This window comes from Mixophyes fleayi, chromosome 4, assembly GCF_038048845.1.
Source record: "Mixophyes fleayi isolate aMixFle1 chromosome 4, aMixFle1.hap1, whole genome shotgun sequence".
Taxonomy (NCBI): domain Eukaryota; kingdom Metazoa; phylum Chordata; class Amphibia; order Anura; family Limnodynastidae; genus Mixophyes; species Mixophyes fleayi.
Window position 1 is genome coordinate 176,304,463 of NC_134405.1, and position 72,089 is coordinate 176,376,551.

Sequence of the window (72,089 nt, forward strand, 5' to 3'; positions counted from 1 at the left end):
AGTGTGAATCTGTGAACCGCATTCCATAGTGAATATCCCCTCAACTTGGCCAATTACTGGAAACAGTCTTGGTTTTCCCCATATCTTAAGCCTCAAATAGATGTCATATAAATCCCGGGATAGATGATATCTGACAACCCTTATCCATTCAAGCATTAGCTCCTGCCTCACATAGCCAGTATTATCCAACATGTTTTAGCCCAAACAAGGTTGTCTTTTTCAAGGTAAAAATCCTTGTATCGTTTTACCTTTTACATAGCGAATACAAGCTGCAATAACTTGTCAGAAGTGATCATTCAATTACGGTAATCCGTATATCATATTATATGCTCTTGGCAGGGACAGTGGACCTCGATCTACACCGCAAAATATCTTGGTCTAGTGTACCTGTATGGCTTGCATACTCTCTACTTTTGTGAGATGCCTATGCAAATTAGAAATGCTACTTGTGAAAAGTTGACCATTTTAAATTACACTTTTCTGTTTAAAATTAGAGATGTTCACTGACCCCCGTGTTCTGGTTTTAGTTTTCGATCTGGATTAACCTAGTGTTTTGGTTCTGGCAAAACCGCCCTTACGTGTTTTGGTTTTGGATCCCTAGTTTTTTCTAAAATCTCTATTTTTTTTTAGCTAAAATCACATAATTTTGCTTTTTTTCCCCTACATTATTATTAACCTCAATAATACTAATTTCAAGTCATTTGCTGTCAATTTTGACCACCTTACAGGTCACAATATTATTTTCATACACTTTCAAACAAAGACTGCAGCGACCTGGCTGGATGCTAAGCGACAGAACAATGACACAAACACACGGCAGTTCATAGCACATCTAGGAAACATTGCCACACAAGAGTCAGTAAAGAAATGTGGTGCAAGATGGAATTGTCCTTGGATCATGAAATAAGTTATGGTTCATTTGATCGCTCTACCCGTTCCATCGATAACTGTGGTAACTCTACAGCTAATACATGGCGTTGAGCGCTGACCCACCCCCCCCCCTGGGATGCGTGCCTTATCAGACCCAGACGAATCCAGGGTGCCAGACAATGCACTAAAAAGAGCCATTGTAATTCACAGCAAAAAGCAAGTTCATCACTGAGCTTCGAATCAGCCCCACTTCATAAAAATATATAATATAGTTAGGTACTTTTGACGTAAAGTGCAGATTACAAACACTTTGTGCAATACTGATGAAGCAGCAGCAAAGTGGAAGGTAATACATATACACGTCTATTTAGACATCCATGCTTACATTACTTCTGCAAGAAACATTGTTCGTTGTTAATAAAACTGTTGTCTTTATACCGTTTAAAAAAATTCCACCATTCTTTGGATGTTGATAGTTGATAATAGGATCAGGTGGAGGTACAGCAGAGGTGTCACTAATTTTGGTCAATTGTTTTACATAAGACAAGACCAGATGTCAAGATGTCGTGCTGAGTCAACCGCATCATCAATGGGTGTCTAAGATTTTTGCAACGCACACAACAGTATGTAGCACATGTAGGTAACATTGGCACACAAGGGTAGCTGACAGGAAAAGTGGTGCAAGATGAAATTGTCCATGGGGCCCTCCCACCCATCCTTATGTTGGATCTTAAAAAGGACATGCACACTTTAACAAACCAAGCACTTCAGCGACAAGGACTGCCACTTTTGAGGCTGATATGCTTGGTTTGTTTGGGCCCACACAAAACAAGCTAAGAATAGGCTTAAGACACCTAAGGTAACAGTGCTGTTAATGAACTCTACTGTGGCAAGATGTTGTCATCATCCTCAGCCTCATCCTCACCCTCATCAGTTTGTACATCATCCTTACACATTATTAATTCATCACAGCTGGAATCCACCATTACAGAAGTCTCAGTATTTTGACGTGATTGGCGGGAAAGGCCTTCCTCATGGAAATTGAAGTAAATTTTTATGAACATCATCTTTTCCACATTTTGAGGAAGTAGTCTCCTATGCCGATCAATGACAAGGTTCCCGACTGTGCTTAAAACTCTTTCCGAGTACACACAGGAGGGTGTGCAGCTTAGGCAGTGCAAAGCGAGTTGGTACATGGGTCTCCGAATTCCCTTTTTTTCCTCCCAGTGTGTAAAGGGACTGTCTGATGTGTCTAATTCTATCCTGCCATGAAAATAATCCTCTACCATCCTTTGGATGTTGATAGTAGGATCAGGTGGCGTTACAGCAGGGGTGTCACGTTTTTTGGTCAATTATTTTAGACCAGACCAGGTGTCAAAATGCTGTGCTGAGTCATCTGCATCGTCCCTGGGTCTCTTGGGAAAGCTAAATTTTTTCCTAGCAGCAGTTGAGTGAGAAACTAAAGGAGGAGACGCCATCCTGTCACGTAACACTTGAGCTGTCATCTTGCTCACCAGAAGCTCCTTGCATCCCTTCAGATCTGAGTCAGTTGGAAACAAAGAGAAGACATAGCTCTTAAACCGAGGATTAAGCACAGTCGCCAAACTGTAGTTATCCGATTTCAAGATTTTGATAAATCTTGGATCCTGGTGAAGCAAATAAAGTACTTGATCTACAAGTCCAAAGTACTTAGCGTAATTGCTTTGTTTAATCTCCTCCTTCAGTTTCTCAAGCTGCTTTTCCAAAAGTCTAATTAAGGGAATCACGTGACTCAAGCTAGCAGTGTCTGAACTCACTTCACAGGTGACTACTTTGAATGGTTTTAGCACCTTGCACAACACGGAAAGTATTTTCCACTGCGCTTGAGTAAAATACATCTCCCCACCTTTCTCATTGTCATGGCTTGTGGAGTAAGCATTGATGGCTTTTCGCTGTTCCTCCATCTGCAGAAGCATATACAGGGTGGAAATCCACCTTGTCACCACCTCTTGCTTCAGTTGGTGGCAGGGCAAATTAAATTGCTCTTGTAGCTTTTGCAATCTCCTACATGTTCTTGCCGAATGCCGTAAATGTCCAGATATTTAACGGGCCACAGACAGCATCTCCTGCATGTTCCTGTAATTTTTTAAAAAGCTCTGCACCGCCAAGTTGATTGTGTGAGCAAAACAGGGAATGTGATGGAATTCACCCAGCAGTAATGCTCTCACAATATTGGTGGCGTTATCAGAAATTACATATCCTGAGGAGAGTCCAAGTGGGATAAGCCATGTTGCAATGACATACCTTAGTTTTTGTAATAGATTGCCAGGTGTATGCCTCTTAGGGAAGCCGGTGATACACAGAGTAGCCTACTTCTGAAAAATGTGACTTACTTGGGTACATGTTGCTGCTGTTCCTGCTGGTGAAGGCGAATCACCAACCCAGTGGGCTGTCACAGTCATATAATCTTTAGTTTGCATAGTTTCGCTTGTCCACATATCTGTGGTTAAGTGTACAGTGGGTAAAATGGCATTTTGTAGCCCAATAATTAAATTTTTATGAACCTTCTGGTAGAGGTGAGGAATAACTTTTCTAGTAAAATGGTGTTGTGATGGAATTTGGTAACGGGGACACAAGACCTCAAGTCATTGTCAAAAGCCAGCTGCATTAATAGTGGATATTGGATGCAGATCTATAACTAGCATAGTCGCCATGGCGTCTGTTATCCGCTTTGCAACTTGGTGACAGATTTCATACATGTTTCCTCTTGCAAAGAATTGTTTAACAGTCAATTGTTGTAAACCACTAGTAGTCTTTTTCTTGGTCGTCTTCTGGGATGAAGATTCACCCCCAGCAGCAGTGGGACTAACACTCAAGAATTCTTCTCAGGAATCCAGGATAGTGGAGGAGTCATCTAGCCTTAGCAACTTGGATGCAGGACTAACTCCGATCGCTATTGAGTATATTGATGAGGACTGTGCACATAAGCGGTGGATTTTTTGGATTTATGCCCAGGCATAACAATGGCCTTCTTCTTATCATGTGCAAGAACTGTTTCCACTGGAGCAGGACTTACACAAACAACATCATCCACATCAAAATCCTCATTAACGCACTCATCAGCTACACAAATATCCCCATCATCCTGTTGCAATTTTAAAGTTCCATCCTCAATTAGTGTATCACCGGCTACACTTGGGCTGTTCATGCACACATCTGCAGAAATGCTGAAAGGTGGCTTCTTTCAGACAGGTCAGGATTACACATAGCACTCGTGCATAGACTCTCCTCAGGAATTTGTGTCATTTCTGAATCTGAACATACAATTTCCTCTAATGCCTTACAGTTTTCTTCCAGCCCTATTATTTCTATTTCAGCAATGACAATTAGCAATGGAGCAATGGAGCGCTCCTCTTTGTATTACCTCCTCTTACCTATATAACACAATACAGTGTGACTGCAGATTTAGAAGACCAAGCCTGCCAGACCTATTTATTGTGCAACATAAATAATAATATTTACCATTAACAATCAGTTAATATTATTATATATTCACATTTCTCACAAAATATAATGCTATAATAGTGTCCCCTTTAAAAATATATTTAAAAAAACAATCCCTCCTAAATTAATATAAAATTATTTTTGCCCCCTAATCAATAAATAATGATTGCCCAAATAATTTAAATGTCAGTGGTGCTTTCTCTTATGTTCGGAATTTTCAAAATAGTTCAAACAGCATTCAGTTTGAGCAATCTCACCACTCACAACCACCACTTTCATTTTGGCTGTTTGGATGGCTGTTTTGCAACGGTTTTGAAAACCTCAGCTTAGTAAATTTGTGTGTTTGTATGTTCAACATTGTTAAGATCGGGATGGCGGTTTGTAAGGTGGTGGTTTTCAAAAATGTCAATTCTGGCAGTTTTAACGGCAGTTTGAGCTTTAGTAAATTGGTTTCAAAACTGCCGGAAAAATAGCCGAAAAGCGGCAGTTTAGTAAATCTAGCCCTAAGATTGTGTGGGCCGCAAGTAAAAGAAAAAGTCTTATATGAAATTTTGTCACCCCCTTTTATCATACTGTGCCCCCTTAATCGCCACACTGCGCTTTTATGCTGCTTTTGCTCCCCTTCATGTTTCTCCTGTTTCACACTGTGCCCCCCATCCTGCTTTTGTTCCCCTTCATCTGTCTCCCCTGTTTCATAGTGTGCCCTCCATCATGCTTCTTTTGCTCCCCTTCATCTGTCTACCTGTTTCATAGTGTGCCCTCCATCATGCTGCTTTTGCTCCCCTCATCTGTCTCCCGTTTCATACTGTGCCCTCCATCATGCTGCTTTTGCTCCCCTTCATCTGTCTCCCGTTTCATACTGTGCCCTCCATCATGCTGCTTTTCCCCCCTTTATCTGTCTCCCCTGTTTCATACTGTGCCCTCCATTATGCTGCTTTTGTTCCCTTTCATCTGTCTCCCCTGTTTCATAGTGTGCCCTCCATCATGCTGCTTTTTCCCCCCTTTATCTGTCTCCCCTGTTTCACACTGTGCACTCCATTATGCTGCTTTTGCTCCCCTTCACTTACCTTTCTATTGCCTTCTTTCTTATCATTTTTTCTCTTCTATCTCTTCCGTCTTGTCCATTGCAACTTCTCTCTGTTAGCTCCACACTAAAAATGTCTGACATGATGCTATCACGCCCCACATTCAGTGCGAAGGGAAAAGGGGAGGAGTGTGCCGGACACCACCGCTTCAGGTAAGTATTTTTTGTTATTTTATTTATTTATTTATTCTGTGCCGACGGCTCTGGCAGGGCAACACATAGGGCTAGTTTGACACCCCTGCTCTAGTCAATCTAGCCCAAAAAACTGTAAAAAACATTTTATTTTAATATTCTATGCAAAAATTTACTGATTATTATAAGATTGTGACTGCAGGAAATTTTTACCTGATTTCAGTCAATATGACCATTCTAATATTCTCTTATATCTCTTCTTTAAGAGTGAATTGTTTGATAGCACAGGTTTTTTTTTTTGGTTTTTTTTAACTATTTATTTTTGAAAAATAGCAATGATGGACAGATAACAATCAACAATTAGTACATTTGCAGAAATAGAAACAAAAACAGGGAACAATACAGATCATGGGCATATGTCACTGGTGCTGAAAGTATTTGAGTAGCAAATATCAAAGACGACAACAGGCTGTCATTAAACAGACAGGTAAGTATACAATTGTTATCCAGAATATTCAGGATACTATAACATTTTATAACAATATAGTCGGGGGAAGGGGGGGGGGGGTTACTGGTCGTCACCGAGAAAGAAAGAGAAATAGCACACACTTCCCTTTATCGTCACATTTCCTCATCACTCTCCTTCCCCTTTCCCTTTTTAAGAACAGAGACAAATAAATAAAAAGAGAGTTCTTCTTAGAAGGGAGGAGATGTTACAAGAGGTATGGGGTTATAGGTAAAGCCATGGAGCCCAAATCTGGTGAAATTTATCATCCTTATCATGTAGGTGGTATGTAATCTGTTCCATCTGGGCAATAAACCAAATATAGGATCATAGGGCGCCATAGTGGGGGGCTCAACATGTTTCCAAGACTTAGCTACTAGACATCACTCAGCAGCCAGGACATGGGAAGCCAATTTCGCAGACTGTCTATCATCATCAATCAGCGGATAACAGAGAAGAAAAGACCATGGGTCTTTCCGGACAGGGCATGGAAGGAGGGAGGAGAGGAGGGTCCTAACTCGGTCCCAAAAGGAGAATATTTTAGGGCAGGACCACCAAATATGTAGGAAAGATCCCATCTGGCCACAACCCCGCCAAAATACTGGAGAACTAGAGGGGAACATTTTAGTGAGTTTGTCAGGTGTGTAGTACCACCTATAGTATACTTTATATGCGTTCTCCTTCACCAAGGTGGAAATAGAGCTGGTGGCAACTTGGTCCCTTATGATCTCCCAATAATCCTCCTATGGGGGGGGCCAGATCCCTCTCCCACTTCCTCTCGTGCCTGCCACCTGGAGGTAAGAGTGCATTAAGAATTAAGCTGTAGATAAAGGAGATTGTGTCCCTACCCAAAGGTGAAGAGAGACATAGGGATTCAAAGGGAGACTTAAGAGAGGGGAGAGGAACCTCTCCGAGGAGAGAGCCGACAAAGTGTCGTAACTGGAAATATTCATAGAATTTAGGATGGAGACTTGGATATTTAGAGCGTAGATCATCCAAGGAGATAAAGGGCCCCTGAAATAATAGGTCTCCGACAAATCAAACTCCCACAGTGACCCAGGGACTATAGAAGTCAGAGGAGAGCCCAGGAGGAAAGGCAGGGTTACCCCAAAGAGGTAGAACAGTAAGAGAGGACACCGGTATATTGAGATGGGGCTGGCAGGTCTCCCATATCGCAGCTGTGAATAATAAGATAGGACATTAGGCAGTGAGGGGAGATCTAGTTTGTTTTGAGAGACCCCATATACAGGACATAATTGGAAATTTAAGATAGGCGGATTCAATGTCAACCCACGACAGTGCCGCAGAGGGGGCAAAGGAGGCTACAATCTAGCTCAGATGAGCCGCCCAATAGTAAATTTTAAAATCCAGGAAACCCCTACCACCAGCTCTGGTGGGTCTCTTTAAGAGAGCCAGCTTAATCCTGGGAGACCGGCCGTTCCAGATAAATCTAGAAAGACATTTTTGTATAGATGAAATGTCAGAGAGGGGGACTCGAACAGGAAGGGTCTGAAAATAATAGAGAAGCTTAGGAAGGAGGTTCACCTTGACAGAAATGATCCTGCCCAGCCACGAGATGATCAATGAGCGCCAGGAGAGCAGTTCGGACCTGATTTTAGCAAAGAGGCCCGGGTAGTTCTCCCGGTAAAGGGAATCATAGGAGTCGGTAATAAAAAAAACCTAAGTATTTGATTTTCTTTCTCTGCCACCGATAGTTAAAGCAGGAGGTGAGTACCAGTTCTTCCGGGGAAGGAATATTAAGGAGGAGGGCTTCCGATTTTTTAATATTGATCTTGTAACCTGAGAGGTGCCCATATTGGTGTAAAATGCTAAAGAGTCCAGGAAGCGACTTCCCTGGCTGCTGGAGAGTCAGAAAGACATCGTCCGCAAAGAGAGCTTACTCTCCAGATTCCCCGTTCGCACACCCTGTATGTCCGCGCAGGCCCGGATAGAGGCAGCAAGAGGCTCTATGACTAGGGCAAAGATGAGAGGAGACAGAGGGCACCCCTGGCGGGTACCGTTGGATATGGTGATAAGGTCAGAGGGAGAACCGTTGATCATGACTCTTGCGGAGGGTCGAGAGTATAAGGCTAGAATACCCGTGAGGAGGTTACCCAAAATCCCAAACGTTGACAAGGCTCAGGAAATAAAGCTCCAGGAGATCCTATCAAAAGCCTTCTCGGTGTTAAGGGAGAGAATAATGGCCGGGGCCTTCCTGGTATTAATGATATGAATCAGATCAACGACTCTCCTGGTATTGTCTCTGGCCTGACGTCCCGGTATAAAGCCAACCTGATCGTAATGTATAAGGGAGGGAAGGACCGAATTTAATCTATTAGCCAAGATTTTAGCATATAATTTGACTCCTGTATTAAGTAGGGAGATAGGGTGATAACTAGCGCAGTCATGAACATCTTTACCCTCCTTATGGATGATGGAGATCCGAGCCTCCAAAGAATCCCTAGACCAAGAACCCCCAGTCAGGATTGAGTTGAACAGGGTGTGCAAACGGGGGACCAGAAGCCCAGCAAACCTCTGAGACTTTATGGTCTGTTCAATTTCATCTCTAGTAATCTCATCCCCCAGAAGTGTACAAGCCTGTGGAGAGAGTTTCGGAAGCTTAGCAGAAGAAAGAAAAGATTCAATCAACTGCGAGTGTTGTTGGGAGACTAGGATCAGACGGTTGGGGAAGGTTATAAAGTTTAGTGTAGTAAGATTGGAAGGCAGCACGCATCCACTGGGGGTCATAATGTAAAACTCCATCGGAGTCCTTGATAGCCAGGAGATTCCGGGCCGCTATCTTAGCTCTAAGTTTGGTGGCTAGAAATCTATCAGCCTTGTCGCCCTTTTCATATAAGCGCTGATTGAGCCACTTCAGTTTATTAGCAACCTGGTGAGATAGAAGGAGATTTAGTTCACCACGGACAGAAGTAATCTCCTGGAGAACCAAGGGATCAGGGTTCAATTTGTGGCATTGCTCTAAAGCTCACAGAAAGTCCGTCAGTTGAATAGTTTTAGCCAGACGGGATCGCTTAGTCCGGATAGCACAGGTTTTATAATAACTCCAGTAAGAAAAGTTTTATTTGAATAAAATCATTGCCTTTATAGATTTTACCTGCAATGAACTGCAGAAGGAAAACATTTAAATATATATCAATATATTTGGGAATGAAATTCCTAGAACTTTTTCCTTCATTGAAGCAATTTAACATATTATTAATGTTATACAGTTCCTCACAGTATAAAAATACAAAATACTCATCACATATATAGTATAATCAATACATGGGTGGTACTAATATCATAGACCTTTTTTTGTAAATGTTTTCTTGTATATAACATGACAAATGTGAGTTAACATGTTTGAAATAAATAAGTGTGAATAATCAAATCACTCAAGTCTACATGATAAAATCCATTCACAACAACCTTGTTATGTATTTAGGTATGAGAACACCAATTTATAACAGATATAACAGATTTATTAGAGATAACTCTGGTTAGGGCTCATAGTTCTTTCTTGACCCATTTTCAGGACAGATGCAGACTGGAATGGACTATCTTCCCTTTAGTGAAAAGATTACAAGAATATCAGTGGGTCTCTCATTTAGGTTCGAATTTCAAACCAGATTGTGAAGTGAAAACATTTCCAAATCTGCTTCTTTACTGTAAAGTATTTATAAAACACCCCATGTTTTGAAAAATGTTTCTAACTGCTTTTCCTTTTGAAGAGACACTACCAGCCAATCCATGAGGAAGATCTAAAATGTTTTTCCAGAAACAACTGAAATGATGGGGAGGAGTCCTGGATCCACGTCTGGCGCACACTCTTTATTGCTGCCGCTAAAATGGGAGGTAACTTTTTCATTTTAATCAGGGTATTTAGTTTATCTTCTCCATCATAGAAACTTAATGTGCTGAATGGTGCATGTTTTATGTTATCAGTTCCAAGCAATGTCTTTGCTAGCCCATTCCTTCCAGTACATACAGTAGAAGTGTGCTTGTGGGCAACTCCCAAGACGGCGTCTCCATCAGGTCTACTCCATACCCTGTATAACAAGTGTTATAACAATATAACAATTAGATGAACATGGTCCATTTTAAATGTTCTAATTTTCCGAACCAAACAAAAAATCATGGCAAACTTCAGATGTTATAATGAGGCACGCAGGTACATCTTAAACAATAAGATGTTGCATAATATCAGGGGAAAAAAAATATGTGTTTAAATTTCAGAGCTGATTGAAAATCACTACCTGTGCTTTTAAACACTGTTGGCCTCCCTTAAAAATAGCATATTTATGCCCATATGCTGAGTTGTACGCAGCGCAAGATGCGTCAAGCTCTGAACCTGTAGGCTATATGCCTTATTTATGTCAGGCTTACATAGAGCATTCATACACCAACATATGAACATAACCAGATCATAAGTACAAGAAAAGTTTGCTAAAGCTATCTTTGATAGTAGAAAAGCACCTTCACTAATAGGCTTGAAGTAATACAGTATAATAGTTCCTTCTTGCAAATGAATGAATTATTTTTAAAATATGCCTTCAAAATCCTATAATCATTGCAAGATCAATAATAAGCAGCTTAAAATGTGTATTTGTATTCAGCCAATCAGAAGAGACTAGCTTGTACCTGCAACTGTCATCATCATCAATACTGTGTCCACAACCTGACTTATTCTTTGCTGTAATTTGGTAATATGTACAATGTTAACTGAGAATCTATTAAGGGCAATGTTAATGATGCCTATAAGGATTCTATTTTTTTGTCAATCAGCGGCATAAAAATACCTCTCTTGCTGTTCAGCCTCTGTAAGAAAGTGTACTTTGAGGTGAGCATGAAGAGGGATGACCCTGTTGGCCTGAATGATGTCTCGGTTTATCTACCCATTTTTCTCAAGTCCGCTCTTAGCATAGATCTTGTCCTTACAGAGTTAGAAAATAATTTGTCCATCTCATGATAAGAATAGGATATTTTATCTAGCTCCCTATGAGGTGTCACCAGCCTGATTTATCAAATTTAATTTAGGTCATAAAATATAAAACCATATCTTTCCCTCTGAGGGAAGCAAAAATTACATATTTGGTGTCAAACAAGAAACTAGGTATTATGATAACTGATTGGAAAGTAATAACTAAAAAGGAGAAATAATATACCAAATATATTGCCTAAAAAAATAAAAATGTATTTTGGGTTTCCTTAAAAGGTATTACATAAATTGTAGAGTTAAAATATTTAATCATTTTTTTTGGAGTCTGCAGCAAAGCTACTAGACTCCAAGCACCAGGCGAGCCAGCGTCATCTACTAGAAGTAAGTTGGAAATCCTAATTGTTCCTGTGAATGAGACATAGCAGATCCTAATTGGTTACAGATCATAACTGCTATAGAAACAACATGGCTGCAATTCAATCTGTTTTATTTATATTTTTTTCAGTGCTCGCAGCCGGAAATGGGTTAGTACAGTTATCATTTGTTTCCAACACTGTGGTCCTCAAACTTTTCTACCACCAGGCCTCACGCCTTACCCATACTTGTCAAATTTTCCTTGTTGGCTTCAGGGAGATCTCGGGGGAGGTGGACGTGCAGGGGCGGGGCTTGACAAATTGCATCATTTTGGCCCAGCCCCCTAAACGATTGTCACAATTTTGGCCAATTACAGCAGGGAGCAGGGCTAAGAAGACACGATATTTGCATCATTAAGCCCCCCCGCCACTTATCTCCCAGAAATGCGGGAGTCTCCCGGACCCGGACATTCCGGGAGAGTAGGCAACTATGAGTTAAAGTAAAAGCAGCTAGCAAATCTCTACAGACTGAAGTGTCTTTTACATTTCTGTCTCCATTACTGAAGTCATGTTGTCTTACCTGTCAGTCTTTGATTAAATCTTGGTCTCCATGAAAATGGCCACCTCCATAAGCATTAATACATGAATATAGGACACAATTTCTGAACTGTGTCATCATGCCACAGATGGCGAAGCCAACCACATCTTGTACTGGCTCAGCATCAGGGAGAATGCCAGACTCTTCAGGGAGTGAGGGAGATCACCCCTATTTCAGGGAGTCTCCCTGACATTCAGGGAGAGTTGGCAAGTATGGCCTTACCACCAAAATACAAGCCTAATCTATAATGAAATCATTGAAACAATTTGTTCTCACATCCACACCTATTTGTCAACCTTGTATGTCCCTGTTATATACTGTATTTTTCCATTTCAAAGAGATAAAGATGTAGTATAAAACAAAACTTCATTTTTGCATGTGGATGCACGAGTAGCGCTGTCATTTGCCTAACCTAAACTCAGCAAGGAAAGCCCTGATTTTCCCATCAAAATTCAAAAAATGTTGTAATTCCAGAAGTTATGCCTTCTAGGGCCCACATCTTATTATGCTTACCCATAAAAACAATACATGCATGTGCGCAGATATAACCTTGTAACAGCCAAACACGTCATTTGTGCTGCTTACACCTTTATAAATGAGCTTTTTAGTATTATTGTGTGTCTCATTTTTGAAACAAAATATATTTTGTTTTTGTTTTTAAATGTAGGAAAATTTTATACTGTACCATTTTAGATTGAAACATACCTTGAATGATTGCATATTTGCTAGAATAAATAAGACATTATATTTCCATAAATTCCCAGATGGGAAAGCTGGGGGATTTCTGTTAAATGTAACATGAAACAGTTTAACATAAAACATGCAGGGAATGTCTTCTGTGTGCTCGTCGTTTGATTTCTATTTTAGCTTCTGATCTTGATGGATTAGTAGGATTACAATTTAACATTAAATTCAGCTACCAAGGGACATTAGTTCAGCTGAATAATTTGATTTCTAAACCTATTGATGCATCCCTGCAATGTGTAATATTATTGTACAGTATAGTACTACGTAGTAATAATGCATAATATTTATGTTTATCATGTTTAAGTTTATTTAAATGAAAATATGCTATGTTTATATAGTGGAAATAAATATTTAAATGTACATTTATGATCTATATCACAAAAGTAATATAGTATAATAATTCAGTTCATATTAAGGTTCATTTTTTTTTAAATAAGATTCAGTTAACATACTTTCTGATATAAACCTGATAAATACCTGCTTCGAAAAGAAATCATTAATTTCTATTAGATATGTCCCAATGACTCCAGAAATATATTTTAGAATAGTTTAAACTGATAATGTACTTTGTGGGTATTCTTGTGATCAGGGGCTAGCTTGCAAACTTTAGCCCCGGGAGTGGGCGAAACTTGGCTCAGCAGCCTATTGGGAACATTTTAAAGGAAAATAAATGCATGTAGCCCAGTGACCCAGCCCAAGGTAGCCCACTATGGGACCATCCCCGAGGACATATACCTGACTGCCCCACAGCCCAGCCAGCCCCTGCAGGTGATATAATAGAAATTTATGTAATTACAATCAGTGATGATGCTTCTTTATGAAGAAACTGACAGAGCTCATAGTGTTACTGTGTTACTGATCCATATCACGGCCTTTATAAAGCTAACGAAAAGAATGTCGCCGTTTGCCTTGTTGCTCTATTGATATTATTATGCTGCCACACAGAGGCGGGCTGGCCCGGCGGGCAGGGGGGCAGCTCGGTCAGACCGCTATTAGGGCCGGGGGGCAGGCCGGCCGCCCCCCGGGTGCAATATAGCACATTTTCACCGGCGGCCGCATCTGATTACATCAGATGCGGCCGCGTCAGCGCACAGGCGGTCGCATCACATGACAGGGGATGCGGCCGCATCATCAATGACGCGGCCGCATCCCGTTTCATGCGATGCGGCCGTCTGTGTGCCCCCCGGCCAACCCTCTCCTAGCCCATCCCTCTCCTAGCCCGTGCCTGCTGCCACAGAATACCTCTTCATTTATCAGGATTTGATCACTATTGTAGTTATGACTAAGGGCCATGCACTATATATGCTGATCTCTTAACAGGATAGATAGAATAAAAGTATCTACCATGTATTATTAGTGTTTAGGTGCCAATAAACTATTAGGTAGTTGTTAGTATGGGTTGCTCTTTACCTATATGATAAGAGGCTAAATAAAAGTCCTCTTTATAGAATCATATATTACAGGCTCTATATATAAATTGAGTGAAGAGCCAGAGCTACTGTACATTATGGGACTTTATTAATAAACCCTTGAATGAATGAATGAATAAGATCTGGCTTCATAAATGACATTGAACACGCAATATTAAGTATTGAAATGGTTGGTGACGGAATTGCATAATTTTGCCAGCCAAGAAAGGCTCGAGTGGATTCTTCTAGTGGCCAACCTGCAGTAGGGACCCTATCTGGTTTTATTGTAGATGACTGAGGAAGACCATCAAGTGTGCATATGATAAAAACATTTACCAATCAGCTGCCGATGCAGCAGAGCTCCGTACTCGCCGCTGGAAGCGATTGGATTGGGCTCCGACTAGACAGGTCATCAAAACTGTAAGTTTGCTTTCTCTTGATTAATTACCCAGTTCCCGGACAAAGTTTTTGTCTTGCACTCCTACTAAAGTGTTACTGAAGTAGAGCTGCTGACTGTTAGCCTCCTCTCATAGTGGCTGAACACATGAGTCACGGATTTACCAACAATTATTGCGTGCTATTACTTATATTCTGATCTGACACAGGAGAGACACTGTGAGTGCGATATGTAGTTGAGAATTGGCCTGAGATCGAAATTAAATTGATTATAAAAGCTTTTCAGAATCTTGTGCTTATATGTATTCATCATCATCACCATTTATATAGTGCCACTGATTCCGCAGCACTGTACAAAGAACTCATTCCCATCAGTCTCTGCCCCATTGGAGCTTACAGTCTAAATTCCCTAGTATACACACACAGACAGAGAGAGAGAGAGACAAGGGGCAATTTTGATAACAGCTAATTAACCTACTAGTATGTTTTTGGAGTGTGGGAGGAAACAGGAGCACCCTGGGGAAACCCACGCAAACACGGGGAGAACATACAAACTCCACACAGTCGGGAATTGAACTCCATGGTCGGGAATTGAACTCATAACCTCAGTGCTATGAGGCAGAAGTGCTAACCACTTAGCCACTGTGCTGCTGCATGTATTGAAAAAATGCTAATTGAAAGATTGAAAGACTGACATTACACAAAAAAGTGTATATTTGAAAAATGTATGAAATAAATCATCTCATTTTTATTTAAATAATTAATATAATTTTACTATGCATATAATTATAAGTATATCCTTTGCATACATGATATACATTTTTAAGTAGTTTAGAATCATGCCTGATGTTCACTTTTTTTATATTATTTGTTAAATCAATATTATGTAAAATACATATAAGCAAGCGGGATATAATAAATATATATATATATATATATATATATATATATATATATATATATATATATTTCTCATTCAAACTGTTCTTTTTGCTATCTTGAAAAACAACTATTATGAGGATTGCATTTTTTTAAAGCGAAAAAAAATAGAAAGTACATACATGGCGCAACCATTATCTTTTTATGAGCACTATGGCCTTTTTTTAAACATAGAATTAGACACAGAAACATAGAAACATAGAATTTGACAGCAGATAGGAACCACTTGGTCCATCTAGTCCATTTTTTAACCTATGATAACCTCAAACCCTATTTGAGACTTAGTTATTTGTAAGGTTATCCTTATGTCAATCCCAAACATGTTTAATTTGCTCTACTGTATTAGCCTCTACCACCTCTGATGGGAGGCTATTCCACTTATCCACTACCCTTTCTGTGAAGTAATGTTTCCACAAACTTCATCTGAACCTACTTCACTCCAGTTTCAGTGCATGTTCTCGTGTTCTAATACTTCTTTTCCTTTGAATAATGTTTCCATTTTGAACATTATTAAAACCCTTGATATATTTGAAAGTTTCTATCATGTCCCCCCTTTCCCTTCTTTGCTCCAAACTATACATATTAGGATCTTTTTAGTCTTTGTGTTGTAGGCCATGCACAATTTTAGTTAGCCTTCTTTGTACAGTCTCTAATGTATTTATATCCTTCTGGAAATATGGCCTCTAGAACTGAACACAGTAATCTAGGTTAGGCCCTACCAATGACCTATACAGTTGCATTATTACTTCTTTCTTTCTGTTACTGCAGCCAGACATCTGACTTGCCTTTTTCATTGCTTTGCTATAATGCTTACCTGCTTTTAAGTCACCTGAAAAGTGACTCCTAGATCCCTTTCCTCCTCAGTAGTTTCCATTATAGTGCTGTTAATACTATAGCCTTTGGGTTTTTGAGACCCAAGTGCATGATTGCATTTTTGGGCATTAAACTGTAGTTGCCATACTCTTGACCATTCCTCTCGTCTACCTAGATCATCAATCATTTGTTTTACACCTCAATTTTGTTTTACCACTCACAGCAATAGATTATAAGGCTGTTCATTCTTCAACAAATTAACATTATTTTAAGATGTAAAGTTTGCACTTACATTAATTGTGACCTTTCACATGGTCATCCCCAGCACATGGATCCAATTTACTCCTTAAGTGCACACACAAACCTTATGTTTCCTTTTTATGTGATGTCAGTTCATGGGAAACCCCTGTACAGTTACGACTCTGCCTATACTTTGTATGTGGCAGCAGTACCTCAAATCCACCAGATGTGCTGCTGTTCTGCCCCTGAACTTTACACCATGCCTGTATGAGTTAATCTCCTTACCTGACTAGAATTGCACCTGTCTCATAGCTTCAAATACTTGCTTCAATCTGTGCTCTATGCAGTTCATCGTTAATCCCTGGCTACTGCTTATTTCTCCATGTTCCAGTGTTTGTTCTACTGCTGTTTGATCTCCCATTGTGACCTTGGCCTGATTATCGATTTATGCTTATTCGCTTGTGACCCTGAACTCTGCCTGGGTACTGCTTTCTGCTTGAACTCTTGTTGCCCAGACCTCTGCCTGGTCACTGGACTCAGCTACTCTGTTTGCTTCCCTGGACAGCCTCATGTATCCTGGCAATAGGGTAACTCAATATACTTGTTCCTGCATTTTAACTGTATTTGTCATTTGCTTGGAACCTGTTACTCTGTGGACTTTCCTGCCATTCATCACACCTGTTCATATTGGTGTATTGGAGTTATACCTATTGATGCTGCTACCTGAAAATCTTCATATTCCATCAACTGAATCCTTGTTCGCATATGTTGCCTAAATAAAGATACTTGGTTTCTATACTTTCATTGCCGCTTCCTAAATTCCTAGGAATCATAACATGATGAATTGCCAATACAATCTGGGCCTGATGATTGCACGTCATCTGCTTTAGTCCTGATATTCCTAGTATTTTGCATTGAACTCTGTGTTTGACTGTTGAGACCATGTCAGTTAATCCACAACTACAAATGCTACACATGGACATTATTCAGCTTAGTTACCAAATCATACAGGTGTCTACATTACTCCAAGAACTGCTTAAAACCCTTCCTGCTTCTGTGTTTCAACTCAAATACTGATTCTAGAGCAACAAACTCCTCTACAGAAAGCATGCAGACCGTAGAAAATCCTCCCAGAACTTTTTCTGACATTAATGGTGCTGCATATTTGGTAGTGCCGGTGGTCTCTACCATCAGTGATTCTAAACGGACAAGCTACCTGCGCCCCCTTATGACCAATGAGGAGCGATGGCGCAGAAGAAGTGGCAAACTATGCCTCTACTGCGCCGGTGGCGAACATGACTTACAAGACTGTCCACTCCGCAGACCATGACATCCTATGGAGCAGCCTTCAGTGTGCTCCTCTCCAGACCCTGGATTTGTCTGCACTTCACCTTCTGTTGCTCTATTACAACCTGATCTGTTCCCTGGGATGGAGCCTAATACGCCAGTTCCGGCCACCAGTCCTGAGGTGTCAGTTTCAGCCAGCTGTCCTGTGGTGCCAGCTCCATTTGTTGCCTGTCCTGTGGTGCCAATTCAAGTTGCCTGCAGCTCTGAGGTGCCAGTCTCTTCCTCCAGCTCTAAGTCTCATGCCATTGCCTCCAGCGCTGAGTCTCCTGCCTCCAGTTCGAAGTGCTAGCTCCTGCCTCCAGTTCCGAGATGCCAGCTCCTGCCTCCAGTTCCGAGATGCCAGCTCCTGCCTGCAGTTCCGAGATGCCAGCTCCTGCCTCCAGTTCCGAAATTCCAGCTCCTGCCTCCAGTTCTGAGGTGCCAGCTCCTGCCTCCAGTTCTGAGGTGCCAGCCTCTGTCTCTAGGTCTAAAGTACCTACCACCACTCCAGAGACTTTGCTTGCTCCAGAGGGGGTGCTGCTCTTACAGCCTGCTCCAGAGGAGTTGCTGCCCTTACAGCCTGCTCCAGAAGGGGCGCTGCCCTTACAGCCTGCTCCAGAAGGGGTGCTGCCTTTACAATGTGTTCCAGAAGAGGCTCTGCCTTTACAATCTGTTCCAGAGAGGAGCCTGTCCCTCCAGTCTGTTCCAGAGAAGGCCCTGTCCCACCAGTCTGTTCCAGAGAGGGCCCTATGCCTCCAGTCTGTTCCAGAGAGGCCCTATCCCTCCAGTTCACTCCAGAGACATTGCCACTTAATGCGGTTCAGCCCGAGTTGCCAAGCCACGCGTTTCAGCCCGAGTTGCCATTTCATGCGGTTCAGCCCGAGTTGTTATTCCACGCCGTTCAGCCTGAGTTGCCACTCTATGTCATTAAACCTGTGCTACCACTTTGTGCTGTCTGCTCTGAGGCTTCTCACAATGCTGTCTGCTCTCTCAGTGCTGTCCAGTCTGAGTGGTTTGCCCAGCTTGCCTTCCCATCCAGGGACTCCTGCTCTGCCTTCCCAGCCTGGGATTCCTGCTCTGTCTTCCCAGCCTGGGATTCCTGCTCTACTGTCCCAGCCGGGGACTCTCCAGAGACTGCTGCAGAAGTTGGGACCATTCCAGAGCCTGCTATTGAGCCAGAGCCTGGTATTGAGCCAGAGCGCCAAGAGCCTTGTAGTTCTACAAGCACTAGCATGCCCAGACTGTTAATGGCAGCCTGGGCTGGCTGGGACTTTTTTAGTTCCACAAACTAAAATGATAGTTTGTTTTTTGTTTTTCAATTTTCTTGCATGTTACTACCCTACACCCACCTCCCCAGGAGTATAGGAAGTGTCCTAATGCTTTCATCACTGGGCTAGGTATTCTTAGAGGGGAAGACTGAACAATTGTTTTGTGGTCCCCACTCCCTAGCAAATCCAAAAAGTGCTGAACAGCCTGGGGTTGGTTGTCATTATGGCATGGAGATCTCTGCAGCGTGTATCCCTGCTATAGGGCCACTCACCCGGCTGGTTTGCCTAGTGCTGGATGTGGTGAAATTGTGGACACCCACACTTTTTTTTTTAATTATTCCTCTGTTTTTTACATTATGCAGCCGGAGATTGCTTTAGTGCTTCTTCAGCCACTGTGAGAAGAGTACAGAACCTGTAGATTTTACATGCTATACTTTAGCATCTAAAACTACCCATTGGCTGTGGTGTCTAGGAAGCTTAGGATGACTGCTTCAGGTTTGGAATATCTTGGTGAGAAGGCTTACATTTAGGAAACTGGATAAACTAGCACATGATATGAGTGATCAATTATCTTTCTAACTAGCTTGGAATGGAAAATAGTGTAACCTCCTGTCACTGTGCGTGGCCCTTGGGGTGCATTGGTGGGTAATGCACCTCCTCACCTACAATCTCCTCTGCCCTAGCTATCTCTTTGTTGTGGGCATAAATAACCAGATGGTCCCCGCACATGCAGGTGTTACATCAATTTCTGTTAAGTGTGGACATAGGTGTTATTTGCGTGGTGGAGCGGTGAAACAGATTTCACAGTAAGTAGGACACCAGTCCATCTCTATATTGCAAAATGTAACCTCTTTCTTTACACTCCTTCGCCTCCCACACTATACTTGGGTTGCAGATAATAAAGTAACTATATACATCTCCTGTACAGTACTTAAAGGATACTTACATTTACTGTGATGGGGGAGGGGACCATTTACTTTGGGGGAGGGGAGAGGGGTACATTTACTTTGGGGGGAGGGGGGAGGAGAGAGGGGAACATTTGCTTTGGGGGGAGGGGAGAGGGCAACATTTGCTATGATTGCGGCGAGGGAAGAGGGGAACATTCACTTAGAAGGGTTCATTTGCTGTGTTTGTTGGTATGGGAGACGGGGACATTTGCTGTGATTGCGGGGAGGGGAGAGGGGGATATTTACTGTGATTGGGAAGGAGGGGAGGCATGTACTTTGATGATGGATAGGGGGAATGTACTGTCATGAGGGATGGGGCGCATGTATGACAAACAGGGAGGGGGGCATATGTATGGGGAGGGGGGCCATGCCAGATTAATTAGTACTGGGCCCACAGTTTCTGATGGCAGCCCTGCAGGGATCAGCTCATACCAGCCTGCTTAGCAATCATTCCGGGTGGTCTGTCTGGGTCCTACTGCCAGGGCACACATTCAGTCATTGGGAGGTTGTGAATGACAATCCCAGAAGTGACATCACAATAGTTTTCAGGAAGTGAAGCAATAGAGGAAAGTTTTTTCACATATTTTCTCACATGTTTCATTTATTTACTAAATTAAAGTTAGTTAAACATTTTGATAAAAAAAAGGATTGTCATACCTTTCTGACAAGAATAGTACGTTATATGTATTACTTGACTTAGAGTAAAAATATGCATGCAACATGTTGACCACTAATGTTCACACTGGATCATTGTACATTGTGTTCTATATATAATTTATTATTTATTGTGTGCTATATAATATAAAGTTATTACAATTAAAACTATGCATGTAATATTTTTATACACATAAATCTGTGTTTCTTTGTCTGGTGATCACCAGTGAACAACAGCCAATACATATAATGGAGAACCCTTATTTGAAAGAGGGGATTCTATAGTATTTCGTTTGATTATGTAAATATCATCAAGTGTTTCTGCTACTATAAATTCTGTTTAAGCAGCTTTCTACCAACACCAAGTAGCCCATTTGTCTTTATTGTTGTGTTTTGATACATTGGTACATTGCTGCTATTGATAAATGGTATTGTGTGTTTTTATTATGTACTTTTATATTTTCAATTATTGCAAGTCACCTCTAATAAACTGAATTTGTTTAATGTTATACATTGTTTACCTATCTTCTCCCTAGTGCCCAGCTACAAATATATCTATTATTATTTTATTTAATTAGTAATTAGTGCAGTTGGGGATAATAGATGAGTACTAAGTGAAAAGAAAACAAATCCAAACCTGCACAGTTTATGCCATCCCCCTGAGATACCCACACAAAAGTCTCAGTACTCCTTATCTATTTTTCTATATGCAATATATCAGACACTCACCTTCATCTTAGCAGAAACTGTTCTTCACAATGACATCTGTTCAGTCTCTGTAGAAATTGCTTGAAATCAGTTAACTCTTTCCACAATGTACAGAGAAAAGACCCATGTCTTAGTCTGTGTCTTTTAATTAATTAGCATATCTAATCCAAGAGCAGTTTCTCCCACTATCATCCACTAAATATTGATGAATATATTATACAATTATTTTTTTTTACAGAGAGTGAAATAAACTATAGCATTATGGTATAATTTAAATCTATATTAATATAGATGAAATGTAACAAGACTGTAGAAGACAATTGAAAGAATTATAATATTGTTACAATAGCACTAGGGACATAGTCTCTACCCCCTCCGCTTTATACTCAATGCGGCCGCAAGACTCATCTTCCTCTCACGCCGCTCCTCCTCTGCCTCCCCTCTCTGCCTTGCCTTACACTGGCTCCCCTTCCCCTACAGAATCCTTTTCAAACTCCTCACCACCACTTGCAAGGCTCTCTCCAACTCTACTGCCTCTTATATCTCTAACCTCCTCTCCATTCACACTCCTGCGCTCGGCCAACCACCGCCGCCTCTCCTCCACTCTTATCACCTCTTTCCACTCCAGAATCCTAGACTTTTCCCGTGCAGCCCCCCTTCTCTGGAACGACCTCCCTCGTTCCATCCGTCTCTCTCCTACTCTGTGCACCTTCAAACGTGCACTCAAAACTCACCTCTTCCTCAAAGCCTACCAACCATGTACTTAACCCCCATCTCCTCCCTTTAGCTCGTCCTCCCTTCTCTCCTCTTGCCTCAACTGGCTCCTCTTGTGCCTGGTCTGTTTACCCTCCCTTAGGATGTAAGCTCGTATGAGCAGGGGCCCTCCCTTCCTGTCTCCATACCTGTTCTTCCGCTCCGTCTTTACTGCATATGACTAGCCGGAGTTTCTGAAGTATTGGTACTTTTTGTTCATTTTTCTGTATGGTTTCACCCTGTATAGTCTACTGTTAATACTGTGTGCGGCGCTGCGGATACCTTGTGGCGCCTAACAAATAAATGATAATAATAATAATAATAATAATATTGCCTCACAGCCTATGCAGCTAGACTGCAGTTGTCCTGCAAAGAAGTAACATCCCTTTTACTGCACGATTATTATTTATTTGTTAATTTTAACAGATTAACAAAAACTAAAACAAAGAATGTGACACGTTCAAAAGTTTGGGCATCCTGAGTCAGTACTTTGTAACACCAGATACCAAACACAAGAAATAGGGGCTCCAAGCCCTATAGTAGTCCATGGCCTTTTGCACCCCCATGAAAATTTTCGTTCCTAGGCCCCTGAATGCAACCACCTATGTTGATTTATTTTCTCTATATCCTTTCTTGACTCACTGCAGTTGGGATTCTATCCCCAATATTCCTCCTGTGAGACTGCCCTCACAAGAGTGATAAATGATGTACACACAGCTTTCCTTCTGCGACTCTGTTCCTGAAACATCAACGTTCCCCTACTGGGGTCCCAAAAGGGTATTTATCTCCCTGTACTCCTCTGCTCTTGGTGAGCTAATTCACTTATTTGCCCTTCAGTTCTATCTCTACTCTGATGACAAAAAAGGAGGAAAATAGATAGAAAAGATGAACTGCTTGTTTATTTTAACTGCTTTAAATGGGGTTTTTTTGTGTTACAGGAAAATGTGTTATTAGGTAGGCCTACGGGTAATAGTTATCTGACCAAGCTCATCCCATGTACATCCTTTTTCTTTTTCTTTACTTCAAATTCACAAACTGTATTGAAATTCTTCAAATAGATGAAGTCTGTCATAGTTAGGGTTTTTTTAAGCCAGCTTTTAATGCCTGTGTTCTGTCCACCAGATGTCTGCCTTTAATCTTTGTCTCTTTTCAAGAAAATCATACGCAGTTATTCCAATAAAATAACAACATCACTGTGATTTGTAACCTTTTTTGTACTCCATGCATACAGGATATACATAAAAATGGGAGACATTACTTAGAACTGGGCATGTTTGCTGGTTGACCTGCTGTTCTCACTCAGAATAATTTTGAAGGCTTAGAAACGATTATAATCTTCACTAGAGAAAGAAGAAGACTTCCTGTTACTATAAAGTATGTAACATAAAAACAAATACAACCAAAAACACAAAAGTGGTGTTAGGCTGAAATGCTTTAACAACATATTTGTGAACAATAGAAGAATGTTATAACAACAGAAATGTTTAGTTTAAGGAGTGGCCTCAAAAAATATGTATGGTTAATGAATAATCAAAGACAAGAAAAGTTCTAATAAGTACAACATTCAAACAATCAATTTAACATAAAACAATTAGAAAATAATAAAAATGGTTTTCTGTCATTTTGATAACCATCTGACTAAACAACAATTTAAAGTAACATTTTAAGAAAATGTCAACTAGAATTTTAAAAATGTAAATACAAAAAAATAAATAGATCAAATAAGTGTAGTACATTTTTTTCTAGCTTTTAAATTAAGTAAAAAGATGGAGCAAAACGAAATACAATTGATTACTAGGTACGTATTTAAAGAGCAAGATAGTCATTATTTCAAATACTGTAATGCCAACTATCAACTGTCAAGTAATCTGGACTGTCTTTATTACTTGTGTCTCTCACCTGTATGTATATAAATGTTCTTATCTAGTTAGTACAAAAGCCATCCCTCTGAAAATATCAGATGGTTCTCAATAACCAGCTACTAATGAGAATCTATAAATGGCCCCAGTCCTTTTGCAGGGAGAACAAAGATTGCAGAGACCCACTGACCAGTAAATTTGTGCTATCCACTTTGGTATTTTATTGAAATATCTCATCCTACAAAACAAAATCTCATTATTGCTTTTGGGAGTAAAAGAAGTCACATAAGTATGTATTTAGCTTGAAATACCCAGATCCACATTTCCCCACATTGGTGACCCTTTATATGTGTGTTACAGTTTAGTTATTACTTGGAGATAATCTGCTGCACTGGGCCAGGTAGTAGTAGACTGACCAAGTAATGCTGAAACAGGTACATTAACTTATGCATAGGTAATGTGACACGCCTATCAATTTCCTGGTCATAATAATTTTGACACAGAAATATCTTAAAGCTATATTACCACTTACTAAAAGTTGGTAGTACATGGCCCCGACTCCTTCACCAGTGACTACTATATGCATTCATTTTTTCACAGGGATATGCTAGTTCTGTAATATACAACCTCCAAATCAATTTTGTCAATCAAGGTTAAATAACTATCTCTTGATTGTGGGTTGTGATTGGTCCTCCTGCTCACACTCTCCTCCATTTTCCACTGCGGCGATAAGAGAAGCCCCTGAAATAGAGTGCTGTGTGAAGCAGCCGCTGGGGCTCTATTTAGGGGATAGGGCTGCATTACTACCTATTACAAAAGTAATGGACAATGTGATTGATATTCTTCAAGGGCTGCTTTTGAGGTCCTCCAACCTTCAAAAGGGCAGCAAATTACTCATAATTTCAAGAATGTAAAGAAAGCCATGAAATGACCTTGGCATACCCATATGATCCTAAAATGCCCCCACATGCTGCTCACTTGGACCAAAATTCCACCACATGACCTCAGACCTTACTTGCCACATTAGATGCACTCTGACCTCCACAAGCCCTCAGAATCCACATGTACTCCAAAACTCCACCCCATTCCACTTAGACCTCCCCATGCTCCTAACATTCTACTCAGACCAACTCCCATATCTCCAAAACTCCCCACATGCCCCTTTGAACCTCCCAACATATCCATCAGATCTCTCTCACGTGCCATCAGATCTCTCCCATTTGCCCATCAGACCTCACCCACACACTCCCAACATGCCACTCCTTACATAACCCCACTGGCTACTCAACCCGCACCTCATGTCCTTCAGACTTCTCCACACGTCCATCATATCTGTCTACATGTCCATCAGACCTCCCCCGCATTGCCTCCCACACCTTCCCCACATGCCTCTAACACCTAATAAATAATAATAATGAGAGTGATGGGACATCGACACTGTGTTATATGTGACACTTTGGGTGTTTGAAGCTGTGTTTTACATTGGGCACAGTGTGTCTAGAAATGTGCTTCTCTTACAAGTTCAACATGAAGGTTCAGAATTCATCCCATTAAAAGTATAGGATGAAACTTGTTCTCCACCTGCTCAGAGCTGATGCAAAAATCAAGTTAATTTTCAGAATGGAAAGAACAATGTGCCCCTCCCAGCAACAAGGTATGGCCCTAAATATATGCTCTCTCCACCCCTTCATCTCATTTCATTAGTCTTGGTCTGCAAATTGAAATCTAATTTCTGCATTGCTCTGCAAAACTAGACACAAACGTGCACTAATTCTTTACTTCAAAAGTAATATCCTGACTCCACCCAATTCCTCTCATCAGCCAATGAAACCTTCCATCCCTCTGCAAATAGAAATAGACAGGTTCTGGGCGCTTGTAGAGAGGTATGAAAACAGTTTTGTCACGGGCACTAGGAGTTCTACCCAGGATTCACCAGATGATAATGCTTACCAGAGGGGCGGGGTTTACACAGCGATCCTCTGGGCAGAAGGGTGAATAGTGGGAACGTTATACAACAGCAGGTGAAGAGAGAATGTCAATGGAGTAGATAGGAGTCAGCGAGTCGCAGCTATAATGGTAGGAAAGTCAGCGACTTGCAACTATAGTGCAAGGCAGGTATCAACCAAGAAAAGCCGGGCGGACGTGAAAAGGTGAAGGAAGGTAATGGGAGAGTCAGTGGTCTGCGGATAGCAAGTTGTACCACTGCTGTGATGAGAAGACTTGTCCAGGTGCAGGTAGGTAGCGGGGAAGTCAGTGGTCTGTGGATAGCAATTTGTACCACTGCGAGGGGGTGAGGAGTTGTCCAGGTGCGGATAAGTAGAGTAATAGTAATAGTCTATGGCAGGTATGTATACAGCTGGAGAGCAGAGAAGCTTGTCCAAACAGATATTCAGGGTAACAGCTAATAGTCTATAGCGGGTATGTATACCGCTGCTGAGTAGAGAAACTTGTCCAAGGCAGATATGCAGGATAACAGTTAATAGTCAATAACAAGTATGCATACCGCCACTGAGTAGAGAGGCTTGTCCCGGTGCAGACACAGCAGAAGAGCTGGGAGGCTGTAGCGGGTATGGGAACCGCCGGTGAGTAGAGCAGGTAATCCAGCAGGAAGCAGAAGACACGAGCAGGAGAGCTAGGAGTCTGTAGCAGGTCTGGGAACCGCCGATGAGCAGAGCAGGTAATCCAGCAGGAAACTGAATACACAAGCAGGACACAGGAAACACCTTCAGAGACTCACAGGGAGTGAGAATTAAGATCAGGCAACGATATAAAGGCCACAGGTGCCTTAAATAGGGAGAGGTGATTGATCCACCAATTAAGTTAAAAGCAAGGTCATAAGAGTTCAGGGATCCTGCACATGCGCAGTCCTATCAAGATGGCGGATGGCTGCGGCTCAGGACAGGCGCCGGCAGGAAGGAGAGAGAACCACGCACAAGAGCAGAGGCACTCACGGTCCGGTGAGTGACAAGTTTAATGATGATAAGACTTTATAAACAGTGTGTTCCGGCCAGAACAAAACAACATAGACTGATGTTGTGAATGCAATAAAAATACATACATGTAATTGCAGTACCAACAAATAAAAACAAATAATACATCAGACTCCAAAAGATTTGCACATGAGTCTATAGCTCACTATGGAGCCGTGGGAGTGTGTGGTGCAACGATGGATATACCAACGTGATGCGCAATAATGTAGAGAAGAAATTGTCCAACGGTGTTGATAAGACAAAAAATACTAGGCATATAAAGTGTTGTCATACAGATCGGACAAAAAACGCATTGTGAATCACGGGATACAGGAGTATATGGTAGTCTATAACTGAACAGCGGTGCTCCCGCAATAGTCCTTAGTACTGTTGGATGATAGCGTACTATATGCTGGAATTATAATACGATAGATATCGACAACAAAGAAGTTGTAATGTCCGGTGTTAAGAATTAAAGTAGTTGTGCTGATGAAGACAATGCAGGCATAGTGAAAGGATCTGAAAAACAGTTACTCACATGGTGCGGGAACGTCTGAATGTCTGTAGTGCAGGCAGGCACTCAATGGCAGTCCCGCAATCTGTAATGGTGATGTTGATTATTAGATGCGAACTGAACGCTTACCTCCGATGGTAAGCAGGCACACAGTAGGGTGCCAGTAAGTAGATCCGATTGGAGTCCTCCTAGTTCCCGTAAAAACCTCTTTCCTTCTCGTTGAGAGTTGAGGCTGGACAGGAAAGGAGGTGATCCCGCTGTGTATCTAGCATGCTAGGACTTTCTACTGTTTGTTACAGACACCTATTACGGAGACCAGCCCGCAGCGTGCACACGCCTATCCACAGCGGGACCACCTCCTTTCCTGTCCAGCCTCAACTTTCAACGAGAAGGAGAGAGGTTTTTCCGGGAACTAGGAGGACTCCAATCTGACCGATTTACTGGCATCCTGCCGGGTGCCTGCTTACCATCGGAGACATTTAGACGTTCCTGCACCATACACCTATTACGGAGACCAGTCCGCAGCGTACACACGCCTATCCACAGCGGGACCACCTCCTTTCCTGTCCAGCCTCAACTTTCAACGAGAAGGAGAGAGGTTTTTCCGGGAACTAGGAGGACTCCAATCTGACCGATTTACTGGCATCCTGCCGGGTGCCTGCTTACCATCGGAGACATTTAGACGTTCCTGCACCATACACCTATTACGGAGACCAGTCCGCAGCGTACACACGCCTATCCACAGCGGGATCACCTCCTTTCCTGTCCAGCCTCAACTCTCAACGAGAAGGAGGGAGGTTTTTCCGGGAACTAGGAGGACTCCAATCGGATCTACTTACTGGCACCCAACTGGGTGCTGCTTACCATCGGAGGTAAGCGTTCAGTTCGCATCTAATAATTAACATCACCATTACAGATTGCGGGACTGCCATTGAGTGCCTGCCTGCACTACAGACATTCAGACGTTCCCGCACCATGTGAGTAACTGTTTTTCAGATCCTTTCACTATGTGTCACTCACCGGACCGTGAGTGCCTCTACACTGGTTTGAGGTCCTCCATCTTTTCAACCTACACCTGTGTGGAATCGTGGCCGCTCGCTATCCTGCCATCTGCGCATGCGCAGGACCCGCTATTAACTTCAGCTGTCCATGGAGGTGATTGACAGATCAATCACCTCACCCTATTTGAGGCACCTGCAACCCTAGGTAGGGGCCTGATCTTGAAGTCTCATTCCCTGTGAACTTCTATAGGTGTGTGCAGTTTCCAAACTGCTTCCAGCTTTACTCGTGTGTACAGTTTCCAAACTGTTTCCAGCTTTACTCATGTTACAGCTTCCACGCTGCTCCCTGCTCAACTCAGCCGCGGTTCCCATACCGCTACAACGCTATCACCCTGCTGATCGTGTTACAGCTTCCACGCTGCTTCCCTGCTCAACTCAGCGGCAGTTCCCATACCGCTACAACGCTTCACTTCTCAGCTGATTCCGGATCTACACAACTGGGTATGCTCTACTGACTATTGACTATTGCCTATTTGCTCACATAACAGTTGCATCCATTGTTGTTTGCTGCACAGGGTACAGGTACCCATATAGACTGTGTTACCGCATTGCTTCATTTAGGACAAGCTCTCACTCAAGCTACGATATCTCCTCACGCTACTACTTGGCGTTATTGTGCATATCTGCTGTGACCAGCCTCTCCTCACTGCAAGGCATCTACTCTATACAGACTATTCATTGTGCCTTCCATCCCTGCCTTTCAAGACATTGCTCTACTCGCGCTGTTCCAATACAGCCACAGTTTGCCTTTCAACTTTACTCTCCTGCACCTGGACAAGTCCTCACTCCTTCACACAGCAGTGGTACACAGACGCAGACCACTGACTTCCCTGCTACCTACCCGCACCTGGACAAGTCCTCCTATCACAGCGGTGGTACAACTTGCTATACGCAGACCACTGACTCTCCTATAACCTACCTACACCTGGACCCAACTTCTCACCATAGCGGTGGTACAACTTGCTGCACGCAGACCACCGACTACCCTGCTACCTACCTGCACCAATACTATTCTTCCCATCACAACAGTGGTACAACTTGCTGTACGCAAACCACTGACTCCTCCTCTACTTACCATCACCTATCCACGTCCACTCCTCGTGTCTACATTATCTTCAGTCTCCAGTTTACAGCTCCAAGTCGTTGACTTCCTCAGACTATCTCTACTCTCCTGCTGTTGTGTCGCTCCAATCATTCACCTGCCTGCTTTGAGGTGCGTGCCATATCCCCGCCTCTCTAGCAGAATTCCATCTGGTGAAACTCGGGTAGCAACTCCTAGTGCCCGTGACAGTAAGATCAGGCCATGACAGACCCAGGATTGGAACCAACAGCTAAGGAGATGCTGCAGCATCTGATCACTCGGGTAGAACAACACAATGTTTCGGCAGCAACATCTGTTCCAGTGTTTCCAGACTCTGGCCACCCGAGCAGTTCCTCCACAAAATGTTTCAGCGACTGTTGAACCTCCAGCACTTTCTCCTTCCCCAGTGCCATCCCAGGTGTCTACTGCTTCCACGCTACATCTGCCTACTCCCTCAAAATATGACGGAGACCCAAAAACTTGTAGAGGTTTTCTTAATCAATGCTCTCTCCATTTCGAGCTTCAACCTCACCATTTTGCCACTCATCGTGCCAAAATAGCCTACCTCATTTCCCTGTTTTCCGGACAGGCTCTGGCGTGGGCCTCCCCTCTGTTGGAGAGAATTGACCCCTTATTGGAGGATAGTGCACTGTTCATCTCCACTTTTCGAAAAATATTCGACGAACCTGGCCGCGTTGTCTCTGCGGCTTCTAGCATCCTCCGACTTCGCCAAGGATCACGCTCTGTGGCCCAGTACGTCATTCAGTTTTGGATACGTGCCTCTGAACTGCAGTGGAACACCGAGGCCCTGATAGCTGCCTTCTGGCAGGGTCTAGCAGGCAAGATCAAAGACGCACTGACCACACAAGAGTTACCATCCTCCTTGGACGACCTAATTTCCCTATGTCATAGGGTTGACATGAGATTCCGTGAGAAGGAGTCTGAAAGAACCAGCACCTCTAGAGGGTTCAATACTCCATCACCTCAAGTTCGTCATCTTCCTCCTCCAGTGGAACCCATGGAGGTAGGCCACTCAAAATTAACATCTCAAGAGAGGGATCGACGAATTAAAAATAGACTCTGCATCTATTGTGCTGACCCTTCTCACAGCTTGAACTCATGTCCCAAGAAGTCGGGAAATGCCAGGCCCTAACCTGTTCTGGAGAGGTAAGGTTAGGGTCCCTGGACTCCTCTCCATCTTCTATGGATGTCAAAGTATGTGCGTTTGATGTGACAATTGTTTTTTCCTCCAAATGTTTTACTTCCCAAGCACTTCTGGACTCCGGCGCTGCCGGCAACTTCATCTCCAGTGCTCTAGTGAACCAGTGGTCCCTACCAGTAGTCCCATTAAAAACCGCCATAGCAATCACCATTATAGACGGCTCTCATATTGTCAATGGACTTATCACTCACTGTACATCTCCTTTGACCCTCCAAGTCGGAGTTCTACACCAAGAGAAAATCTCTTTTCTGGTCCTTCCGGTTACTACCAGTCCCATCGTCCTTGGTCTCCCATGGCTTCAGCTTCACTCACCACAAACGGATTGGAATACTCCCCAAGTCACATCCTGGGGTCCGGATTGTCATCACAGATGTCTAACCCGAGTGGTTCCACTTAAGATCAATAAATCTTCCTTAACACCTGTTCCTCTGGGCCTTCCTCAACAGTAGGCCCCATTCACTGACGTGTTCGATAAGGCTCGGTCTGAACGCCTGCCACCTCATCGGGCATGGGATTGTCCCATAGACCTGCTACCTGGCAAAAACCCTCCTAGGGGTCGTGTATATCCTCTCTCATTATCAGAGACTCAGGCTATGTCTGAATACATCAAGGACAATCTACATTGCGGATTCATCCGACCTTCCAGCTCTCCCGCTGGAGCGGGGTTCTTTTTCGTTAAAAAGAAAGATGGGACCTTAAGACCTTGCATTGACTATCGGGGGCTCAATGCCATTACCGTCAAAAACCGGCACCCGATTCCACTTATTACCGAACTCTTCGACCGTATCAAGGGTGCCCGGATATTCACCAAACTTGATCTCCGTGGCACTTACAACCTAATCCGGATCAAGTCAGGTGACGAATGGAAGACAGCGTTTAATATCAGGGATGGCCATTACGAATATCTGGTGATGCCTTTTGGACTGTGTAATGCCCCTGCTGTCTTTCAAGGATTCGTGAACGAGATCTTCCGGGACCTATTATATGTATGCGTTGTAATCTATCTGGACGACATTTTAATCTTCTCTCAAGATCTGTCCTCCCACCATCAACATGGGGCAGAGGTTCTCTCCAGGCTACGGAGGAACCTATTATTCTGCAAATTAGAGAAATGCTCCTTCGACTTATCCCAAATTCCATTCTTGAGATACATCGTGTCCGGAGTAGGTCTTGAGATGGATCCGGATAAAGTTAATGCCGTTCTACTTTGGCCTCAGCCAACTACTCTCAGGGCTATACAACGCTTCCTAGGCTTTGCCAATTATTATAGACGTTTTATCTTCAATTTCTCATCTATTGCTTCTCCTATTGTGGCCCTGACCAAGAAGGGCGCCAATACTAAACACTGGTCCTCCGAGGCCCTTAAAGCTTTCCAAAGCCTTAAAAAAGCATTTTCTACCGCTCCTGTTCTTCGGCAGCCTGACGTAAACCTTCCCTTCTTTCTCGAGGTGGACGCCTCCAATGTCGGACTAGGAGCTATTCTCTCTCAAAGATCTGAGCAACAGAAGTTCCATCCTTGTGCCTTCTACTCCCGGGGCCTGCTACCCGCGGAGAAGAACTACACCATCGGTGACAAAGAACTGTTGGCAATAAAAGTCGCATTGGACGAGTGGAGATATTTACTGGAGGGGGCTCATTATCCTGTAACCATCTTCACCGACCACAAAAATCTCCTCTATTTACAGACAGCCCAATGTCTAAACCCTCGACAGGCGAGGTGGTCACTTTTCTTTTCTCGCTTCGAACTCATTATAACGTTCAAACCTGCTGCAAAGAACAGGAAAGCAGATGCTTTATCCCGGGCATTTGCTCCTCCTTCTGACATCTTGGATTCTTCCGATCACCCTATACTGGATCCCAAATGTGTGACTTTGGCCACTTCATCCACCAATGTGTTACCGTTTGGGAGAACTCTTGTTCCGCCATCTCTACGCAAGAGAATATTGTCATGGTACCATTCTTCACGTTTCTCTGGACATTCTGGTGAACGAAAGACTTTTGAGATCCTTTCCCGGAGTTATTGGTGGCATTCTATCAGAAAGGATGTCAGAGAGTTTGTGGCCGCTTGCGAGATCTGCTCTCAATTTAATTTTTCCCGCAGAACACCAGCGGGATTGCTCCAACCACTACCTATCCCTACTAAACCTTGGACCCATATAAGCATGGACTTTGTCACCGAACTTCCTCTTAGCAAGAGATGTAATACCATCTGGGTAGTGGTGGATAGATTCTCCAAGATGGTTCACTTCGTCCCTCTAACCGGATTACCGTCTTCTTCTACCTTGGCTGACCATTTTATTAAGGAGATCTTTCGGATTCACGGCTGTCCATCCGAGATTGTGTCCAATAGAGGAGTGCAGTTCGTCTCCAGATTCTGGCGAGCCCTTTGCAAGACCTTGGGTATCCATCCGACTGTCTCTATCATTGTCTTACCATCCCCAATCAAACGGCCAGACCGAAAGGGTCAATCAAGATCTCGAGACCTTCATAAGAATCTTTTCCTCAGCCAATCAAGATAATTGGGTAGAATTACTCCCATGGGCTGAGTTTGCACACATTAACATGTACCATGAGTCTTCAACAAAAACTCCTTTTTTCGTGGTTTACGGTCACCATCCGTCTCTCCCAGAGTTTCCTGCCCTCCCTCCCACCCAAGTCCCTACGGTGGAAAGACTCTGTCAAAACTTTAAAACTATCTGGACACAGGTGAGATCATCCCTGAGGAAAGCATCAGCCAGATACAAATTCTTCGCAGATAAAAAGAGGCGAGCCATTCCACCACTCAAGCTTGGAGACCGTGTATGGCTTTCTACTAAAAATATCCGCTTGAAGGTTCCGTCCATGAAGTTTGCGCCACGCTTCATCGGGCCTTACAAGATCACTCAAGTCATAAATCCAGTATGCTTCAAGCTACTATTACCAAAGAACCTCCGGATCTCCAATGCCTTCCATGTCTCTCTGCTCAAACCTCTTGTGATCAATCGCTTTTCTGCTCCTCCTTCCGTACCTAAACCAGTACAGATTCACCAAGAAGAGGAGTTTGAGATCTCTCAGATCCTGGATGCTAAAATTTCGCAAGGAACTCTCCGATTCCTCGTTCATTGGAAGGGCTTTGGTCCAGAAGAACGCTCCTGGATTCGGGCTGATGACCTCAACGCTCCAGCCCTGCTTAAAAAAATTCTATCTAAAATTTCCGGGCAAACCTGGTTCCAAGTGTTCTGTGCCCACCTTTAAAAGGGGGGTACTGTCACTCACCGGACCGTGAGTGCCTGTACACTGGTGGGAGGTCCTCCATCTTTTCTACCTACACCTGTGTGGAATCGTGGCCGCTCGCTATCCTGCCATCTGCGCATGCGCAGGACCCGCTATTAACTTCACCTGTCCATGAAGGTGATTGACAGATCAATCACCTCACCCTATTTGAGGCACCTGCAACCCTAGGTAGGGGCCTGATCTTGAAGTCTCATTCCCTGTGAACTTCTATAGGTGTGTGCAGTTTCCAAACTGCTTCCAGCTTTACTCGTGTGTACAGTTTCCAAACTGTTTCCAGCTTTACTCATACTACAGCTTCCACGCTGCTCCCTGCTCAACTCAGCAGCGGTTCCCATACCGCTACAACGCTATCACTCTGCTGATCGTGTTACAGATTCCACGCTGCTCCCTGCTCAACTCAGCGGCGGTTCCCATACCGCTACAACGCTATCACCCTGCTGATCGTGTTACAGCTTCCACGCTGCTTCCCTGCTCAACTCAGCGGCGGTTCCCATACCGCTACAATGCTTCACTTCTCAGATGATTCCGGATCTACACAACTGGGTATGCTCTACTGACTATTGACTATTGCCTTTTTGCTCACATACCAGTTGCATCCATTGTTGTTTGCTGCACAGGGTACAGGTACCCATATAGACTGTGTTACCGCATTGCTTCATTTAGGACAAGCTCTCACTCAAGCTACGATATCTCCTCACGCTGCTACTTGGCGTTATTGTGCATATCTGCTGTGACCAGCCTCTCCTCACTGCAAGGCATCTACTCTATACAGACTATTCATTGTGCCTTCCATCCCTGCCTTTCAAGACATTGCTCTACTCGCGCTGTTCCCATACAGCCACAGTTTGCCTTTCAACTTCACTCTCCTGCACCTGGACAAGTCCTCACTCCTTCACACAGCAGTGGTACAACTTGCTGCACGCAGACCACTGACTTCCCTGCTACCTACCCGCACCTGGACAAGTCCTCCTATCACAGCGGTGGTACAACTTGCTATACGCAGACCACTGACTCTCCTATTACCTACCTACACCTGGACCCGACTTCTCACCATAGCGGTGGTACAACTTGCTGCACGCAGACCACCGACTACCCTGCTACCTACCTGCACCAATACTATTCTTCCCATCACAACAGTGGTACAACTTGCTGTACGCAGACCACTGACTTCTCCTCTACTTACCATCACCTATCCACGTCCACTTCTCGTGTCTACATTATCTTCAGTCTCCAGTTTACAGCTCCAAGTCGTTGACTTCCTCAGACTATCTCTACTCTCCTGCTGTTGTGTCGCTCCAATCATTCACCTGCCTGCTTTGAGGTGCGTGCCATATCCCCGCCTCTCCAGCAGAGTACCATCTGGTGAAACTCGGGTAGCAACTCCTAGTGCCTGTGACACTATGCCTGCATTGTCTTCATCAGCGCAACTTCTTTAATTCTTAACACCGGACATTACAACTTCTTTGTTGTCGATATCTATCGCATTATAATTCCAGCATATAGTACGCTATCATCCGACAGTACTAAGGACTATTGCGGGAGCACCGCTGTTCAATTATAGACTACCTTATACTCCTGTATCCCGTGATTCACAAAGCGTTTTTAGTCCGATCTGCATGACAACACTTTATATGCCTAGTATTTTTTGTCTTATCAACACCGTTGGACAATTTTTCTCTACATTATTGCGCATCACGTTGGTATATCCATCGTTGCACCACACACTCCCACGGCTCCATAGTGAGCTATAGACTCATGTGCAAATCATTTGGAGTCTGATGCATTATATGTTTTAATTGTTGGTACTGCAATTACATGTATGTATTTTTATTGCATTCACAACATCAGTCTATGTTGTTTTGTTCCGGCCGGAACACACTGTTTATAAAGTCTTATCATCATTAAACTGTTTTCATACCTCTCTACAAGCGCCCAGAACCTGTCTATTTCTATATTCATCTATCCTTGGTCGGGAGTTTTAGGGGTCTCCCATTCAATCTCAGGTTCTTATTTGGCTGCTTAACATATTTGGAGGAAGCGCAACCTATTCCTTTTTCTTACTATAATTCATCCCTCTGCAAACACTATCACTTTTTAAACCAATGTGCTTTGTCAGAAATCTAGGAACAAAATAAACTGCCAAAGCGAATTTTGTGTGTTGTGCATTAGCCAATTACGCTTCATAAATCAGGCTCTTAGGGTACAATTATGATTGTTACTGTGTTCTACTACAAGGTAATTTATAAATAACAAAATTTAAGAAAACCTTTAATAACTATACAGTATTTAGTTAGGATGGCTGAAATCTGATTGCTCTTATAGCACTTAATTTGATACAAAAACAGCTTCTCTTCTTAGCAATATGGTTGCATCAATATTATTGGTAATTTTCCTGTTTATCTGTTGACCTTTTCATGCCCAGTTGCCCCTGTTTCCCATGATTAAGTTTTGATTATTGACGTGTATTTTGCTTGGGACTGCAATGCTGACTGCAAAGGAATTGAGATGTCCTTTCACCATTCTGTATGCTAAATCCACTTATGGAGCTGATGATGAAAGAAAAACATACTTCTTTCTTGCAGAAGTCTGCTTTAATGTAATACTGTGTGGCACCTGTAAGAAACTGCTCAAGGACTCATCCAATGTAAATAACAGTGTTTATTGTTAATATTACCGTGTTTGATCTTGTTTTGAATCATCTTTATTTTATCCCTAATAAATAACACATGTATGATTCATTTAGCTGGAATATCTGTCCTATTAGCTTTCATCTACTTTTTTCTGACCCACATAATTACATTTTAGTAAGGATGCATATAATGAGTTTACGTGTGTGTCACTGGTTTATTTTACTGTGCTGAAAATTCGACTTAACAAGCTAAAAAAGTAAGTACAATTCCTTTGTATTACAGACATTCTATATAAAATGATATTTATGCAAAACAAAGGACGTAGCATGCACTGTAGTTAAAATTACTGCAAGCTGCATTCTTGCCAGCTTTTTCCTAGCATCCATATGTATGGAAATTGACTGCACAATGCCTTATAATTTTGTATGCCCTATATAGAATGGAAATGCAAGACCTTGTTAATGAAAATATGTTAACTTATTAGGGTACCTATATTCACATGCCACACTGTTCACAGGCAATAGAACAGAAAATAACAAAGTAACACTTGTAAAAAATAAAAGCCATTAGTCTGCTGCAATGTTAATAGTAGGCCTGGGCCTTTCTAGATTTGTGTGGGATTCAGAAAAACATCCTGTATCTAATATGTAATTCAGTAAAGCGCATTTTCTCAGAATCCTTAGAGGCAGCCACTTCCAATGAGGGACAGCATCATCAAACCAATTCTATATGCACATGGTGGCTCCTATTGCTATTGATTGCTACAATGTAAAATCCAGCAAATTGCTTCTCTCATGGGATTTGTCTTGTGTAATGTTAGTGCTAGGTATGCATATTACATATTAGTGTTAGGTATGCATATTACAGTTTTCCCTGTAATTATGTCACTTTATTCCTGTAATTTGTACATTAAATATGGATCAATTGATACATTTCCACAGAAATACTGTATTGCATAAAATTCTCTGCAAGGACATTTATTTTACTATTTGCCTATTACATGAGAAACTATTATGCAACGTTACATTATAAATTTGTTTCACAACTCACTGCCAGTAATGCTAGGGCTGGGAATTCCAGAGGTCGTGTATTTAGATTTGTAATAGGCATTTTCACTAGTTGGGGAAAAGTGGACTGACAACTAACAGATTCATGCTCATCAGGATGTTTTTAAAATTGCATGGAACAAGTGGTTCAAACAGAGGTCACTATGCGTATCAGCCTGTGTTTATGTACAGTATATTTTATTAAAATGATTTAAATCTAACAGTGAGGTTAACATAGTAAATGCTGGAATGAGCTTGATTAGCCACAAAAGCCACCAATACAAAATATTGTACACTGGTTATGTCAGTTCTGGGAGTAATTAACAAATGAAAGTGACCCAGGGTACACAGGAACACTTTTACACACTTACTTTTATTAGATGATTAGGAGTGCTTACGTATTCACCTCACTGTCACATTGTAAGGTCCCTATCGGAGATGTGCCTCACAGGGCGACTAACTCCTAATACCTCCGAATTTACCACGATCCGCGTGGATGACTGGATCCTACCTCGGTCCCTGATTGGGTTTTCTCCGGACGCCCGCAAGTAACACCTAAGAGGGAAAACACAGTTAAACCGAGTCTACCAAGTAAGGGCTGTCCGAGACTACGGCAAAGAACAAGGACACGGTCAGTCCAAGCTCACTTGCCGCCTCCTCACTTTGTTCTTGCCAAGACGCGGGGGACTACAGGCACTGAAGGCCAAGACTAGTCCGAGGACTAATCCCGCCTCAAGTACCTCACACACCTGCCGGTGAGGGCCTAACCAAAAGGAGGAATCGAGCGTGATACTCACCGGGACACTCCCACTTCCGATCCGGTTCTCCTGCACCTTCCCGACTCCTGCGGATGACAAGAACACACAGCCTCCCTCTACGCTCTCCGTGAGACTAAGATGGCACCCACAAAACTGGACTGACTACAACAGCGACCCGACCCTAACAACGTTCTAATGGTCGGCAACGCAACTAAGTCAAACCACTATGACTAACTAGGTGTGGTGCACTAACGGAACTGCTCACTTTCACACTACGGGGAACACCAGCCGGTGTTCACGGACTAAACTGGAGGGCGGTTCCTAACCCCCTCACCCAGGTCGTACCAAGAAGCTGCCTTCTCGCGATGGAGTCACACACAGGCCCTAAGGACCGGTTCTTTAAGCCCGGCTGAGGCTCAGTAGAACAGCACACTAACCCGCGGGCCGACTGCCGCACGGAACAGCCGATCGAACTGAACCGCCCGACTGCCTGTACTCGGGTATCTCACACGTATCCCTACGTCCGGAACCACAGGTCCACCTGCACGGAACCGGCCTTGAGGACCCTTGATCAGAACCACGGCCGCCCCTGGAACTGCCTCAAGGTGTGCTGCACTGCCACCGACTCACTCAGCCACCCCCTCTGGGTACCAGTGTGACCCCGGGGACCTAAGGGACAGGAAAACTACGTGTGTTCTCCCCTGACTATGTGTATGCTGGTAACTACACTTGTCCCCACAACACGGGTTAGCACAGGAAACACAGGGAACAAGAGCCTACCTTTAATGGGGGCCTGACGTCTTGCCCCTGGACACAGTTATGTAGCACACCCCAAAATACCGTAATGTAAACAATACTCGCCGCACAGACAGAATAAATACAGTATACAGTACTTTGCACGCTACTTACCAGAGCACACCGCTGTTAGCCAACCAGCAGGTTGCTACAGCACCACAGGAGCCTCCGCTCTACTGTACCTCCTAACTACGTGTGCTCACCTCACACAGGACCGCGCCTACACTCACGAGGCTCTCACGCCTCTACCACACACCATGGGTCTCTGCCCGGCTACACACAGAGCCTTCTGCTCTGTTTCATGGGCCTCAGCCCCCTCTTTAACTCAGGGCTCTGAGCCCACTCACTAGGGCCTTATGCCCTACTACCTAGGGGCACTAGCCCCTGCCTGAGGCCTGTGGCCTCCCTGACTGACTGAGGGCCTTGTGCCCTTAATAGCCTACGGGCTACCAGCCCCTAACCAGGCCCTCTGGCCTTCCTATGGCCTCTAGGCCACTAACTACCTAAGGGCCTTGTGCCCTTGTACCTGGGGCTCTCACGCCCCCTGTCTAACTAATAGGGGCTTGTCCCCTTTATCATCAATACTATGGCCTACTGGCCCACTAACTTTATCAGGGCCTAGTGCCCAGGTCCCTGGGCCTTGTGCCCCTAATTTACCGTGCCAACGGGCCTTGTGCCCGACTGTGCCCACGGGCCTAGTGCCCGAATTAATGCTGAGTATACTTACCTGCTCTGCGCAGGATACTCAACTTGCCACGCCGTCTTCCGCTTCTTTCTCCGGGTCTTCCAGACCCTCCAGCCGGCGGCGCCTCTTCTCCTCTTTGGCGCTGGATCTCCTGTTGCTGCTGGGGCGGGGGCGCTCTCAGCCCTGACAAGGGCTCCCCGCCGGCGATCACTGCTTGATTGTAGTCTTCGGGCGGCAGGGTAGCTCACGGCCCTTACAAGGGCCCCCTGCCGCCGCTGCCGCTGGTCCTGTTGCTGGACGTCTTGCAGAGACGTCCTCCCTCTTCTCCGCCGACGGACTTCTGGCAAAATGGCGCCACCCGGCGACTTATATAGTCGCCGGCGTGACGTCATCAGCCGGCGCGAGCGCTGATTGGCTCGCGTCGGGGCCAATCTTTTGAATGGCCGGGCGCGAGCCGCGATTGGCTCGCGCATCCGGCCGCTGATTGGCCAGCGGGAAAAGATGAGCCCTGATTGGCTCATCCTTCCCCCGCGCACGGGACCTGCAGGAAGAAAGTCATACTCACCGCCGCTGGATCGATGGACGGGTAAGTTCTTCTCCTCTTCTTTCTTCACCCACTTGCAGGGCTCAGCTACCAGGGGACTCTTCACCCCCTTCCCGGGCACCAGGCACATCTTCAGCCCCTCCAGGGGCATAGCGATGGCGGGCCCCTTCGCCCGCTTCTCGGGCACCATCTCCACATTTCCGCCGCCTTTTTCCATTGTGGTCCCCACAATCGATGTCTTCTCCTCTACGTCCACCTCCAAGGGACGCTTACCGGCATCCCTGACTTGCGTCCACCAGATCCTTCGCGGTAAGGCCCTCTCGCGCAGGATCCACACCATCCTGGCAACTTCCTCGCCCGAAGTCGGTATCCAGGGAGTCTCTTCCTCGGCGCCTGCCGGAACCTCCCATCCGTCCGATACCTCCTCGGTTGTGCGGGAAGCTTCTTCAGAAGGTGACAACATCCACCACTCTCCAGCTGCGCTCTCTAAAGTACAGTCTTCTTCAGGCAGTACTTCTTCAGCAGCTCTCTCTTCCGGGGTACTGATGGCTTCCATCCTCTCAGGTACCACCGGGCAGACATCTTCACATGTCTCCGGACACAACGTTGCCCCGTGGAGGGTCTGCTCAGTTCTCCCTTCGTCTTCAGGGACCAACTCTTCCACAGCCACGGACAAGTCGTCTGACGTATCCGACGTCTCCAATACCCCGACTCCAGCATCCGGCTGACGCGGGTATCCCTGTCGCGAATCTTGCTTGGACGGGACGATCACCTGCGATCCAACAGTCAGCAGGCTCTGCCGATACTTCCCTCCAGACTCCGACTTCTGTTGAGACCATTGATGGAAGGCTTCCTCGTCCTTCCACTCGAAGACTTCTTCGTCCTCCCATTCACCAAAGATCTCCTCGGCAACTGGGCAGTGGTATGCGAAGTGTCCAGGCAACCCACACTTCCAGCACAGCATTTCTTCCACCTGTTGCTGTTTAGTACCTCTGTTCTTCTTCTTCCTTGTCTCACAACGTTCCAGGATTTGCTTCGTGAACGCTACCACTTCGTCACGAGAGATGACACAGCTGTATCCCTCGTACAGCGGAATGATCCCCCGATGAGCCATCGTTGATCCTGCCGACTACGCCAAAATGTAAGGTCCCTATCGGAGATGTGCCTCACAGGGCGACTAACTCCTAATACCTCCGAATTTACCACGATCCGCGTGGATGACTGGATCCTACCTCGGTCCCTGATTGGGTTTTCTCCGGACGCCCGCAAGTGACACCTAAGAGGGAAAACACAGTTAAACCGAGTCTACCAAGTAAGGGCTGTCCGAGACTACGGCAAAGAACAAGGACACGGTCAGTCCAAGCTCACTTGCCGCCTCCTCACTTTGTTCTTGCCAAGACGCGGGGGACTACAGGCACTGAAGGCCAAGATTAGTCCTCGGACTAGTCTTGGCCTTCAGTGCCTGTAGTCCCCCGCGTCTTGGCAAGAACAAAGTGAGGAGGCGGCAAGTGAGCTTGGACTGACCGTGTCCTTGTTCTTTGCCGTAGTCTCGGACAGCCCTTACCTGGTAGGCACGGCCGTAATCTCTGTCTCTTCCGTAGAGGGACGTGATAGGAGGTGGCGGGTTGCGGCTGCGGATCTGCTGGGATTGGATCGCAGCTGGGATATTGGAGGCGGACTGGAGGTGACCATCGTTTACAAGGTAAGTTCTTTTGTGTTGCGTCTGTCCCTGCCTTTCCCCGCAGGGGGCGTTACAACGTCACTTGAAATTTTATCATGGCTCTAAAGCATACTTGCCAACTCTCCCGGAATGTCCGGGAGTCTCCTGGACTCCCGGGAGAGTGTGGCAATCTCCCTGATCTGCCCACTTCACTAGGAAGTGGGCAGATCAGGTTCAATGCCGCGATTCACCGAAAATCACGGCATTTGGCCATGCCCCTGCAGTAAAATGACGCGTTTTGCGTCAAGTTGGCAAGTATGCTCTAAAGCGTTGTGGGGAAATCTGATCTGTGACTGCTGGTATATGACATACTGTTTTTCCATACTTGGCAATATTTCTATATTTCTCTCCCCTAATTGAAGCTCATGTAGAGGCTGGCAGAGCATCTTTTTGGCACGCCCCAGCGCCACGATGCTGTGATCGCATCTGGGGAGATGACCCAAAATGATGCGATTCATGGCAAATGGAGGACCCCATCTCACCTACTTCAATAGGAAGTGTGTAGGATGTGGGAGTCCTATCCGGTTTTCAGGAGTTTCCATTGACAGGTCTTCTTAATCCTGTATCAGCCAATTGTGTTTGAAAATTATAGTTGATCTTAACTGAGGCTACATCTTAAGCATAAAGCTAATTTCTCATTCTCCTGCCAATTGTCTAAAAATGAATTTATTCTGATAAGTCTATAGTATAACGTAAGGATACTATGAGTTTTGGATTACCTATATGTAAAATTTCTGTTTGTCAGTTTGTGAGTGATGTAATTAAAGTTGGGTGGGAGTAGGAAAAAACATTGTCGCCTTTAGATAATTACAGATGCTGCTGTCTAGTGGTTCTATCTAAAGCTTCATCTTAAGTGTAAACCCTATCAAGGTTTTTCTTTTTTATTTTCCTGACAATTATCTGAAAAATGCATTCATTTGAATAAGTACATGGTTTAAAACAAGCAGGTACGAAAGCAAGCTTTATTTAAATTTTTCTTCTGTGTGGTACGTCTTTGTAAAAGGTTGTGGTTTCTCTTATTGGTTTGAATCTATTTCAAAATATTACTTTATAGTTAGTGCTAACACAACTATAGTTCTACTCTGTAGAACCATACCTTCCTGTATAGTTAAGTGCACTCGCTGTGTGCTACTGTATGCATTGTTTGAGGTTGAATATGGCTGACCAGAATATGAGCGAGTTCCTTATCTGGAAACCTAAATTTTGGATCTAAATGTTCCTCTTGCAGCACTAGAATCTATTAATAACATGGAGACAAATTTGCTGCTGTTACAGCTCATGGGAGACACCTATTAGTCAGTGTTATCGCAGGCCTTCTCAAGGCGCGGAGTCTAACGGACCCCCTGGTCTTCACCAAGAACTGCCGCAAGCCGGGATGGGTTTTGCTGCCGGAGGATCGCAGGTCGCGGCCCTTAGTTTAGCCCCCTGATGTAATAGGTGAGAGGCTGTAGATGAGGGATCCGGAGAGCAGACTCTGTAGCGGTATAGTAGTACAGTACGACAGGATTGTTTAGCTGAGGTTGATCAGCACTTACAGAAGAATCCCGTCACATCTCAATGGAACATCGGGTCGGACACATTAAAGAAATACCACATACAGGAGACACAGGATCAGATACACAGATACTCAGACAGCAGAATGGTCAATATAGATAGCCAGATCAGATAAACAGGAGCACAGGCAGCAGAGTAGTCAATATGGATAGCCAGGTCAAATACACAGGAGCGCAGGTAGCAGAGTAGTCAATATAGATAGCCGGGTCGAACACACAGGAGCGCAGGTAGCAGAGTAGTCAATATGGATAGCTGGGTCGGATACACGGGAGCACAGGTGGTAGAGTAGTACAGAAGCAGTGGTCTAACAAGCCAGAGGTTATACGTGGAGGAACACCAGAAAGAGGCACAGGATACACAGAGAGAGCAAGATGCCAAGCTGTAACTTGTTGCTCTGACACAGGCAGTGTGCCAGAGGGTGCAAGATATAGGAGAAAGGAATTCAAATTGGGGGCAATGTAGAAGGGGCTAAACCAGGGTATGATTAACCAAATGCAGCCTAGGGTGCAAGGGTTTTAGGGAGTGCAAGATTTTTTGGCACTCACAATTGGGACAGGAATTAATTTTAAAATGTAGGAGAATAGTTGTTCTCCAAAGTAAAATGAAAGCATGAAGGAAAAGTGTAGTAAGGTTTTAATGGTGCAATGTGACACATATCAATGGGGAGAATACTCAGATCACTGAATACTGGCCCTGAACACTAATTTCAAAATTGTGTGGCTGATTGGATCCAGAGCACAGCACACACTGTGAAAATAGTGCAGTGTTGTGCTTTTCTTTCAATTAACAGTGCTCTATCTGTACCATAATGCTATATTTTAATTAGGTATTATTTGAATAAATCCTCTTTTCCGCTTTTTGCTAAATTATTGTTTAGGCTCAATAAGTTAACCCCTTCAGTGCTAAAGGGCAGGTGGTACTCCTTGTTATCACACAGGGGATTTAAAGAAGTTACAATTATACTTACCTGTCTCCCACAGTTTGTTTTCTGTAGGTAGTGGATGGGGAGGGGACAGGGCTTAATAACATAATAATGTAAACACATGATGATGTCATTAAACCTCACTTCCCCACCCACTTTCTACAGAAAAACAATGAATAACCAGGGGATGAGAGAGAGGGTACTAAAGCGGATATTAGAAGTGTAATTTCTTCCCCTTTCTGGCACCCAGAAACTCAGGGGCATCCTCTATAATAGTTATTGTCTAGTGATCATGTATAATCACCAGAAATAATTAGGAAATTCAGGCATGGGTAGAAGGGCAAAGATTTCAACGATCTTAGATTCAAACAAATCAGCGGTACCCTCATTTGAAAGAGGGGAGTTCCTTTAGTAGTTATTGTTTTAGTTAACACATGTAAACACCATAAAATAACACTCTACACTACAAAAAACATTAAAGAGCCAAGGATATTCTAGGGGTTTTGAAATGCCAGATATCCCCCATCATGACACCTAGAGCCTCCCCTTGTTTGAAAGAGTGGTCACCATACTGTAACTGAATACAATACAGAATGTATTAATAAGACCAGAGAAGGGGTTTATAATGCCCAGATCTGCCCCATACTACCTCAATGGGGTACCCAATTTGATGTGGTAATTTGTCTAGATTTCAACCTGTACACCTTGTTGGGCTATCTATATATTGTTTCTACACACTTTATGCATTTCATTCAAGACTGTGCAACATCTAAAACAACCTGCCATTTTCAAATGCAGATTTAATTATGAAAAACTACATGTATAATCTTGATTTTTGCTGTTTTGAAAAGGTGGGATGATGACAAAGCAAGAACCACAAAGCATACACATCTATTTTTAGTTAACCTTCATGCCATTTCAATTTTTTTTTCCCCCTATATTTGTTTTGGTGTGATAGGAGATGTAAACAAACTAATGGTATTTGCTGAAAATGCAAAAAAATAAGGTAGAACAAACAATTTACTGATATTGATGTTGGAATGTGACCCGTCAAAAAAGTACCAAAATATGCTCAGCAGTGAAGGGAGTAAAAAAACCAATCATGATTGAATAATATTAGTCACAAATATTTAAGGTACCTAATTATCCAAAGTTTAAATTGTATTAAAAAATAATATTATTAAAGGATTACTGAATTAAATAGAAAAAAACAATTCTCCCATTGCATTACTTTGCCAGACAATTCGTTCCCAATTTTGCAGGGCTTTTATGTGAAGCATTGCTAGGTAAGCACAGTGAACCACTTTTACCCCTCCTCCAATACAAAGGCAAAGCAATAAAAAATGCTTAGAAAATGCTTTGCTCAATACAGGAGCATTACACTATCTCTGGAGCTGCTGGAAAAAATGATGTTTCTTTCTTTCTAAACCTTGCTGTATTTTATTGCGTAATCATTTTGTGAAGTCATATGGAAATCTAGGTGTGTGTGATCAGTTAGATATAATTGCTTTCTAAATTTATGTGGGCAAAAGGTCATGTTTTCTAACATTTTTATATTCATTAAATATTAAGCAGAAAAAAGGGGTAGCTAGCACTTTTTTTTGTATACATTGACCAAATAAATTAGAATTTGCTGATATGTAGATTGGGAAGGTTTGCGGATCGTTGGAAGGAAATATGGTGATTAATATCTTAGAGAATCTAATATTTTTGAGAGTTCAGACAAACCTATTTTCCCAGGGAGTCTTTTTTGCTTCTTTGTATGGATATTATCATTATACACACCTGCTCTAGAGTATATATGTAATGATTGTGTAAATAATTAACACAACAGAAAAACTTTTTCATAATCATGACATTTCTGTATGTATTAGATTTATTGCATATTACATCTGAGATGAGTAATAATCTGTGATTGAACTTGTCTAAGACACAACATTATTCCTTTCACTGTAACATGCTGGAAATACAATAACAGACAAGAATATTTTTTTATGATTGGGAAAGTGTCAGTTTGAAATGTGATATTATACTGCAACTTTTAAGAGCTATTGCTATTGCGTATAAAGTGTAATACTATTAATTCATTAAGACAGATTATTGCTTTTTACGCGTTTGTTGATTGTATAGCACAGTAACAGATGGGTATGTTTGAAACTATGGCAACCAACACATTCTCCATGTACAGGCAGTTTTATTGATATAACAGTGTCAATTCCAGCATCCCACCAAATGGGCACTCTTATTATATTGTTACAACAATATCTTCATACTATATCTTTAAATATATTACCGCACAAATTATTTGAACCTGTACAATTCTCTGTCTCTGGTGCAAACATGTCCCATCTCCTTGTATACATGAAAATGACTTTGGTCTTATGAGTAGTGCTTTCCATGTTTTGCAGATGAATAAAGCTATTGTATATTGTATATTTTAATTGCCTAATGGCTAGATCTTCTTTATATAGGAGTGCTAAGTGGAGTATATCCCATGACTGCCTAATAGTAGTTGATAGAGATGGTTGGGAATATTGTTTTTTTTTTTTTATATTGATTGCAACACAAATAAAAACATTAAGTATGTGATTCGCTTGGCTTTTACTTTCTCTGATAAACATGGATTGCTTATTCTCTTCTTTTCTGCACAAGTCCATACCTGTCCATGTACCAAAATGATGCTCTAGATATAATAATTTCTGAGTAAAACTTCTTATTGACAACTATATTTGACTATTCACTATTTTATTATTTTCTATATTTTGTTAAATTAATCTTCAAGGCGTAAAAATGAAAGATCAGATAATACAAAAAGAATGGTTAATAGTTGCAGTAATTATTTCAGGTTGACACTGCCTGTCTGAAAAAAGACCAGACCCTATTTAGCAGGGCTTTAGTGAGAAGCCCTGCTTGGTTAACACTCTTACAACTATTACATCTGTATCAATATAAAGGCAAAGCAATTGACATACTTAGAAAATGCTCCATAAGCAACATTACATCTTTCTTCAGCTGTAGAGAAAGAAACAATTTCTTAGTAAAATTTGCTGTTTGTTTAAATTTTAAAACGTTTTGCATACACACGAATAAATGTGTATGTAATCTTTTAGATTTAATTCCTTTCTAAATTTTTGAGGGGGAAAATATCATATTTTCCACTATTTTTATATTTACTAAATATTAAGCAAAATGAATAAGTATGTTGTCTGCCAATAGAATCCTGCCTGTGAAAGCAAGGGAAGTAGCGATGGGTGTGCATGGGACATCAGGAGACATGCCAGAGAGCCTGAGCTAGGTAAGTGACCTTTTAGGTACTAAGTCATTTGCTTCTTCAAGCAAGCCCAGTTGTGATTTAAATACTGAAAATCTGATCAGACCCTGTATATGCTCATTCGAGTTTGTGTGTGGGAGGATTCTAAGTGATTGAGCATGCTTAGTAGGCATTCCTTTAGAACATGTTCAGTACTTTTCACCACACTTACAACTGCTGCTCATTATGGCAATCAGTGGCCTATTAAAAATCTTGCCTTAGAGTAATGCTTTGTTAGATGATTGATTTTTTTGTTCTTTTCTAGCCTCTCAACATGCTACTTGATTCCTAATGCATTGACCTAGCTTTGGATTTTGATTACACTGCTTTCTCTGCTCCCTGACACTGGCTTTTGTTCTTGACCTTGTTTATTTGCTACCTGCCCTGATCTCTGGCCTACGTGTGACCCTTACCTTCTCTATGTGACTTTCTATTTTTGCATTTTGCGATACTTGAATTCTGTTGTCAGCACTCCTGTCTGTGCAGCTCTGCAAGTCCCAGTTTTCATGTTTAATAATACAGCTGAATAGTCACCTCTAACATTATTTCTCCTACACCTTGGTCTGTGTAATTGTCTGACCATCTACTGCTCTGAGGCTTCTGCCATTGACAACCCACTTACTAGGTCTCTGTTATCCAACAATACAAATTTATTCATAGGGGAGTACTCAATTGACGGCGGGATCGCCGAAAATCCCGCGCTCGAAAAATATTACCGTTAATATGGTAATTTACTCGCTGGATTTCAGCTCGCAGCTCAGGGAGCCGCGAGCTGAAATCCAGCGAGATATTGCCGTATTAACAGTAATATCTTTCGAGCGCGGGATTTTCGGCGATCCCGCCGTCAATTGAATACCCCCCCTTAAAGTCCATTCTACCCCCTAAAGAATTCTTATCACTGAGTTGCATTTAGAATATTCCATTGAAAACTATGTTTTCAGCTTGTGTGGAATTATCCTTTAATACTATCTGCATAACATTTGATGATGCTGTGCATAACGGAGGCTTGAATCATTGAATGATATAATAATATAATAATTATAAACAATATTATTGTCACGAATAGAAGAAAACTGATGCCTACTTACTGATATTTTGCACTACTAAACAAGGAGATGAGGAGTCTAAACGTGCGTCTGGTCTTCGCCAGGGACCCCCGCAAGGGAGTTTGGAGTTAGCTATAGATGACACGCAGGTTGCAGCCCTCCTAGTTAGCCACCAGTGAAGTAATTGGTGTATAAGTGTGGTTAAGCAATAAGAGGTCAGGCCGTGCGAGCAGAAAGGTGCAACAGGATCAGATACAACCGTAGTCAGGAGATCCAAAAGGGAGGTCAGAGAAAGCCAAGTCTGGATCCGATGAGTCAGTCAGGATGCTTAGGAGCAAACAGGAATGCTGAAGCATAAGGGGACCTTGATACTTTAGCACCAGAATGGTGCCAAAGTATCAAGGTATTAAAGTATCAGTAGGTGTGCAACGAGGATGCACTCGCAGGATGAGATTCGCTCGCCGGCCGTGACCAGTAAGAAGAGATACATTCTGTTGCTAGGCAACGGGACACGTGTGGGCCACAACAGAGGAAGGCGCCTGACAATTATCAAGAACAATCTTATGATAGTCTAAGAATAGTTAATACATAATAAAATAAATAATAATATAGAATGGCAATTTATTTTACATTTCTACTTTTTATTTTCTGCACATTCAGAATTTAAAACTACCCACCTTGCACTACTAAAGATATTTAATTTATCTTGGTAGATTCTAGTTCTTTTGGCTTTATCATTATATGGTCTAACTCATAAGCCCCAAAGGTGAAGGTAAAAATGCAATGGTCTAACTAATGCTGTGTTAATAAGAATAATAATAATAATAATAATAATAATAATAATAATAATGCTATTTAACCATAAAAATCAAAGTGAATTTGACGACAGCTGTATTAATGCTAAATATACCTGACTTAGATTTTAAAAAAGCCTTTATAATAACAAAAATGTACTACATGAAGGCACAGAGTGTATCATAAGGGCAATTTGCAGAAATGCATCTATATAAGCACAGGTGTCATGAATCTGGGTCTTTGCCCTGTTTACGCCACTCGGCAATATCATATCACCATGCATCTCCCTTCTTTCAGAATGCAGCATTCTAAATCCTGGGACAAAGCGTGACTTCTGTCTGCTGTACAGGAGGCTGCCATCTTGGGTGAGACATTTTGCTACATCCTGCTTATTCTGAGCACCTGACTTCATCCACCAATTAACACCCTTTGCATACTATAAAACTCACCTCCTACACTCAGCTAGTTGCCAGTGCAACACTTTTCTAGTTCCAACTTACCACTGTTGCTATTTGTTTGCTGTTTCATCCTGCCTGCTGCTGTACAGTTTTCAGCCATTAACCCTTTTTGTGAATTCAGATTCATTCTGCCTGATGCTGTACAGATTTCAGCCATTAGCCCTTTGTATGATCTCAGCTTCAATTTGCCTGCTGTGATACAAACTTTGACTATTAACCCCTCGTGTGGATCCAGTTCATCCCTCGTGTGGAACCTTCTCTCTTCAGCCTATTCCTGTCTCACTTACTGTTTGGGGTAGTAGGTTACTGCTGACATCTGGAGCCATCTCTGTGTCTCTGAGTACCAGCTTCCAGTTCCTGGCTTGTCACAGGTTCTGAGTTGCCCGTGCCAGTTCCAGGCGTATACAGGTCAGGAGGTAGTCACCATTGATAATCAGCTGCCTGACTTCTGAGCCTTTCCAGTCCCAGTTTTGGTACTATATTCGTCTGAGTTTCTGGATCATTGGAGCTACTGAGTCTTTGGCCGTGGGTTCAGTCCTTGTGTTCCTGAGTACAGGTTCCAGTCCAACAGGTCTAGATACCAGTTGTTTATTTCAGTACGGAGTCCAGTCCAGCATTTCTCCTCCTAAGATCTGGTGTACAGAAGTAGAGCACTTCCACCATGAGCAAAACCTTCATCCAGTCTCCTAGTTTGCACTTCATCCCTGCCACAGCTAGTCCCAAGGGTCCCTAGACTGATCCCAGAAACCCTATTGCCATGACACTAGGTACACTGCCCTATTCTGCTTTTTTATTTGCATGTATGCAGTAGCTTTGTGTAACATTTTAAAGTTTTGCCTTAGAAATGTGCATACCAACAAAAGAAAAATATATCCTTTGTCGTAAACATAGAGAACTTACAGTTATTCATAAGGGATAAATCATAATTGCAGTGTTAATATGTTACGGCAAATGAATCCATTGATAAGTTTAGCTACTAAAGTGTAAAATGAGAAGACAGAAAGTCTGATGTAAATGTATTTGATGGCTTTGCACATTCCAGTGTGAGAATATAGTAGTGTCACCTGTGGCAGCTTCAAAGAGCTCTTGCTGTGAGATATATCCTGACACAAGTTAGTTTTTGGGCTCCTGAATAGACTTTGTGCGGCCAGTCACAGCTGGACATCCTTGCAGCCCAAGGCAGCATTTTGAAGGCCTATACAGGTATATAGAAACTTGAGCTTCAAAGGAAAATGTCTTCATAGTTTATATTTTGGGAAATCTGCGTGGCACTCCATACTGTGGAGCAGAAATCACACCAGGGTTGTGAACGACAGGTATGGGTGTATCCGGGAACAGTTAAAATCACATATCTTTGGAAAAGGTATGTCACATTGTCAAAATTTAATCATGTTTGGTATCAAAAGATGGACAAAGTCATATGGGATTTATTAATAATAAAATTGGGTCTGTGTGACGCTCCAGAGAAAAGTTAGGTCACATGGTAGAATTGGGTATTAAATCAGGTAACATGCAAATGGTGATTGAAAAAAGCATCACAGACACAGCCCCTGGGAGCAGAGACAGGTGTGGAAGTGTCTTAAAAAAAATGAGACCAGTTACAACAAATTGTCAGACTTTTTGGGAAATCAATTCACATTGATAAGCTGTCTATCTTCCTTTTCAATTTCCTATGGCACAGAGAATGCAACTCATGTAAGTGACACTCTGAAGGTAACCCCTTCTATTTTAAACTGTTTTGCTTGTGTATGTTATCTCAATCTATTAATTTTGTATTAATTATTTTTTATATCTGTATGCCCCGTACTTTTGTATATTAAATCTATAATTTAATATGTTGCATCCTTGATACTCTAAAAAATCCATTAGCCTGTTAAGAAGAAATAGCTAACCCTTTGAACGCCAGTGTGTGATTTGTTGATACATTTGATTAACAAGCTTAGTGTGTGCTTGCATTTACATTTGTGTAACAGTCTGGAGGTGTGAAGAGTTAACCCTTTGTTCGCTGGTGTGGGTCTTGCTAGTCAGTGAGCAGCTAGAAGCCTTTTGTGCCAGTGTGGGACAGTATATTGGGGGTCCTATTGTCCGTATTCAATATGTGGTGGCAAACCTGAAGTGTGTGGGGGTGAGAGTCCTGTTTAGGGGGCGATTCAGTAGTTCTATAACCTGTGTGATAGGTAGAGAGAGACTGCGGGCTGGAATGTTGTGACCTCCTATAGCAAACAAGCCCAAAGTCACGGCAGCTGGGAGTGTTTTTCTGACATCCTTGATCAATCATCATCATCAACATTTATTTATATGGCGCCAGCAAGTTCCGTAGAGCTTTACAATTGGAAAATATTAATTCAAATGTCCCTTCTTTTCAACTGCCCTTTAATTAAATACTTTTTCATTTTTTTTCTCCCATAGTTCTGCCTGTTGGGGTCTCATTTATGGCTTGAATAAGTAAGAGTAACAACTTTATTTTGTGTGTCACATTTGTATGTGAGTCAGTATTACTAAAGTATTTGCATATTTTCTTCCCTTATTTAAGTAAAATTGTATGCCCAAAACAAAATGAAAAATTTGTAAAAAAAAAAAAAAGCTTGTGCAGATTTAGTGTTAAATAAATATTAACAGTTCTCAAAAGAGGAAGTAACATCACTTCAGATTAACTCATTTTATTAGGGATTTTCAACTGTGGAATTACCCTTAATAATCAATTTAGACAACTGGAAAAAGGAACTAATATAATAATAGAAACATAAACATGCTGTACTGTAACACAGGGAAGCAACTTAATTTTATCCTTCCTGTATAACTACGGTACTTGATATTGTCAAATTTTACTATTTCGTTATACTTTGCTATATTGTGAGAGATAACATACAAACATACAAATCTTTTGATCATTCATTTTTCATTCAACAGTAGTTTAGTTAAACATTTACATCATTGAGAGCTGTCATTGTTTTGCGTATGTGCAAGACCATTGGGAATTAAGGAATTTATTTACAATTCATGCATTGCTATTTTTATTTACTATGGGTTTTGTTCTTGTATACTAGATCACACGACTTTGTCTTATTATCGCTCCCACATACAGTACATTTTCAAATATACATGATAAATAAATATATTTCTTTATCATTTCATTACAAAAATATGGGAAAGCTTTAAAAATGTGGTTCCTAGCGCTTTATCCTTTTTTAAACAAAACGGACCATATTTGAGATTCACACAAATCATGCCCCAATGTTGGGCTCATTTCATATGAGGCCACATTTTTTTCAGTAGAATTATTCTTCTGAACATTGAGATTATTGGGAGGTACATAGTTAGTCAGTGATCGAAGTGAGAATTTAGAAGTGCTAGTAGGAACAATTAAAGAGAATGATTTGGGTCCTGGAAGTTTTAGGTATTTTGATAGTGTGAAATTAATTTTAGATTATTTTTAACACTATATAGTTTAATATAAAACATATAAAATGATTTAAGGCTATCTGACCTTTTCCCCCATTACTCCTCCATGTCTCTTGTGTTAATTCAACTTTCCTTAATCATACTTGCCAACTTTTTAAATCTGTAGTCTGGGAGATCGGAGTGCAGATCATATGACAGAGGGTAGGAGAGGGCGTGATGACGTAATTACGACTCTATACCACCTTCCCTACCATTAAATGCACAAATTCAAAGTATTGAATAACGAGGGGGGCTTAATGATACAAATAAGCCCCGCCCCCGCTATTCAATGTTGTGAATTTTGGCATTTTACAGGGTCCGGCTGGTTTGCCTACTCTTCCGGGAGGACTCCCCGAAATTCTTGAGCCTCCTGGAATTTCTGGGAGAGTAGGCAAGTATGTCCTTAATGTCTCCCCTGTGTTTGTTTACCTTGTCCTTATGTCTTCCATGTGTCCATTCTCTTTTACCTTTTCTGTTTTCTTTGTCTGTCCATACTCCTCATGTACCCCTATCTTCACCCCAGGTAACCACCCTCTCTCATTCTCTACCTGCTCTCCTCTGTCCTTAACTTCTGCTTCGCTCTCTCCCTCCCTTATCATTTGCTCCTGTCTATCTATCCCTGATCCTGCTTCTATTTTTCCCTCTCACCATTGATGTGAGGATGTGTCTTTCGCTCTCTGACGATATTTCTATCTGAAACAAAAGCAAGATGTGTAAAGATAAATGAAGACCTGCAAATAAACAACATGCTTGTGGTACATCACTGCACTTACCTTCAAGGAGTTTATGTTCCTGGCTTGGATTTGAAATATCCAATAGGTTTGAGGGGGAGTGGATAAGCAAGCCTTTATAGTAAGGTAGGAACAGGAAGTCATTCTCTTTGCCTCAGGAAAAGCTCCAGAGATAGTCGGTATAGTATAAGCTGTGTTTCTTGTATTGCTCTTTTCCGTGGTCTGTTCTTGTAACACTAACTTTTCCCTGTCATCTGTTCTTCTTGTCTCCTCCTCTGTTTTCCCTCTCATTGCCTCACCACACCTGTGTGCCACAACTCCCGTTATCCACGTCTCACTTACTCCTATGCCTCTTCCATTTCCTCCCCCATCATTCACACTATCTCACTCCACTTTCTCCCCCATTTGTGCCAACCCTCCTCATCCATGCCTCAACCATGGAGAAATTCTTCACTCCCCGCTCACCTACGGGATATCATTCCAGCGGGGCTTCCCCCACTCATGCCTTACAGGCTTGGGAAAGCTAGCCACAGGTGCGCTGCAACGAGCATGGTGGCGGCAATGGAAGAACTTCAGAGCTTTGTATACACAGAGCTTTGGGTAGCAACAAGCAGGAGACTGGATCAGGTGGATAGATAATCTGCAGCAGGTATACACCAGGGTCCAAGTAGCTTGGGAGCTGGAGACTGGATCAGAGGGTGAGATAAGCTGCAGTAGGTATACACCAGGGTCTATATAGCGGCAGTAGAAGACTGGATCGGATGGTACAATGTTCTGTAGACAGGGTGCGAAATTGGATGATGTACTGAGCAACCGAGTAAGACTCCTGGATGCTGGAGGCCGTGGAGGGTACCCGACCCATTGAAGATCTTGTGAAATGCTGAAATGAAAGCAGCACTATCCTGTGTGAGGAGATCATCCCATTCCCACAGAGGAGAGGCCTATGCCAGGGCTTGACCAGAAAGAAGAGCAATTATATAGGCCACTTTTGTCAGAAGGAAAATTTTGAGACAGTAACTCAATGGAGTACTGGTTCAAGAAGGGCTGATATAATTTAGGGTTGTCGTTGCGGTGGGGGGGAGGGGGGGTAGATAGTTGTAAGGTGAATACAGTCGGTGGTGCTGCTACATGTGTCTGGGAAGCAAGTGCAGGTGATGGTGGATGGTTAGGTAATGTGGCTTGAGGTGTGTCTAAAGAGGTAGTCAGAGTTTGGAGACATTGAAGCAATGTGAGCTGGGTGGCGTCTTGCTGTTCCACTTTTCCGACCAAATGTTGAAGCAACTCTTTCACTGATGGCTGTCCTGAAAGATCCATATGTTTAGCCAAATCTTACTGTCACGGTCAATGGGTATCTGTGAGATCCTTAGAGTCTGCTAGGTTCAGCTCCACCTTCAGAGATCTGGAAGATCTGCGGCAAGTAAACATGGAAGTTCAGGTAGCAGCAATCAGGAGACTGGATCAGGCGAATAGATAACCTGCAGCAGGTAAACACAAGGGTCCTAGTTGCCTGGGAGCTGTAGACTGGATCAGAAGGTGAGATAAGCTGCAGTACATGTACATCAGGGTCCAGGTAGCGGCAGCAGGGACTGGATTGGAAAGTGCAATGTTTTGATGCAGGTATACACCAGGGTCCAGGTAGCAGCAGCAGGAGACAGGATCAGAAGGTGTGATGTTCTGCGACAGGTTGCCACTCAGAATTTACGTTCAGTCCATGACACTCTCACATTCTATAGGATAGAGTTACAAAGGAAGATGATTTGGGTTGCATGTGTGGCCCATTTCCATTTACCCATTGGATGGTTTGATTGTTCAGCTATTGGCATTGTTCCCAAAAAGACCCTTGGTAAATTCTGCCTTATCCAACACCTATTGGCCCTCCTACTGCTTCTATGCAGAATTCAGCAGTTTTAGCTTATCATGGGTTATTTTAGAGGTGAGATGCAGTAGTGCATTACATTACAATACAGAGCACTGTAAATCACTGCAGTGCACTGTATGTAAAATAATATAGTTGATCTCTGAAACTTTCAGGTAAGGTAACCATAGGGAACTCAGAAGAGTATCACAAGGAAAAGCACAGGCACAGAGACTAAGGGCTAGATTTACTAAGCTGCGGGTTTGAAAAAGTGGGGATGTTGCCTATAGCAACCAATCAGATTCTAGCTTTCTTTTATTTAGTACCTTCTACAAAATGACAGCTAGAATCTGATTGGTTGCTATAGGCAACATCCCCACTTTTTCAAACCCGCAGTTTAGTAAATCTAGCCCTAAGAGTATATGGCCATTAAAATGACACTTTACATACAGAATCATCTGCTTCTACTTTAAATGTTGGCTTTATTAAAGTTTATTATGATTTCTATTGAAAGAAGAAAAGCATTATTGAATGAACAATTTTATAAAAAAGAAGGGTGCAAATTTTTTTTTTGCAGGGTGATGTCAGACATGCTACACTGGCCCTGCTGGCATACTGGCACATAACGTCCATCTTTGGATACTGAGACCTTTGCAAATATAAATCACTTACCTACTTTATTTTAGATCAGAGGTGTCCAAACTCAGTCCTCAAGGGCTCCCAACAACTCATGTTTTCAGGATTTCTTTAATCATGCACAATTGAGTTAATCTATTTGGCTGGGTCAGTAATTATCCCACCTGTATCTACAGACAGAAATTCAGAAAACATGACCTGTTGGTAGGCCTTGAGGACTGAGTTTGGACACCTCTGTCTTAGATAAAAATTAGTTGAAGTAGGGTAACTCAGACCCTAGACTAATACGCTTGTAAAGCCCCCTCATCTTCCACACCAGGCTAATGCGCAGTAGGTAAAAACGAAATGATCTTCATTTAAAATCCGTCCTCCCCCCCATTAATGTTTATGTTCCCATATTTTCAAAGCTCTGCTCTACTTGGCTTTTTAAAAGTTTCACAGCAATCTTTCCACTCATTTAGTTTTCATTAAATCAGAACTGCATACAAAACAAAGGCATAAATGAATGCTACTGATGGTGAAGACCTGAAAGGTGGGGCAGTCACGTCTGCACCTGTCACCATTTTTGTCTCTCTTACTTGCTTATCCTCAAGCACCCACCAAGGATGACTCATTGTCTACAGCTTTTACCAAGGGAAAACATTACTACATTACCCCAAAGCCTTGTGCCTTAGTCTGCAGCCTAGTCAGCCTATTGGATAATCAGGTCCTGACATTTGATGAAGTTATAGAGGTTAGAAACACATTGGGATTTTTTGTAACTTGTGTTGAGCACTTTGTGGGGCCAGGAACTAAACAAAATGATTCCTCTCCCAAGACTGGACCTCCAAGCTAGAGCACATGCATCATTTTGCATTTTATAAACTTACATGTACTGACATGGGATCTTCAGGGATCTTCAGAACAATAATATGAAGTGGTTAATAGATTTAGATAGATTAGGCCCGTAGAATGTCTAACGTTGCTATAAAAGGTCCAGCTTTACTGGATGCACCAACATTGTAATTTGCTGTTGGTAGGGCTCCCACCTGTCCTGGTTTTCCAGGGCAGGCGTCTTTAACCTGCTGTTTTAATGTTTCCCCAATCCATATCCCTGATGCATCCAACTTAACAGGATACTTGGGAATAGAATCCTATGGTTGTTTTTCTTATACTCCACCCATAATGAAGCACTGGAGTACTGGGTGGATTTTGCAGCCTCTACAAATTTCAGATCCTATGGGTGTCCAGGTTGTTCATTTCATTTTTGTTATTGTTTTTTGTCTTAGAACTGAGGAATTTTACATCTCTATTTTTCCTAAATTTGAATTTACTCATGTTTTAGAAAATATAGCTTTCAAAACTATTAGCAATGATATAGAAGAGATAAAATCAAGGAAAGATTGATAATAATGAACAATGATGCTGATAATTATGGCATTGGATACACTGCCTTAAGAGGGGATCTCGCCAAACTTTTTCACACTACTAACTCAATACACAGAGTTTCCTGCCCACTATCTTGTTGATTTAATTTAGTTATTTCAGTAATGTTCCAGGTATGCCTTTTCTTGAATACATAAATTCTAAAGGTACTTATCATTTGTGGTTAATTTTGATGAATATTGTATATTGCAGTATTTTACCATTATTTTTAAAGCAAAAATATCACTAAATTACACTCATACCTAATTTGGCACATTTGTTTTATTTAGGTAAAAATCGATTTTAATTTTGTTCCTCTGAACTGCCAGGTAGGATTTTCGCACAATTATTCATTAGATTAGCAATAAATAAAAAATACTTTTATACATGTGCCCTAAAGTCATACTTCTGAAAATTTTTTATGTACAACTACAGTACTTAAATGTTGACATTTTGTTCCCACAATGCTCACAAATAGCAGACATTTATTGCTGTGTATAGCTAACAGACTTTATGTCTCTTTGCTTTCTATATTGCTGTAATTAAATGACAACATATTTTACTGGTGATGTTACCTAATTAGCTATAAACAATAAATGGTAATTGTGTAAATTAAGGTATTTCACAGAGGTGTTTGGTGCATGAAAGTAAATAATCTACAGTCTTTAACCTCTTTTTTTACACCTGAAAAAATGACTAACTATTGGAACTAAATCACAAATGAGTTTTACATATTTCCCAAGAATATATTGTGAAAAACACATTTTGTTTTTTTCTCTTCCGAAATACATTTCAATTTAGAGTAAATGATTTGAGATGAGCGATTCATATTCAGGTTAATCCAACAAAGCTGAGTTTTATACATTTGAGTTAATTCTCAGTCTTAGCTTCTTGGATCTGAAAATAAGGTCCTTTTCTCAAGATTTGCTTGCTGCCAACACAGGCTTCTGATATTCTGGGGAAGTCCTACTCAAGTCTCTGTGCTTGGTGTTATATCAGAAGCATAATTACAGTTCCCAGAAGCTGGTGCACAGGTGTTTCTTCCAACATTTAGAATTCTGAAACCGGTACAAAAAATAAGCCTCACCCTGGCCCGCCCAAACTCATCCCACAAATAACAAAAAAAGGGGTTAAATTCACCTACTTCCTTTAAAACCCCTGCTGCTTTTGCAACCAGCAAAGTGGAATGTACTGCCAAAATTGGGAGGTGTGCACAGGTCATATGGTAGTATTGGACCTTGCAGTGAGCAGTAAATGTGGGACTTCTTAAAAAGAGGGAGCTGTGGTCACTGGGGGCCAGAAATGTGGAAGTAACCTACTAAGCAACAGAGTGCCACACATTGCAACAGGCCTAAGGTTTCAAGTCAGTAGGAAGGGTTAAGCAAGGCAGTGCGTATTTATTTTATATGCTTTATTGTGACCATTGTCATGTATTTGATGGTCTATTTGTTTGTATGGTTTGCCAGGCCCTTATACTATTTGTAAGTTGGTTATGGATCTAGTGTGTTATACATTCTTGTGGTTTTTAGGTATGCATCTCTACTTAGAACTTAATTTTAGAACTTAATTGTGCATCATTTAGTACTTGGACATAATGTCATTGCCCTAATATACTGTAATGATGATTTAATTTAATAACTGCATATACTGTACATACCTCCAAACTGTTCAGATTTTGGCAGGACATGACGATTGCAGACTGCAAAAGGGACGAGGCTTAACCAAAAGGGGGTGGGGTATTGCCCAAATGTGGAGATTTGTGGGCAGAGTTTGGGTGGAACGTTGGTGGGGCTTATTTTGTCACATTTTTGGGATTCTAAATGCTGAGAGGTATGCATATATAATATATATAAGCAGTTCATCTTGTATGATATCTGACAGATCCGAATTTGGGAGTACCAAGTGGAACAGAGCCATGACTTGAAAACGAGGAAAAACTTAATTTCCTGTAAAATTATTTTTTATATATAGACCTTCCTCCTGTACTCATCTGATATTTTAGAAGTTCGATCATGTGGGAAGGAGATTGGCTGCAATTCTGTGCTAAGAAAATCGCTTGTAGAGGGTCGGACAGTATAACAGGGAATTTATATTGCAATAGCTGTTATTTTATTGCAGTTCATTTAGAGATCTGTCTGCTAGAATTTTGTGTCGATCAATAGCGTGTCAGAGAGTAAAATGGCTACTGGTTGTTATAGTATATAAAGCAGTGCTCGAAGTGGGGTGGTATGTGCCGGTATGACATACCAACACTTCTTCGCCACACTTCCTTACATCACCAGCTTTGTAAAAAATAGTAGGTGCACCATCCGGCGGCACCAAACTCCTCCCTCCTCTTTTCTCCCTTGTCACTGACTGTCATGTGTGACATCATCAAGTTCCGACACTGTGGGTGGGTGGGGCACAGTGTGATAAAGAAGGGGGCACAGTGTGATCGTGAGGGGGCCTAGTTTGATGAAGGAGCTGGCACAATTATAGAGAGGCAAACATGATAAATGAAGGGGGCACATTGTGATGAAGGAGGCAGGGGCGCCGAGAGAAGGGGAACCGGGGAAGTGGTCCACAGATAGTGTGTAATGACTCTGTGCATCACATACTGCCCAGCAGCCTGCAGAGTAAGCCAGGAACTTCAAATCTCGCAAGATTTCGTAATCTCGCAAGATTTGGAGCTTCTAGTTTGCTCTGCAGGACGTTTTCTGTCAGCAGCATATGTAAGTACCGTGGGCTGGGAGGGATATAAAGTGTCTTGGGGGGTTATAATGTGTCTTGGGGGTTATAATATGTCTTTTTTGGGTGTCATAATGTTTTGGGGGTTGTAATGTGTCTTGGGGGGGTCGTAATGTGCCTGGGGGTGGCATAATAATATAACTGGGGGGTTGCATGATAGGTCTGGGGGATGGCGTGATGGGTGATTCAGAAGGTGGTGGCGTAATGTGCTTGCTGGATGGCGTGATGTGTCTGGTGGGTGACATGGTGTGTCTGGGCATGGCGTGATGGATGATGTAGCAGGGGTGGCGTGATGCGTGATGTAGCTGAGGGGTGGATTGATGTGTCTGAGTGGTGATGTGGTGTGTCTGGGGGGTGATGTGATGGGTGATGTGGCAGGGGAGGACATGATGCGTGATGTAGCCAAGGGGTGGCGTGATGTGGTTGGGGAGGGTGTGAAAATGTTATATTTTATTATAATATATGTATTATATACTGCATTAACTGTGTTACGTACGGTGTTAACTTATTGCTTGCTTTTCCATATTTACATTTTCCAACAGCTCCCAACATTCCAGGATCCATGCAAGAGTCCAGTACCAGGGTGTGACAGCTGCAATAACAGGTTGGTGAGAATAACACCATTTTAATACATAATAGGAGAATTCAATTAGCTGCGAAGTGTCTCCGTAACGTATGTAAGACACTTTGCAGCAGAGATTTGACAGAAATCTGCTCCCATTTTTCCTTGCGCCTCTATGGGGTGCGAGTGAAAATGAGCAGAAATTTCTACCGTAATTTCCGGCAATGTGCGCTCCACGATGTCTGCTATATGTCATGTCTAAAAAGTGCAGCTATGCCCATGTTGACCACGCCCCAACATTATGTGGCCACACCCCTTTGGAGGTGCTGCCTACGGTGTACAGCGTCCTTGCTGCTCGCCTGTGTGTGTATGTGGAGGAGGGAAGCTGGTGCCAAAAATTTGCTGTACCAGGACCCCAAATTTCTCTTGGCAGCCCTGGAAGGTGGGGGCACAGTGATGAAGGGGTAAAAGTGTGATGAAGAATGGCACAGTGTGAAGGAGAGTGCAGTGTGTTGATGGAGGAGCAAACGTGTGAATTCACTAGTGAAAGGGAATAATAGGAGCAGGAACAGGGAAAGATAGAGAGGATCAAACAGTAAGGGAGGAGCAAGAGAAGCAGGATGTGAAGCACAGGGAAGAGAAGGTAGGGAGGTAGAGAATGGGGTACCTGCAATGAAGATAGGGCACATAGGAACAAAGGATCGAAACAGATCAGGGAAAGATAAAGGGAAACATGGGAGATATAAGTGATTTCTTTTGAAAAGTTTTATTATAATATTATGGAGATATGAGGGAAAATGTAATATACAAAGGAGACATGAGGGAGAGGTGGAAGAACACATAAAAAGTGTTAAAATGCACCTAAAATGAATATCAAAACCCTCAAACCTTTGTAGGGCCTAGGCAGCCCCCAGGTCCTCGGCATTTCATATTAAAGTGAAAGTTCCATACCAGCACTTCTAAATTTCCACTTCGACCACTGATATATAGTATAGACATCTGAATTATTTAGTGGAGAAAGAGCAGGTGCTGTATGACTCTGAGCAGCACACCCCAAAAAAACAAAGATTTATTGCTTTTAAAATCCAAATTGTTTCAAGATAAAAGGAATTTTGTGAGGGGTAATATCAGTGACATCTTTAGTAAATGGCCAAAAAACAGGGTGTTCTTTAACTGTTAGAAGCACACACCAAAAAACAAATATATTTCTAACTTTTAAAACCCAAAGTATTTCAAGCTGAAAACAATTGTTTGAGGAGTGGTATCAATGAGTGTGATACCTGAACGATTTATTGGAGAAAAAAGCAGGGTGCTGTATGACTCTAAGTAGCACACCCCAAAAAACAAATAGATTTGTCAAGGCATCTGTAGCCTTTGTGATGCAACAATTAGTAGAGGTAGGGACGCCAATCATCTAGGCACCTCCTCCCTGTTGCATCATTTGCAGCTAGTTCATTCAAGTAGTTTTTCAAAAGAAGGAAAATTATGTATAGTAGCAAGCAGCCCAGCATCAGTTAGCAGCCAAATGGATGGACACCTAATGCAATCTTCACTGTCAACACCTTCATCATCAACCTCATCATTATTAGTATGTAGTAGATCACACAATATTCCAACTCCAACTGACTCCCCTAATTCAATACATGTGTGATACACGGAAATCTGCAGGACACTAGGAACCTGTGATACAGGGCTGTCTCACAACATGATATATGAGTGACTCTAAGACCCAGGAAAAATCTAGTCTGTGACTGCTGGAAAGTTCTGGGTTTTTGTGTGACAAGAAATAATAATACTGCAGACAAAGACAGTGATTCAGCAAAGAAGCAGAGTAACAGAGAGAGGGCAGAGGAGCCCTGTAAAAAGAGAAAATGGAAAACAGATAGAAAAGATAGCTAATGAACTGGAATGTTACATTTAGCATCACAAACAGGATCGACCATGGAATCGGATGGAGGCAAAATCGCTGCAGACATCAACAGGGTGGTGTGTGAGGAACACCAGAATGTCACGTCAACTTCAGGCCACGGAGAAGGGTCAGATCAAGGGTCTTCATACATGACAATTATGTCACCAGTAACAATGCCATACTATTTTGGAGCACCATAATTGCAAACCTACTTGGGAGACACACCTATGTTTGGCATCAGCGCATTCCAAGAATTCAAATACAAGTTACAGTCCATGTTTAGATTATATTCGCTCAGCAAATCAGGAAGTTTAAAGGCCCTGCCTTGCGGAAAGTTAGATCCTGGCCTGACCGACAGTGAGAAACAGTCAAAGGCATCTTTTAAAAACAAGTCAGCATCTTCAACTCATGAACTGTGTCAGAATTAAAAGTTTGTTTTACGCAAGGACGCAGCAGCTCCACAAATTTTTGAAAGAATTTGTCGTCGGCTTTCAATAGTCTCTTTGCATAATTGAAAACCATGATCATCGTGAAGTGCAACAAGAAAACGAAACACTAACTAATCTCTTCATTGAAGGAGAATATGGCGAAGCAGTACGAATGCAGCTAAGGATGTGGAGATTCCAGAATCCATATTGTTCATTCCTGAAATTTAAATAAACAGTCATGAAGATCCTGAGAGTCAACCAAAGTTTCGGAAAAGAAAGCTAAACACAGTTGGAGCACATGGAATATAGTGTCCTTGATGTTGTCAACTACGAAGGAAATCAAAACTTCCTGACAACCAGAGAAGTGAGTGTGCAACAGACACAGATACAGTCTTGTCCTGATCAGATTTGGGTACTGAAAGACCTGATTGAAGATCTCACCTGGAATCTCACCAAAATGGAGAGAAAGCTAAGAGACCTCAGGCAAGATCAAGCCATGACCAGACGATAAGAATGGCACCATGACTTGGGGGGGGGGGGTTCATTCCCCTTTATCCCCCTATACCTAGCTCGCCTGAGAGTAATGTAAACAAACTAACCCTGTTGTATTTGCCTTTGTTGTTGAAGTTTATAAGTAATGCTACTGTTTCTACTGTTTTAGTTGACTTTGTTATGTGGACTTTTACTGCTCGCTATTGCGCACTAGCGGATCAAGGGGGAGATGATCGGGGCAATCACTTCTCCCTAACTAGAGCTTGCTGTCTGCGGCTGCACAATGTGTGCAGGTCCGCTCGGCAGAGACAGGCAGACAGAGAGTCCTGCCCGGCTGCTCTGATTGTGTTTTAAATACAATCAGAACGGCTGGGCAGCATACTCTCCCTGCCTGTATCTGCCGTATGGACCTGCACACAGTGTGCAGCTGTAGGCATGCTTAGCTGTCAGAAAGATTCCAGGCGGGATGCATGTGATATCTGGAGATCTGCAGAATACTAGGACACTGTGGAACAGGACTGCCTCATAGCATGATACAGGAGAGACTCTAGGATCCAGGAAAAATCGGATCCGTGAAGGTGCTGGCAGGTTCATCTACCCACTTCCTAGTGAAGTGGGCAGATTTGAAGCCTCCATGATGCGATTCTCCGGGCATCACATCATTTTGGCCCGCCCCAGTGCTAAAATGAGTTTGCGTCATTATGTGACAGGGGCAGGGCCAAAATGACGCGATTCGTAGAGCCCTGTCCCCTCAAGCCCACCTCTACACCAAGACTCCCGCAGGCCAATCGTTAAAGGTTGGCATCTATGTGATAGCGTGACAGAGGAGCAGCAGTGAACAAAAGTGGTGAGACACAGTGAAAAATACATCTGAAACAGACATTAAAAAGTGAGACTTTATAACTAAAAACTGTATTCATATGGTATATGGTGTTAATCGTCCTTTGCTCAGAAACATTCTAGTGATATATTGTTCCCACATAATTAATCTAATGTTACATAATTTTTGGTGTACTACTTGTCTTGGGGACCTGAGGGTTCTCTGTCCCACAGCTGTGTCCTGATTTAAGGAAGAGCATCCGGAGACCAGGTACAATCCGCACTACACTCTAACACCTACTTATAGGAGTGTTACACATGACTCCCAAGAGACATCCTTGTGTGATACAGTTATGGATAAAAAATCCTTCTGTGAAGGAACACAGCTGCTCTATGGCTGTCCTTTCAGTGTGGACTGGTTGCAGCTCACGATAAAACTGAAACTGCAGTCTGGACCACTTCCACAGTCACGTTCATTCTCGCCTCAAATGTGGAGCAGTGAGACCAAACAGGTTAAGTATTTTCTGGGTGGAGTTCAGTGTCTCCAGCTCCTTTGTGACCAAATAAAACTGAGTAAGCTGGTTTACCAAATCAAGTTCCTGAACCTGGGCTAAGATTTTGTTATTGGGTGGTAATACCAAAGTATTGTGTTCCGTTCACTGGTTATTCTTGCCTGCTTGGGGGCAACCTCATACCCACTGACTTATGACCAAGCCAAGAAGATGGTGGCATTGCGGCTGTTGACAGAGTAGGGATACATTGAAACTAGTCTGCTCTTATGAAGAACATGGGCTGGCTAGACTGGGGGCAGGGAAGCATTTGGCCCCTGGGCTAGTCCCATAATAGGCTGCTGAGCGGATTTTCTCGCCCCAGGCTAAAATTTGCCATCCAGCCTCTGTTGAAGAATCCATGTGGTTTATATGTTGTGTTTTTCTTTGCACCAGAGCCCCTCTGATCCCCACATTGGTCCATTTCAATCAAGTGGGTTTATCCTGGACTGCCAAGCACAGATAACAAGAGGCGGGTGATAGACTTGAATACTACAGCTGACAAACATTCTACCTTACTCTGGTGGTGTCTTTAGATGCTGAAAAGGCCTTTTATAGGGTTTCCTGGCCCTGTATGTGTGGTAATCGCAAAACAATTGGCTTTCAAGGTCGATTCTTATGCGCAGTTGCTGCATTGTACCATAATCCTTCTGCTGCCGTTCTTGCTAACAGTACCATCTAGGTTCCTTTCCCTACTGAGAATGGCACCAGACACCTGCCTGTTGTCTCCTCTCCTTTTTGCTCTCTTGATGGAGCCACTGACGTCTAGGATTTGCAATAAGTACAATGGCACAGGCATACGAGCTGGGTCTGTAGAATATAAGAATTCCTTGAACGTTACTTTATCACTACATGGTAATTTGTAGGCATACTGTTTAATAAGGTTTTATATTTTAAGGAAATTTTTGACATGTAGGTTTAATGGAACGCAAAAAAACGGGGAAAAAATATTCTTCTGGGTGTAGCCCACCTTCATCTATATACTTGTCTACAATGACCATCCTATCAGTCAGTGCTCTGTCACTATGCTTAATAAGTGATGAAGTAGCGAGGTGAGCGCTCTTACTAATAAAATGCTGCTCCTAAAAAATGGATAGATCAAAAAAGAGACAAAGGAGCACAAAATAATAAACTAAACCAATATCATATGTGTCATGAATTTATGTACTATAGGTGTATTGAGAGCATTCTGATGATATAGCTATAATAAAAGTTATAAGGCACTAGTAATTAGTACAGTATGAAACTTTCATAGCCTTTTGCAGAGTTTGTTGCAGTGGAGATGACTGTCGCACATTTTTTACCCTCAAAATAGTTAGTAAACTAATCTTACCCTAGTTCTTCTGATGTGCTGGATTTGCTTCTGTATCCACGTTATGTCCCGAATCTGTATCCACGTTATGTCCCAATCACTTTTTCCGACTTGTCTCTCTTGCTTGCTGCTAACTTTGACCCGCATATGGAGCGCAGGATTTTGAGTATGGCGTCTCTATTGGGCCAAAGTTGTGCAATGTAATAACAATGTTCAGCTCCAATACATTTCATCCCTGTGGGACTTTATCAAGGATTGTAGCCAGGGGAGGGCTGGCAAATTTTAGTCTGGAGGGCAAGACTCGATTCAGCTGCCTATTAGGAACATTTTAAAGGAAGAAAAATACAGGTGGCCCAGTGATCCAGCCCAAGTAGCCCATTATGGGACCAGCCCTGGGGCAGATGCCCTCCTGCCCCCCAGCCCAGCCTGCCCCTAATTGTAGCATGCTGTACACACAAAACTTGGTTGTTATCATCATCTTCCTCACTTTTTCGAAATAATAGTGTGCTAAAGAAAATATATTATTCTGTCAAGCTATCTGTCATTTATATCTTTTTACTCCTTTTAATATTAATACATAAATAAATAAATATATATATATATATATATATATATATATATATATGTGTATATATATATATATATATATATATATATATATATATTATTCATGTTGAATATTTGTTTTATGAAACAACATATATTACGAGTAATATACAGGCTCCCTATATTGCCGTTCTGCGTCTTAACGGCATCCTTTGTCTAACTGGATGTTGGCCTGACAATTGCAATTGTTTAGCAATCACAATTTCTTTAATTATGATAATGAGTTCTAAAGTGTGTACCATCTATTCCTGGAATGAAAGAGCTTGTGGACAAGTAAGATAAGACTGTAAGTCCGCCTTAAATCAAGTCCACTCATGAAAACAAAGAATGTCTTCTTTAATTCACTACGTTCTAGAGGTTCTTGGAATGGGCATGAGCTTACATGAATATTGCTATATTATGCATAAGCTGAATAACTGAGAATGTAGAAAAACCTGTTCACTGTAACCACATATATGTTTTTGGATTGAAGCTTTCTGAGATGTATACATTCTCTTAGATGGCTAGTGTGTTACATCTTTTCTGAAATATTCTTGAAAGTAAACCTTTATTACTTCATTTTCTTTTGATCTTGACAATCAGTTATTTCTACCTCAATATATGTCTTATCAAGTGGTAGTACACAAATACCAGGTCATACACAGACAAGTTACTCTTTTTATTGCTGGTTTCTCAAAGAAACATAGCAATGTCAATCTGTTGGAGAAAAATCAGGAATGTCATAGCAAAATGGCTCACCTCGCTAATGCTCTCCTCAGGTGCACCTCTTTGCAGATACCATACCGAACATTGTGGCCCTGAGTCATTAAGGAGAGCAAAGCATAAAAAAGGAGTAACTTTTCAACTTTACAAAATCATGTTGCTTTGGAGGGGAAGGTAAATATAAAATGTAGAAACAGATTTATAGTTGGGATGGAACATTTCCTAGATCAACTTTAAATTTCAGTGTAAAATTTCAGTGTAAAAGCTATCAAGTATTTGTGTGCTACGTGAAAAAGCAGCCAGTATTTTCCTTATGTGCAAAATAATAAACTGATTTGCACCCATTGCATTGTAACATGGTTTATCCAACAGAAAACGTACTCATTCTTTTGCCTTACTTTCCTTAATGAATCAGGCCCATTACGAACTGAGTGAACATTGTGAGTGCATTACAACTGGGTGAATTTCAACACGTGGCATGCTGTGCACACACAATAAACGTGGTGGTGCAGATTTACTTAAAAAGTGAGACGTCGGTGCGGGAGATGCTGTCTGTGGCACATAAAAATTCTAGGCATTTTCGGCATTCATGTAGATACTTTATGCACACTGCTGTGCCACTATGTTTCATAGCGATTGTATCTGTTATTAAACCGCTAAGTATTTGTGCCACTGCTCTGTCACTAATTTCAGGCAGCCAGCTAGTTGCAGTCTTTTGCAAAACTTGGTGAAAGTGTTGGCAGTTGTAAACAGATCATCATATAAAAGCCTGTAAATGACTGTAAATGAATGTTAATGTTTTAAATAGTAATGAAGGTAACAGCTCAAAAACACATGATTTTACCTATTTTCTAATTTTTGTTATCAAATCCAGAGCCAAAACCAAAACACCTGAGTATTTTTAGCCAAAACCAAAAACATAAAGCTGATTTTAGAACCAAAACCTGATATTGAAAAATGATGAAGAGAAAAGATAGGAAAAGATTTTGCAGAAACAAAGTCACATATGTACATGTGACTATACTACTGCTTTCGTCAACAACCAAAAAACACACCAAAAACACCTATGTGTGTGATATACATATTTATTTATTTATTTAATTATTATTATATTGAATTGTTTAACCCAGTGCCTATTGTAAACTTTGCCATATTTATTTGTGATTAGTTTTTTTGGTAGTATATTATTTACTAATACATAGTTAGATTGGCGCTCCTCACTGTGTCTATTTACTGCGGCTAGTTTTATTCACCAGCAAAAAAAATGATCAAAACATAAACAAAATGCCTACACAGTGACAGGACCACCCTCTCTGAAGTGAAGGACCTAGTGAGGTTGGAGAGATATGGTGCAGTGGAATAAGAGAGGGCTTTAAAAATGAGGTTAAGGAGTTTGAAGATTCTGAAACGGAGGGGGAGACAGTAAAGGGCTTCACAGAGAGTGGAGGTAGATGAAGACCAGCGGGAGAGGTAGATATGTCAGGCGGCAGTATAGAGTATGAACTGAAGAGGAGCGAGACGGGTGCGGGGGAGTCCAGTAAGGAGGAGGTTGCAATAATCTAGGCAGGAGATGATCAAAGAGTGGATGAGGGTTTTGGTGGCCTTGGAGGAGAGGAAAATACACACATACAAAATAGCAGCACTTACTGGTCATACATTTCAATGTCTCACAGCAGGCATCCATTGCTCCCCAGATTGTGAGAGACTGAATGAGCTGCTATCACACACCGGGTAATCAGGTCATATACCCGATCCCCGGCTTACTTACCTGCTCCTGCCGCTCGCTCGGTCCGTGCTGGGCGCCGCCATCATGCCGGGTCTGTGCATGCACAGACCCGATCTGTCAATTACACTGCTCCTTCCCCTATTGGTTAGGAGTTTTGGCTCCAAGTTGAAAAGGCACCTCCTCCCTGTCCTCAGTGCCTGATCTTCATGTACCTTCCATGGGTTCCTGGCTCCAAGTCTGCGTCTCGTCCCAAGAGCTGACTATCTACTGGCTGTCCTGTTATTTCATCATCCGTGTGTATCCTGCTGACCGCTGTAAAGTATTCCTACCACTACTCCGTGGTAAAACAGTCGTCTGCAGAACTGACACTCTACAGCCCTTCTTCGTGTCTGTGTAACCTGCCGGAGTTCTCCTGCAACCATGATCACCATCCGTGTGTATCCTGCTGACCACTGAAAAGTATTCCTGCCGCCACTCCATGGTAAAACAGTTGTACGCAGAGCTGACACTCTTCTGCACTCTCCGGTTGTCCCTTATCTGCTGGCTACAACCTGTGACTCATCTCTGCTATTCGTGAGTACCTACTACTCCAGTGACTTATCTCTCATATATCTACTGGTCGCTTTCAGTGGGGGCCGCGACCTGCATGGGGGTGCAGCTAAGTCCAAACCACCTTGCGGCTGGTCCCTGGCGAATACCTCTCCCTTGTTAGATTCCACACCTCACTGGGAGTTGTATTAGTTCCTGTCTGGTTACCATCCCTTACCACTCCTGTAGCAGAATTGTGACGCAGAACCGTGACAGCTGCCTAGCATCCTTTAAACAGCACCACGTCAGGTGCAACTCCTGATTACCAGCAGAGTATTTGGTATGTTGGAAAATCCAAACTTATGAATGGGCCTCTCTCCATTCATAAGCCCAGGGGCTCGGCTTTTCCTGCAGCTGACAAAGTTTTTCCCAAACACAACATTCTCCCTAGGGTTGTACGCCTGTATATAACTAGGCAGGCCAAGTTATATACAGGCGTAGCACTGCACTTATGTTCAGTTACATACAGGTCTGAAACATATGTGTTACAAAGTGTAAGTAAGAAATGTAATTTAACTTACATGCTTTACACCTTGTCAGCCTTCCACAGCAACAGCAGAAGGCTGGCAAGGTGTTGGCAATCAAGAGAAGTTGCAGAACATCTACAGAGAACTCCTTTTAAAGGCAAAGGTGAAGTATCTCCTGTCCATCAAAACCTGTGGGAAGAGTCTTGTATATAAAAACCTGAACTGTGCAATTGTGCATTGCGACCGATGCCAGCTAGTGGCCGGTGTTCAGTTAGGGAACTGGGACTAGTAAGTGGTAGCTTGATTGGTGTCATCCTGACAAAGTTGTTTGCTGTTTAAAGTAATGCTGTTTATTATGGTGCAACAATAAAATCACTTAATCCAAGCAAGAAGTTGTCCATGTGACTGATGTCTACAGGGTGCCTGTGGGACAAGAAGGGTGCTCTTGCTACAGTATATATTCCCTAATGTAAATAAAATGTGCTCATCCCACTGTATAATATATATGTATTGCCTGGTAGTTACAACATTTTTTTCCTCACACTTTTTTCTCACAAATTAAAAACACTTGTATGCAGAGGTATTCTCTGGGAAATGGGTGCTTAGAGCAACAACTTAACAACTTTACATTACAAGAGCAGGGGTGTGAACAGTTTCCTTAAATAGACTGCATACCAGTTATTTTTAGACTTACGTTCAGAAATTCAAATAAACTGTTGATTATAAATCA